Source organism: Bos indicus x Bos taurus, chromosome X (assembly GCF_003369695.1).
Source record: "Bos indicus x Bos taurus breed Angus x Brahman F1 hybrid chromosome X, Bos_hybrid_MaternalHap_v2.0, whole genome shotgun sequence".
Classification (NCBI taxonomy): Eukaryota; Metazoa; Chordata; class Mammalia; order Artiodactyla; family Bovidae; genus Bos; species Bos indicus x Bos taurus.
The window spans coordinates 1539384-1611260 of record NC_040105.1 but is presented as its reverse complement, the minus strand read 5'-3'; the positions used below and the strand labels follow the sequence as shown (position 1 = coordinate 1611260).

At 49.2% G+C, this 71877-nt stretch overlaps 1 protein-coding gene across 2 annotated transcripts; it reads left to right on the top strand.

Annotated features, from left to right (window-relative positions):
* Positions 1–40110: 40110 nt before the first annotated feature.
* Positions 40111–69772, top strand: MXRA5 (matrix remodeling associated 5). Of its 2 annotated transcripts, none has more exons than XM_027533533.1 (7): positions 40111–40772; positions 44212–44430; positions 47399–47528; positions 48301–48691; positions 50064–55070; positions 59423–60329; positions 66418–69772. In XM_027533533.1, exons 1-7 carry the CDS (start codon positions 40726–40728, stop codon positions 68324–68326), a joined length of 8610 nt encoding a protein of 2869 aa, XP_027389334.1. In that variant the 5' UTR covers positions 40111–40725; the 3' UTR covers positions 68327–69772. The 2 variants fall into 2 exon arrangements, with proteins under 2 accessions (XP_027389334.1, XP_027389335.1); XM_027533534.1 differs by having other exon boundaries at positions 40112–40772; positions 59429–60329.
* Positions 69773–71877: the final 2105 nt, after the last annotated feature.

Genomic DNA, 71877 nt, shown 5'->3' with positions numbered 1-71877 from the left:
GGAATTTTAGAGGTCAGCAGAAATTTCGGAGAAGGGATATAAGTTTTCAGAGTTTGACTTACGGCCTCTGACTTAGACTCAACCAAAATAATACGAAACCTGGTCTTAATTTACCAGCCGATATTTTACGTAAGAGTTATTTTTTGTTTTCAGCCGAGAGAAGGAGCCTGGAGCGTTTTCATCCTCTGCTCAACTACAGTGGTTTTCTAATTGTACATTATGTGTGTAACTTTGAGGCAGTTGAGTACAACTGTGAAAGAAGAAAATCTTATTTTGGTACACTTGGCAGAAAATGGATGTGGTTTAATTTTATTATTATGTCTAAGCCCAATTAATGAAAGCAGGAGAGAAAAAAAAAAAAAGAACTTTCCCCCCAAAAAGTGGGCAAGGTTACAGAATGAGGAAAAGAAGCAGAGCAGAAAAGAAGAGCAAAATTCAATTGATTTACAAAGTTTTTCGTTTTTTAATTTATTTTAATTGGAGGCTAATTACTTTACAATATGGTAGTGTTTTTTGCCATACACTGACGTGAATCAGCCATGGGTATGTATATGTGTCACTTGATTTACAAAATTTTAAGGCAGGAAAATGGCGGTGTTCCAAACAAAGAACTAGAGAGATTGGATCTTGCCAGTGGCTAGTTAGAAGTCACCTCGACACACACTGCTTGATCTTTTGCCAAAGATGACGACGAAATAGCTCGGGGAGCAAGCCGCTCTGGCCGAATGTGACTAATATTCTTTTCCAGTAAGCATACTCAGCCTCCACCGGAGACCATGAGCTGGATTTCAGGGAAAAACCCAAGAATATTCCACATTTCTCCTAGGATATTCCCAGCAGAGCACATTCCCAGGTCTGGAAGCACTTAAGCATCTCTTGCTTACTTGAGAAAAGTCAGAAAGGATTATTAAAACAGATTGGAATGTCGAACCCAGCCTGTCACTGTTGCTAAGCGGTGTTTGTGAACCGAAAAAAAAGATGCTGAAACAGGAGAAACAGTGACCCTGGCAACATAGCTGTGAATGCAGTTCACCGCTCCCACAGGGGAAAGGAGCTGTGAATATTTCAGAGAACACAATAAGTTGGCCGCTGACAACCAAGAAAATAAGAGAGAGAAGTTGTCCAAAGAAAATACAGTTAACTTTCTCCTTGTCATGGTTCCGTTACTGAGTCGTGTCCGACTCTGCGACCCCACGGACTGCAGCACACACCAGGCTTCCCTGCCCTTCACCATGTCTCGGAGTTTGCTCAAACTCTCATGTGTTGAGTCAGTGATGCCATCCAACCATCTCATCCTTTATCATCCCCTTCTCTTCCTACCTTCAATTTTTCCCATGATGAGCAGCTGTTCCATTGAGTTTGGAGGGCTGGAAAAAAAAAAAAAAAGATGGAAAAAAAAATGAAACAGAACTCTTACTGTTTATGATGTCAGCTCTGAAAGGTTGTTGTTGAATCACGCGAATACACCGGGATTCTTGGCCCCCAGAGGAGAAGAATTCAATCCGGGGCCAGAGACGAGGCTTGATCGCTCAGAGCTTTTGTGTAATAAAGTTTTATTAAAGTATAAAGGAGATAGAGAAGGCTTCTGACATAGGCATCAGAAGGGGGTAGAAAGAGTACCCGCTTGCTAGTGTTAACAATGAAGTTATATAATCCAAAGAATATCTGGAGGTAGTAAAGACCTCATCAGACCTACTCCCATAATTTACATTTTAAGATAACACTGTCCTTAGGCAAGATACATCCTTGTAAAGACCAGGTCTACTCCCATTATTAACATTTTCAGATAACAGAAGGTTGAATCCAAAGACTGTCCTTAGGCAGGATACATTATTGTTCTATAATCCTAAGGAATGTGGAGAAAGAAAAAAGTTTGTCCTTTCTTCCTCCTTGAGAATTCCAGAGCCCTCTCTCCTTGGGGACCCCTAGACTCCCTATCAACCTGCCTAGGAAATGACTCTCTCAGCTCTTTGGGTGAAAGTGTAATGGATTCATTCATCAGATAAGACGGGGCTTATTCAGCACATCGATTGCACAAACACTGCTTGATCACCTCGTGCATACAGGTCAACGTACTTTTTGTGGGCAGCAGTTGAGTAAAAATGGAAGTGGGATCTCAAGGGCTTCCCAGATAGCGTTCGTGGTAACCCACCTGCCAATGCAGAGAGAGTCAAGAGACACAGCTTCTTCAATCCCTGGGTCGGGAAGACACCCTGGAGCAGGGAGTGACAACCCACTCCAGTGTTCTTGCCTGGGAGACCCCCTGGACAGAGGAGCCTGGCGGGCCACGCAGCCTGTGGGGTTGCAGAGTCGGACAGGACTGAGCACACACAGCAGTTCTGTAGGAAACGGGAACGCTCCGTGGATGCTTGAGCCATATTGAGAGAAGGATACGTTCTGCTTCAGGAAAGGAGACAGCCCTAAGGGTTCATTTCTTGCACACACAGTCCTGCAGGGAGCATGAGAAGTCAGGTGGTAGATCAGATAGCCCCTTGGTTCTGCCCATGTAGACTTTACACGGTATGATTATTTTTAATATTTTAGTTAATTTATTTGTCTGTGCTGGGACTTCACTGCTACGTGCGGGGGGCTTTCTCTGGTTTCACTGTGCGGGCTTCTCATTGCGGTGGTCTCTCCTGCTGCGGAGCTTGGACTGTGGGTCCAGGTTTCCACTCCCAGGCCCCAGAGCAGAGGCTGAACAGTTGTGGTGCACGGACTCAGTTGCTCCGAGGCAGGTGGGATCTTCCTGGACCAGGGATCGAATCTGTATCTTGCTATCTATCTACTGAGCCACTGGGGAAGCCCACATTATGATTTTTGAGTAAGGGTCAGTTCTCTGCGTGTTATCAAAACCATCAGGGAAAAAAAACAAACATAGGGAATCTGAGGAAGGTTAGTATTCCACCTGTAGGGAACATTCTAGAGGTGAAGTGTGCTTCCCTGGTGGCTCAGCTGGTAAAGAAGCCACGTGCAATCTGGGAGACCTGGGTTTGATCCCTGGGTAGGGAAGACCCCCTGGAGAAGGGAGCAGCTACCCACTCCAGTATCCGGGCCTGGAGGATTCCATGGACTGTATAGTCCACGGGGCCGCAAAGATTCAGACACGACTGAGCGACTTGCACTCCGCATCACGTCACTAAAGGTGGGAGATTGGAATTTCAGCTGCGGCCAAGTACATCACAACTTTCTGGATGCAATTGGTCAGGGAGAAATTACGAAATAAGACATGTGACAATCTCACATTCACAAGTTACTCAAGTTGCCCCAGATCACATCGGTTCAGTGCAGTTCAGTTCAGTCACTCAGTCGTGTCCGACTCTGTGCGACCCCATGGACTGCAGCACGCCAGGCTTCCCTGTCCATCACCAACTCCCGGAGTTTATCCAAACTCATAGCCATTGAGTCAGTGATGCCATAATAAGGACAAAATTGGGAGTAGACTCACAGTTAACGTCTGGCAGGGACGCTTTATTCATGAAAGCCTGGAGATCCCTCTTTATGGGAATCCAAGGGTCCCCAGACGAACCCTACCAGCTCGGTGTCAACTCAAAGATTCTAAAGTGTCCAATGAGGAACTTCAAAGAAAAGTTTCCTGTAGGGAAAGAAAAGAGGGGTTTTCTTGGAAGTCTTTCTGTTAGGAAAGCAATCAGATGCTGATTCGCAAAAGTCAAACTAGGTACTCTTTTTTTTGTATCCTGAATCAAAAGTTATTTTCCTAGAGAGTAAAAAGCATGGTTCTTAACTCACTCCTCTCAGAGGACTTTAAAACAGCTTTATTCTAAAGTCACTCCCGTGCTCCCAGGGAAATTCTAAAGCTGAGTTTCCTTCCTGTGATTGTCAGAAAATTGCATTAGGTGGGTATGAACCAGAAGTCGTGACAATCAGGTATTGTTTCTCCATAACTCTTAGATGTATATTTTAGCATGTTTTTTTCCCCCTGCATACATTGGTTTAAATATAGTTGTTTGTTCGAAAGGTGGTGGTAGCTTGAAGATGTAAATCACAGGCTTGTTACCTCCTGCATGGGAAGCGGTCGTTTCCTGCACACGCAGGGAAGGTCATTCTTTTCCTGACCCCTTGGTCCTGAATGGTGCTCCAGGTGTGTGTCACAGACAAATGTGATACAAAAAGCAGCTGGAGATTCAGGGAGGTGTGTACTCATCATATATGTCGCTTTGTACTCAGCTTGATGCATCTGTTGTATGGTCACTAAGTCGTGTCTGATCTTTTGCGACCCCACGGGCTGTAGCCCACCAGCCTCGTCTATCCATGGGATTCTCCAGGCAAGAATACTGCAGTGGGTTGCCGTTTCCTCCTCCAGGAGATCTTTCCGACCCAGGGATCAAACCCACATCTCCCGCATCGGCACTGGATTCTTTACCACTGAAGCACCAGGGGGGTCTTCAGCTTGATGCATGCCAATGAGCAGATGGTTCATGAGGATATTAGGTTGTTCAACAGTCAGTGCAGTTTCAGAGTCGTAGGACAGATCCAGTTGGGGGCGTCACAGCCATTGGGTGTCCCTCTTCAGAAAAGCAAGGCCGTGGGTTTGTTTGTCCAGTCCCCTTCCTGTGCTGTGCTCAGTCACTCACTTGTATCTGAGTCTTTGTGACCCCGTGGACTGTAGTCCGCCAGGCTCCTCTGTCCATGGGGTTCTCCAGGCAAGAACACTGGAGTGGGTAGCCTTTCCCTTCTCTGGGGGATCTTCCCAACCCAGGGATCAAACCCAAGTCTCCCGCCTTGCAGGCAGATTCTTTACCAGCTGAGCCACCAGGGAAGCCCAAGAATACTGCAGTGGGTAGCCTATCCCTTCTCCAGCAGATCTTCCCGACCCAGGAATTAAACCAGGGTCTCCTGCATTGCAGGCGAATTCTTTACCAACTGACCTAGCAGGGAAGCCCAGATATATGATAAATCCTTAATAGATGATAAATAGTGAAAAGGTGGTATCTGAGACAGATGATGGACAAATAAGTATTTCAGTTCAGTTCAGTCGCTCAGTCGTGTCCGACTCTTTGCGACCCCATGAATTGCAGCATGCCAGGCCTCCCTGTCCATCACAAACTCCTGGAGTTCACTCAGACTCACGAATATCGAGTCAGTGATGCCATCCAGCCAGCTCATCCTCTGTCATCCCCTTCTCCTCCTATCCCCAATCCCTCCCAGTTCAGAGTCTTTTCCAATGAGTCAACTCTTCGCATGAGGTGGCCAAAGTACTGGAGTTTCAGCTTTAGCATCATTCCCTCCAGAGAAATCCAGGGCTGATCTCCTTCAGAATGGACTGGTTGGATCTCCTTGCAGTCCAAGGGACTCTCAAGAGTCTTCTCCAACACCACAGTTCAAAAGCATCAATTCTTCGGCACCCAGCCTTCTTCACAGTCCAACTCTCACATCCATACATGACCACAGGGAAAACCATAGCCTTGACTAGACGGACCTTTGTTGGCAAAGTAATGTTTCTGCTTTTTAATATGCTATCTAGGTTGGTCATAACTTTCCTTCCAAGGAGTAAGCGTCTTTTAATTTCATGGCTGCAGTCACCATCTGCAGTGATTTTGGAGCCCCCAAAAATAAAGTCTGACACTGTTTCCACTGTTTCCCCATCTATTTCCCATGAAGTGATGGGACCGGATGCCATGATCTTCATTTTCTGAATGTTGAGCTTTAAGCCAACTTTTTCACTCTCCACTTTCACTTTCATCAAGAGGCTTTTTAGTTCCTCTTCACTTTCTGCCATAGGGTGCTGTCATCTGCATATCTGAGGTTATTGATATTTCTCCCGGCAATCTTGATTCCAGCTTGTGCTTCATCCAGTCCAGCGTTTCTCATGATGTACTCTGCATATAAGTTAAATAAGCAGGGTGATAATATACAGCCTTGACATACTCCTTTTCCTATTTGGAACCAGTCTGTTGTTCCATGTCCAGTTCTAACTGTTGCTTCCTGACCTGCATACAGATTTCTCGAGACGCAGGTCAGGTGGTCTGGGATTCCCATCTCTTTTAGAATTTTCCACAGTTTATTGTGATCCACACAGTCAAAGGCTTTGGCATAGTCAATAAAGCAGAAATAGATGTTTGTCTGGAACTGTCTTGCTTTTTCCATGATCCAGTGGATGTTGGCAATTTGATCTCTGGTTCCTCTGCCTTTTCTAAAACCAGATTGAACATTAGGAAGTTCACAGTTCACGTATTGCTGAAGCCTGGCTTGGAGAATTTTGAGCATTACTTTACTAGCGTGTGAGAGGAGTCCAATAGATGATAGATAAAATAGAGACAGATATAGTTTATACATACATGTCAGAATAGCTAAATAGAGAAACAGAAAGATAATGGAGATGATAAGCAGGTAGATGATATTAATAAATAGATAGGTATTGATGGATTGATGGATGAATAGGTAGATGAATACATGGGTATATGAACGGGTGGAGAAAGAGAGGTGAAGGATGGATAGATATACAGATACGTAGATATGGGTGAATGGACAGATAGACAAATGGATGAAAAACAGATTAATGGATGGATGAATGGATAGATTATATGGAGAGAGACAGCAGATTGGTAAATAGATCGAGGTAGCTAGGTAGACACTTAGATGATAGATGTCTATACATCATTTATCTATTATCCGTCCATCATCTAAAAATGTATCTACCTACCCTGATCTATTTACCTATCTTCTCTCTCTGTCCATGTAATCTATCCATCCATCCATAGATACATAGACGTGATAGGTAGGTAAGCAGATAGAAAGACAGACACATAGACAGATAGATGTCATAGGTAGGTAGATAGAAAGATACAGAGATGGATAGATGTCATAGGTAGGTAGGTAGGTAGATCTATAGATAGATGTGATAGGCAGGTAGGTAGATGGAAAGATAGATACAATAGGTAGGTAGGTAGATAGAACGATAGACATAGATAGATGTCATAGGTAGGTAGGTAGAAGGATGGATACATACATCAGTTCAGTTGCTCAGTCGTGTCCGATTCTTTGTGACCCCATGGACTGCAGCACGCCAGGCCTCCCTGTCCGTGACCAATTCCCAGAGCTTGCTCAAACTCATGTCCATCAAGATGGTGATGCCATCCAGCCATCTCATGCTGTGTCGTCCCCTTCTCCTCCCGCCTTCAATCTTTCCCAGCATCAGGGTCTTTTCCAATGAATCAGCTCTTCGCATCAGGTGACCAAAGTATTGGAGTTTCAGCTTCAGCATCATTCCCTCCAAAGAAATCCCAGGGCTGATCTCCTTCAGAATGGACTGGTTGGATCTCCTTGCAGTCCAAGGGACTCTCAAGAGTCTTCTCCAACACCACAGTTCAAAAGCATCAATTCTTCGGCGCTCAGCTTTCTTTATAGTTCAACTCTCACATCCATACATGACTACTGGAAAAACCATAGCTTTGACTAGATGAACCTTTGTTGTCAAAGTAATGTCTCTGCTTTTTAATATGCTGTCTAGGTTGGTCATAGCTTTTCTTCCAAAGAGTAAGCATCTTTTAATTTCATGGCTGCAGTCACCATCTGCAGTGATTTTTGAGCCCAAGAAAATGAAGTCTGTCACTGTTTCCATTGTTTGCCCATCTATTTGCCATGAAGTGATGGGACTGGATGCCATGATCTTAGTTTTCTGAATGTAGAGTTTTAAGCCAGGTTTTTCACTCTCCACTTTCACTTTCATCAAGAGGCTTTTTAGTTCCTCTTCACTTTCTGCCATAACGGTGGTGTCATCTGCATATCTGAGGTTACTGATATTTCTCAAAGCAGTCTTGATTCCAGCTTGTGTTTCATCCAGCCTGACATTTCTCATGATGTACTCTGCATATAAGTTAAACAAGCAGGGTGACAATATACAGCCTTGACGTACTCCTTTCCTGATTTGGATCCAGTCTGTTGTTCCATGTACATACATAGATAGATGTCATAGGTATGTAGGTAGAAAGATAGATACTTAGATAGATAGGTGTGATAGGTAGGTACCTATGATAGGTAGATAGATGTCATAGGTAGGTAAATAGAAGGATAGATAGATAGATAGATATGACAGGTAGGTAGGTAGATAGGTAAGTAAGTAGATAAGTAAATAGATGTGATCAGTAGGTAGGTAGGTAGATATTATTGGTAGGTAGATAGATAGATTGATAGGTAGGTAAGTAGGTAGGTAGATGTGATCAGTAGGTAGGTAGGTAGATATTGGTAGGTAGATAGATAAATTGATAGGCAGGTAGGTAGGTAGATAATGATAAGTAGGTACTTAGAACAATAGACATAGGTAGATAATAGGTATTTTCTAGGTCTCTCTCGTGTTGCTGTGTTAGTTCCTTTGGAGCCACGCATGCATATATACCGAAGCCATGCTCATGAAAATCTGAGATGTGAAAACACGAAGGTCATGCAAAGTCTCAGCAGGTCTGTTATACGTAGGGTTATGTTCATCCAGACCTAAAAATCCAGCACATCATGGCAGCCGCAAAAGTGCCCCTGCGTTTCTCTCTGTGACGCCGTCTCTTGCACCATTAATCTTTCAAATGTCAATTCCGGGAGCATCTTATTAGAGGGTCCCCTCCCACCGTGAACACAGCACAGCGCTCACACCCACGAGAGCAGCGGGTCAAAGCCTGACCGGGTCTAGGCAGGTGGGATTCATTACCGAACGTCACCCACCCCAGCACGCACACATTCGCTGGTCCTCTGGGCAAAAGCAAACGCTGAAGAATGAAAAAAACACAGCCTACACATGTTCTTGGGAGCTTTCCCTTGCTCCTTGGGGCGGGGCAGAAACCCGCCCCAAACATGAGGGACACTCAGAGTCTCTGCAAAGCCTCCCTGCCAAGGCAGTAAAAAGGGAAGTGTTAGTGACTCGGTCGTGTCCGACTCTCTGCGACCCCGCCGTGGACTGTAGCCCACCAGACTCGTCCATGGGATTCTCCAGGCAAGAACACTGGAGTGGGTTGTCGTTCCCTCCTCCAGGGGATCTTCCCGACCCAGGGATTGAACCCAGGTCTTCTGCTTTGCAGGCTGCAGCCCGCTTGTCTCCTGGTTCTTTGTCCCAGGCGGTGCCAGCCACGGGCCCCTTCTGCCACATCCGCCCTCTGGTTCTGACCTGGGTACTGCCTTTCACCTTAGTGTGTCTGGTTGCATGTGTGTGTTTCTGCATGCATTTATATGTGTGTGTGTACACGCTTTTGTGTGCACTGTAGACGTGCATGTGTTTCTGCATGAATGCACGTCTGTGCATGTACTGCTGTGTCAGTGTAGGCATGCGCGTGTCACGGCATGACTTCATCCGTGTATGTGTCCATGAACATATGTAGCTTTACCTGTCTCTGTGTGTCCTCGAAAACAGTGCCGTGTCTTCGGAAGGAGAAATATGGTGTGACATCCCTTCTATATGGAATCTAAAATGACATGATGCAAAGTAACTTACTTACGAAACAGAAATAGACTCAGAGACTTAGAGAGTGAACTGGTGGTTGCTGGGGGAGGATGGGGAAGGGATACTCAGGGAGTCTGGGGTGGACATGGACACACTGCTGTGTTTAACATGGAGAACCAGCAAGGACCTGCTGGACAGCACAGGGAACTCTGCTCAGTGTCACGTGGCAGCCTGGATGGAGGGGAGTTTGGGGGAGGATGGATACATGCATATGGACGACTTAGACCCCGACTGTCCACCTGAAACCATCACAACATTGTTAATCAGCTCTACCCCAATACGAGATAAAACGTTTTCAAAAAGCAGTCTGCTTCTCACCTCCATTAATCCTGCATGCTTTTCCACTCCCCAGATGCCGCCGTTCCAGATAACAAGGCAAAGAATGAGCTCATTAAAACGTCCCTCGTTTGTGAAGCTCACAGCACATCTCACCAGCATTTGTTTTTAGACCATGAAAGGTTTATGTTAAAATAAATCCTGAGATACTCCACACCTTCAGACATATTTCCAAGAGGAAAAAAAAAAAATGTTTACCCGTATAAATGTCTGACAGATAAATGAAAACTTACTTCAGTGCCTAGAGATCGTATCTGAAACTTCAGGCAGTACACACATCCACAGCAGTGGGTGTCACCTATAAATATTATGAGATTCGTATTGCCAACAGGTTTCTCTTCAGGGCATTAAGATGACATTGGATATCTCATGTGTACGCTGGTTAATCTCGTCTAAAATGAACGCTGTCTCATAAACACACACAGATATAGAGAGTGTGGAAGCCCAAATTCATCGCTTCTATCCACCATCCTCCTGTAGCTCACAGTGACCTCTGAGAAACATAAGGAACAGATTCTATGCCCTTCCAAATGTGACATATGGTTAAACTCAGGGCCAGGAGATCCATGGTGTGAAAGGGAATATTTCCTGCCGTATCACTAAAGAAAGGGTGTCACAGTCATCAGAATTGATGCTTTTGAACTGTGGTGTTGGAGAAGACTCTTGAGAGTCTCTTGGACTGCAAGGAGATCCAACCAGTCCATCCTAAAGGAGATCAGTCCTGAATATTCGTTGGAAGGACTGATGCTGAGGCCGAAACTGCAGTGCTTTGGCCACCTGATGCGAAGAACTGACTCATTGAAAAAGACCCTGATGCTGCGAAAGATGGAGGGCAGGAGAAGGGGCTAACAGAGGATGAGATGGTTGGATGGCATCACCGACTCAATGGACATGAGTTTGGGTAGACTCCGGGAGTTGGTGATGGACAGGGAGGCTTGGCGTGCTACAGTCCATGGGGTCGCACAGAGTCAGACACGACTGAGCGACTGAATTGAACTGAGTCGTTAGCTCTTGCAACCACTATGGATGGTGAGCCAGTGAGCCCTGAGGAAGCTCAGGATTCGAAGACACAGGATACAGACCCCACGTAGCTGTGTGCTCAGTCGTGTCTGACTCTTGCAACCCCATGGACTGTAGCCCTCCAGGCTCCTTTGTCCATGGGATTCTCCAGGCAAGAACACTGGAGTGGGTTGCCGTTTCCTCCTCCAGCGGATCTTCCGGACCCAGGGACCGAACCTGCGTCTCTTGTGTCTCCTGCACTGGCAGCCGGACCCTTTACCACTGAGCCACCTGGAGGCTCCTTGGCAGCTGTGCGGTACAGATCGAAGCAATGATTTCAGCAAGCCTAGACCCTTACATCTTCCTGTAAACAGAAAGGCACTGCAATTCCCTAACTTGAGATATCTGATCTTCCTTCAGTTAAGAATAATCGTTTGATGTTCAGACTACCTGCCCTTTCTTGCAAAACTTCTGTATCATCTGATTCCTCCCTTTGCCTCCTTGGAGTAGTGCTCTCAGGGCCGTTTGGGATGCCGCCTCCCAGGCTTAAAGTCCTGAAAATTCCAGCCAAATGAAGCATAGCTCTCAACCCTTACATTGTGAATGTTTGTTAAGTCCTCAGTGGGTAGCTCTGTCCCACTGCTAACATAGCTTTGCATCAGGGCTTCCCTGCCGTCTCAGTCGGTAAGGAATCGGCCTGCCGTGCAGGAGACCCAGGTTCAGTTCCTGCGTTGGGAGGATCCCCTGCAGAAGGAAATGGCAACCCACTCCAGTGTTCTTGCCTGGAGAATCCCATGGACAGAGGAGCCTGGTGGGTTGCAGTCCATGGGGTCGCAAGAGTCGGACACGACTAAGCAACAAAACCAGCCCCTGGCAGAGGCAGATTTGGGGGGTAATGCAATTCAGATCCACAAGGAGCAGAAGGAAAAGATACATCACGGCGACCATTATTTTGCATGTAGGTCCAAGTCAGTTACGGCTACTACGCACAGATGTGTTAGAGTTCCCCGTGTCAGCTGCAGACTGATAGTTGCCATCCATCTCTACAAAGACTAAATCAAGCATTGCTGCACCTGCCAACCTTCAACATCCCCTGAAAGGAGTTGAGGGTGGAGAGCAGGAATAGGGCATGTGCTCCTGGAAAAACTGGCATGAGGGGTTTTCAGGTAGTTAGATGTTTTTCAGGAGCTAATTTCATGAGCCCAATTCTTGTATCTCATCATATCTAGAAAAAACACTAAAATCCTTCGTGGTGATGACTCGTCCTTGTGATTAGCACAAATTGCAGAAGACCCACAAAAACTTTCTACAAAAATTGTTATTGCGTGAACTCCCTTTTCGCCAAAATCATATATGTATCGACCTTCCTCCCCTGCCTGTTTGGAGAGGTCTCAGAACTATGTGAGATGCTGTCTCAGCCCTCGTTTTCCCCTCACACCTGATGGCGAAGAAACAACTCATTGGAGAAGACCCTGATGCTGGGAAAGATGGAAGGCAAGAGAAGAGGGTTGGCAGAGGATGAGATGGTTGGATGACATCACGGACTCAATAGACAAGAGTTTCCGCCAACTCTGGGAGGAAGTGAAGGACAGGGAAGCCTGGCGTGGGTCCATGGGGTCGCAAAGGGTCGGACACGAGGACGCCAACAGCAAAAACTTAACTTGCAACTCTCACCTTTTTTAAGTCTCGCCTCCCCCCCACCCCCCGCCCCGTCTCCAGAGAAACACAGCCCCTGAAAGTCACGAGGCAGGAATGCGTCCTTGCCTGGGACGGATGGTGCGGGCAGACAGCTCAGGTATCAGACACAGTAAGCTTGGAGATTTATCATCTTGGAGGTTTGCACTCCGCTCTGCGCCTCTGGGCAGACAGCTGCGCCCCAGCTCTTCCAGGGGAGGTGACGTAACTGGGTCTGGAAAAGGCAGGCAGAGCGCTGCTAAGTCTAAAGCCTGTGTTGTCTGCAGAAGGTTGGGAGGAGATCTTATACCCTTTATCAGTCTTATCTACCGCCTTTGTAGCCAAAAGCCCTCCCTGGGGGCGTCCACATGTCCTTGTAAAATCTCCAAATATCACCGGCCTGGGGGCGGGGTGGGGGCGGGGAGGGGAAACGTAGCCTGTCAGAAAATGTTGTTTTTGCAAAAGCATCCTCTTTTAAGATAACGTGTTGGAGCCACAAAGAGGGCCTCGCTGGCAGTCCAGACTTACTCATTTTCTCTGGAAAAAGAAAAAACTTGGAAAGATTAAAAAAAAAACAAAAAAAACACACACTCAGACAAGTTTCCCAAACTGACCCTGGGAGCATTTGTCACGCTTGGCCGATGGTAAGTGCAGTGGAAATATTGTTAGAAGGTCTCCTGTCAAGTCATTTCTCGGGCCGGGGGCGGGCGGAATAAAGGAAGGGTCTACGGTGACCGCTTGTACATCGGCCAAAATCGGTGGGTCTTGTTGCGTCCCGGGGAGCGCTGTCTTCTTGGCAATGAGCTGTAGCACAGCTAAGGAAGGGGCAACTGTGCTTAGATGTCTGGGCAGTTGATCAGACCCAGGGATTCCTGTGGAGAGAGATGTCCAACCAGAGCTTACGTTTTCCACTCTGGGTGCGTGTTAAGCTCAGTTCAGTTCAGTCGCTCAGTCGAGTCTGACTCTTTGCAACCCCATGGACCTCAGCACACCAGGCCTCCCTGTCCATCACCAACTCCTGAAGCTTACTCAAACTCGTGTCCATTGAGTCAGTGATACCATCCAAGCATCTCATCCTCTGTCGCCCCCTTCTACTCCTGCCTTCAATCTTTCCCCAGCATCAGGGTCTTTTCCAGTAAGTCAGTTACTCACACATTCAGTTCAGTTCAGTTCAGTCAGCTTTCATTAAAAAAAAAGAAGAAGGAGCGTTTTCAAAAACTTAATGATAATTTCCTTCGCTATGACACTAATGCTAGGTATGCGTCAGTCACTCAGTCGTGTCCGACTCTTTGCAACCCCCTGGATGTATCCCGCCAGGCTCCTCTCTCCGTTGGGATTCTCCAGGCAAGAATACTGGAGTGGTAGGCATTCACTTCTCCAGGGGATCTTCCCGACCCAGGGATCAAACCGGAGTCTCCTGCATTGCAGGCAGATTCTTCACCAGCTGAGCCACAAGAGAAGCCCATATTATATATATTAAATAGTAGTAGTAATATATAAGCTATTTTGGTTCTGTGTCCGACTTATGTTTGTGCAAAGGTATATGAATGGCGATGAATCTGTGAAAGTGAAGTCGCTCAGTCGTGTCCGACTCTTTGTGACCCCCATGGACTGCAGCCTACCAGGCTCCTCCATCCATGGGATTTTCCAGGCAAGAGAACTGGAGTGGGTTGCCATTGCCTTCTCCGGTGGTCGCTAGAGCAATGCAGATAAAAAAGCACGGTGAGGTACCACTTCACACAAAACCGAACAGAAAAGAGTAGAAAATCAGAGTTGTCGATGAATACAGTACAGATGAACCTGCCTTCAAAGGAGAAATAGAGACACTCTACAGACGGAGAGAACAGACATACGGAGCCCAAGCGGGGAACGGGGTGGGTAGGGTACATTGGGGAATTGGAATGGACACATACACGCTATTGATGCTGTGGATAAATAGATTACTAATGAGAACCTACAGTCCAGCATAGGGACCTCTACCCAATGCTGTGTGGCGACCTTGTGCTCACCTCAGTGGGAAGGAAATCCAAATGAGGCGATTTATGTATTCATGGAGGTGATTCACTTCGCTGTAAGGCAGACACTAACCCAGCATGGTAAAGCAACTCTATTCCAATAAAATATATATTTTTTAAAAAACGAGGAGTGAGGGGCAAATTCAGAGACTACCCCTGACGTATACACATGACCGTGTGTGAAATAGATGGCGAGTGGGAAGCTGCTTCCCAGCCCAGGGAGCTAGAGGGGTGGGTGCGGGGGTGGGAAGAAAGCTCAAGAGCCAGGGGATGTATCTACAGTCACAGCTAATTCGTGTTGCTGTCGAGCTGCAGATAACGCAACGTTGTAAAGCCATTATCCTCCAATTAAAAAAGAAGTATTGAATATGCATCTATATGGACTCCGAGAGCCAGGTGTGGGCAGGGCTGGGCTCTCTCCTGGGCGTGTAGACGGCGGTCTGCTGCCTGAGGCCTCAACGTGCTTGTTCCTACGTGTGTCTGTTTCCTCACCTCTTATAAGGACCCCAGCCCTTCGGGGTCAGGACCCACCCCTGTGACCTCATTTGACCTTCATCCCCTCCCCCGCCCCCCCATTTAAAGACCCCCATCTCCAAATACAGTCACATCCTTAGGTCCCGGGGGTGGGGGGGCGGGAATCAGGATTTCAACTCAGGAATTTGGCGCAAAACCTCAGTTCAACCCACCCGTCTCCGTGGGGAGTTTGGGTTTGTACAGACCCACTGAAGTCAGCGCTTTTTCAGTTCTTGTCTCCCGTCAAAGAATGCAACCCTCCCCTCTGGTAATCGTTCCGGGGGCCGGAGAAGAATGTGCTTGACGCTTGCCAAAGGAAGCCGAAACCGTGCTCGCGGGTTTTTTCATCCTTTGCATGTCCCTCCCGAGAGCGTGTCCTTGAGTCTCCCGGGGGTCCCGGGAAAGAGAGGGACGGAGGGAAATGTTGGGGTCAGGGCAGGTCTCACTCGCTCGTCCTGGCTCAGGGGTGCGTCTCTTCCTGTGGTTATCATCCCATCGAGAGACTTCACCTAGCATCTCCTGTCCTAGGCTTTGAGGGACTTGGGGACTCATTGTCATTTCACACCAGTAGCTCGTTCGTAAGACAGAACCTATTGGCAGGGAAGCCATGGAGATGCAGACATAGGGAACGGACTTGCGGACCCAGAGGGGGAAGGGGAGGGCAAGATGAATTAGACAGAGAGCCGCGTGCAAACATACATATCACGACATGTAAAACAGGTGGCCAGGGGGCATTTAGGGCTTCCCTGGTGGCTCAGACGATGAAGCATCTGCCTGCAATGCAGGAGACCCGGGTTTGATGCGTTGGTCTTTTTTTTGTTGTTGTTTTTTAAGAGTTGGTTTCTTTTTATTCTGCAATAACTATGCCAACTTTCCTTAATATGGAAGCTGACCAGTCAAGAATCTTAAGCTGACCACTTAAGAATCCAAGTGGACCGTAAAGCTGATATCCGTACTCAAACCTGTAGCTTGCTTTTACTTACAAAACTGTTAGAATTTCTTTTCCTAAAATGTTCACAGCACAGGTACTCATTTCGCTTCTAGTTACTGCCGGGGTTACTGGGATTTGTGTGAGCAACGGACCCAGTGGGTATCACCAACCCAACACGGAGATCTGGAATTGGGATCGAACCTGGCTTATGGCCACGTCTTGCAAAGTGCTGAAAGCTCAACCTAGAACCTTACAGAAAGCTAAAATCATGACTGCCGGAGTGGGTCACATTATAAACCATGGTTCCTACTCCCTCCTCGCCCAACACCAATTAGCCTTCTTGTGAAGACAGTGTAAGAAATGGTTTTCAACCCAAGAGACAGCAATGTAGGCGTCCTAAACAGGGAGGAAACCTCAAGGTCTGGTTTTGACGGGGGAATAGGGAACGAGTCCCAAGTTACACAAGACTCCAAAAACTCGGGAAGAAGCTGACCTGAAAGGGAAGAAGCTACGTAGCTGTTATTTTGTGGTTGTTGCTAAGTTGTATCCAACTCTTTGTGACCCCACGGACCGGAGCCCATCAGGCTCCTCCTCCATCTATGGGATTTCTCCGGGCAAGAATACTGGAGTGGGTTGCCATTTCCTGGGCCTTTGACCGTCCTTTTTTCTCATGAAACACGACCCAGGTTTTACTCTGAAATAAGCCCATGTGTAAGATTTCCACTTAGCGTCATGAAGTGTGTGGTTCGTTAAGTCTGTACTTGACCGTATAGGAATAGAGATTATTATACATTCTCATTCTACTTTGGGAAAAGGTACAATTGTTTTTACATGCTGTGTGCTGTGCTAAGTCGCCTCCGTCGCGTCTGACTCTCTGTGACCCTGTGGACTGTAGCCCACCAGGCTCCTCTGTCTGTGGGATTCTCCAGGCAAGGATCCTGGAGTGGGTTGCCATGCCCTCCTCCTCCAGGGGATCTTCCCAACCCAGGGATCAAACCCAGGTCTCATGTCTCCTGCTGCCTGCTTTGGCAGGCGGGTTCCTTAGCAGTACAAGTGAAGTTGCTCAGTCGTGTCCGACTCTTTGCGACCCCATGGACTGCAGCACGCCAGGCTTCCCTGTCCTTCACCCTCTCCCAGAATGTGCTCAAACACAATCTGACCAGCTCAATCTCTGTCGTCTCCTTGTCCTTCTGCTTCGATCTTTTCCAGCATCAGGGTCTTCTCCAAGCAGTCGACTCTTTGCATCAGGTGCCCAAAGTGTTGCGGCTTCAGCTTCATCATCAGTCCTTCCAAGGAATGTTCAGGGTAGATTTCCTTTAGAATCGACTGGTTTGATTTCCTTGCGGTCCAAGGGACTCTTATGTATTTTGTACAGAATGCAATAAGTTGAGAAATACATCGCAGACACAGGCCAGAATAGGAAGCATAGAAAGTAACACAATTTGTATATCCATCTTACCAAATTCATCTGGACATCACCTCAGAGGAAACGGTAATGAAAGATGGCACGTTTTGGATCTTAACCTCCAGCATCAAAATCCCTCCATTTATAAAATCTATACACTGCACGCCTAGGAATGAGGTATTTTCTCCAAGAAATGACTCTCTTCATTACCATAACCCGTATATGCATTTGTCCTGATTCTTACAAATACTTTTAAATAGGAAAAACAACTTCTGTTTATACCTGAGAACATTTTTTTTTAAATAATGATTTTAGCAGATATGGATTGCCTAGAATAGCTTATTTATTCACAGTATCGGGAAAGGATTTCAATGGAAATGGCAAAATAGGATTTTGTTCTAAACACAGTATTTGGTGCTTGTGGTATGAAAGCTTCTGTCACTGAAGGTATTTTATGAAAGTTTCAGGGGTAAATTGAACAGCAATCCATTTTGCTATCCTTTTAACGTCTCTGAGAGTCCCTTGGACTGCAAGGAGATCCAACCAATCCATCCTAAAGGAGATCAGTCCTGGGTGTTCATTGGAAGGACTAATGCTGAAGCTGAGTCTCCAAGACTTTGACTACCTGATGCAAAGAGCTGACTCATCTCAAAAGACCCTGATGCTGGGAAAGACTGAAGGCTGGGGGAGAAGGGGACGACAGAGGATGAGATGGTTGGATGGCATCACTGACTCAATGGACATGAGTTTGTGCAGTCTCTGGGAGCTGGGAGTTTGTGCAGTCTCTGGGAGTTGGTGATGGACAGGGAGGCCTGGCGTGCTGCAGTCCACGGGGTCGCAAAGAGTCGGACACAACTGATCGACTGAACTGAACGGAACACCTCTTCATTTTACTGTTTAATGTTTTTGCAGTCACTCTGTGAGGCAAATAAGCCCATGACAGGCATGCAAAATGTGAAACTTGCTTGAGACTAATGTAAGTCGTCTACCTACAAAGGAATTCCATTCCAAGAGCACGTTCCTAAGTCCACTTCGTAAGTGCAACAGAGTTGCCTGGGTACCCAAAGTAATAGGAGACGGAGGGCAATCTGTGACGTCACTCATTCCTGACTTTGAGGAAGTGTACCTTTGAATCTTTGAAAGTTTGCAACTTGAAAGTTCATCTGTAGGGGACTTACTGTATTTCAGACTTGAGTCTTGGGCTTGGCATTAGAACATAGCTGTCCATCTTCTTCTAGAGAAGACTCTTGAGAGTGCCTTGGACTGCAAGGAGATCCAACCTGTCCGTCCTAAACAAAATCAGTCCTGAATGTTCATGGGAAGGACTGATGCTGAAGCTGAAGCTCCAATACTTTGGCCACCTGATGCAAAGAACTGACTCATTGGAAAAGACCCTGATGCTGGGAAAGATTGAGGGCAGGAGAAGAAGGGGACGACAGAGGATGAGATGATTGGATGGCATCACCGACTCAATGGACATGACTTTGAACAAACTCAGGGAGACAGTGAAGGACAGGGAAGCCTGGCGTGCTGCCGTCCACAGGGTCACAAAGATAGAGTCAGATACGACTTAGCCATTGAACAACAGCAACAATACCTCCCGGATCAGAACATAAGCTCTGTGTGTATTTGAAGGTGATGTAGGAGAAATGACATCTGTGAAAGCTTTGAATTGAAGGCAGTAAACAGCAACTTATTTCCCCACAGTAATAAAAAATAATAATAATACTTCCCAAAAGATAAAAGTTAAAAACTATATGGCAAATCTTTTTTTTTTTTTTACATGACAGTGATTATCATTGTAGCTTTATCTAGATATCTTCAGTGCTCTTAAAGACATTTATTAAAACCAAAGGAAGCTCTGTTTCCATTCACATGCCCTGAAGGCCGAATTCCTACATGTCCCTGACAAGCAGAGCTTAACACGGGATATTTCTGTAGCTTTTCCGTCATTGGCACAGAGGCCTCCTGACAGGATACCATGCAGGACTAATTGGTGCCCTATATAGCAGGGCAAAGCTCGTTTCCTATCCACACAGGACGTGTGAAAACTGGAACCTCTGAGACTCCGTGTCAGTGAGCAATTTGAGCAGAACACCCGTGGTTCCGTCTTCTCACCCGCTGCAAAGCAGGCTTTAACGTTCCATGAAACACAGAATCGGGTCCTGTGCAGAGACCTGGATGGACCTAGCGTCCGTCACACAGAGTGAAGTCAGCCAGACGGAGAAAAACAAGTACCGTATATTAATGCATATATGTGCAAGCCGAAAAAAAAAACAGGTACCGACGATCTTATTTGCAAAGCAGAAATAGAGACACAGAGAAGAAAGGTATGAGGGGGTGGGATGAATTGGGAGATTGAGACGGAACATATCTACACGATTGATACTCTGTATAAAATAGAAAACTAACCAAAACCTACTGCACAGCCCAGAGAACTCTATACTCACTACTCTGTGGTGACCTAAATGGGAAGGAAATCCAGAAAAGAGAGGATATGGACACGTAGCTGATTCGCTCTGCTGTACAGCGAAAACTGACAGAATGCCCCAAAGCAACCTTGCGTGCATGTGTGCCAAGTCGCCAAGTCAGGACCCACTCTTGGCGACCCTGTGGACTGTAGCCGGCCAGGCTCCTCTGTCCATGGGGATGCTCCAGGCAAGCATACTGGAGTGGGTTGCCATGCCCTCCTCCAGGGGATCTTCCCCCAACCCAGGGATCGAACCTGCCAGACCCATAAGACGTGTCTCTTACATCTCCTGCCTTGGCAGATGGGTTCTTTACCTGCGAAGCCCAAGGCAGTTAGTTATACTCCAGTGAAAATTTTTTTAAAAAAATTAACTTCCATGGACAAAACGGCTCCTTTTTCTAACCTGACACCACCTGGCTTCATCAGTTCCGCGTCACATCCACCCACAGAGAACACCAAAATGTAGCATTGCAGAAACCCATCTAAACTGTGTATGCAAAAAAAAAAAAAAAATGTTCTCAGTTTTAAGGTAGCAATCTGACCAGGGCTTTTTAAAGATTATGCAGCGGAAATAATATTCCTATTTTGTGAAATGCCATCAAACCATTATGAGTGTTTATTATGTGCTGAAAGCTCCGTTAAACGCTTGGCCTTGGGCTTCCCCGGTGGCTCAGTGGTGAAGAATCCACCTGCCAATGCAGGAGATGTGGGTTTGGTCCCTGGGTGAGGAAGATCCCTTGCAGGAGGCCAGGGCAACCGGCTCCGGTATTCTTGCCAGGAGAATTCCATGGACAGGGGAGCCTGGCAGGCTACAGTCCATGGGGTTGCAAAGGTTTGGTCTGAGCGTGCACACACCCACACACATTTATAGCTACTCCAGGAAGAACTTTTGTTATTATCCCCATTTGAGGAAGATTTAGCCTTGTCATGGCGATTTGAGTTGACAACTACACCATCCATCGGTCCATCACTTGGCGTCCACCATGGATTCCATCTGATGGGTTTGCTTGTTTAGAACAAGAAAGAGCAAGGTCCATACTTGAATGGGGATGAGTGAACGCCCAGCTCCCGTGAGTCTCACGGGGTTCATTGTCTCAGTGCCGTGGGTGATAGCTCTCTGGACACACGTTCCAGATTTGGGGAATGACCCAGGAATTGGTTTCTACCAGGCTGATTCTGGGCTTCCCTTGTGGGCTCAGCCAGTAAAGAATCCTCCTGCAATGCGGGAGACCTGGGTTCCATCCCTGGGTTGGGAAGATCCCCCTGGAGACGGGAAAGGCTACCCACTCCAGTATCCTGGCCTGGAGAATCCCGTGGACTATACAGTCCATGGCTCATCTCTGCCAACACAAACACACTTTCTGGTCTAGCTGAGACTCAGCTACTTCATACTAGTAAGAAAAATTTAGCGAGATGAAACATTTAATAGCACTTCATTAAGATTATACCATCTGAAGCCACTTGGCTTCCGAACACTTAGCTGTTGTCATGACCTCGGGTCTATTTACTGATGAAGAAGAATTAAACCAGGCTGCTTTTTTTTTTTTTTCCCCCCCTCTTCCTGGATTAAAAAGACTGTAAAAGAAACTTTTTATCTAAGAGTTAGACTTGTCAAAAGGCATGTGCATTCATTTACCACGAACAGAATCCAAAAGCTGAATTTTCATCTTCCCCATCCTAATTTTTTTTTTTTTTCTTTCAAGCTCTTGGCTTGGTCTCACCTATTTTTCCTTTTGGTTCCGAAGGCATGTCCAAAAACCACTCCCAGAAAACAATTTAACGAGTTTTCTCTTCCTAAAGTATTTTCATAATCTATCATGTCAGTGTGCCTTCTTCTTAAATTTATATATTTCCACAAAGGAAAAAAAATATATATATATATATATGATCTTACTGGCACACGAAGTGACACTTATAGTCATGATCGTAATAAAGTACATCTACCCCAAATGCCAGAGGAATGAAGAAAACAGATTCTTGTGTCTCCGGTAACCTTAGAAATGCGTTCAGTTATTTTTATGGCTTCTCTGGGCCAGCCGAGCACGCAAATGGTATTCAGGTTGGGTCGTTAGGATACTAATGTTTTGTGAAGTTTGTAAAAACTCATGCCTGCTACCCCTCAGTTGTCTTGGATGTGTGTGCGTGACAAGTGGTTTCAGTCGTGTCTTAACTCTTTGCGACCCTACGGGCGGTAGCCCGCCAGGCTCTTCTGGATTCTCCAGGCGAGAATGCCGGAGTGGGTTGTCATGCCTGTCACCCTTGTGTAGTCTTTGATTTCATGAACCCCAAATCATCTTTCCCTTGACGTCCCTCAGCTCTTCCTTTTCTGGGGTCACACCTAGGATGCTTTTGAACTGTGGTGTTGTAGAAGACTCTTGAGAGTCCCTTGGACTGCAAGGAGATCCAACCAGTCCATCCTAAAGGAAGTCAGTCCTGAGTGTTCATTGGAAGGACAGATGCTGAAGCTGAAGCTCCAATCCTTTGGCCACCTGATGCAAATAACTGACTCATTTGAAAAGACCTCGATGCTGGGAAAGATAGAAGGCAAGAGAAGGGGACGACAGAGGATGAGATGGTTGGATGGCATCACTGACTCAATGGACGTGAGTTTGGGCAAGCTCCAGGAGCTGGTGATGGGCGAAGCCTGGCATGCTGCAGTTCTTTGGGTCTCAAGGAGTCAGATACAACGTAGCAACTGAAAAATAACAACAAATGGCAAATCAGAAGAGTCTTGGCAAAAGTGACCTGGTAGAGTCACTGATCCTAAATTATAGCCTAAACTAAATCTCAAGGGACTGTTTAATGTTGGCAAGCCACTTAAGCACTCTATCTTTATCATCATATTAAAAATGGAATTAGTTAGCAATGGTATGCACTCGGTGAGCTTCCCTGATAGCTCAGCTGGTAAAGAATCTGCCTGCAATACAGGAGACCCCGGTTCGATTCCTGGGTCGGGAAGATCCCCTGCAGGAGGGAAAGGCTAACCACTCCAGTATTCTAGGGCTTCCCTGGTGGCTCAGCTGGTAAAGAGTCTGCCTGCAGTGTGGGAGACCTGGGTTGGCTCCCTGGGTTGGGAACATCCCCTGCAGGAGGGAAAGGCTACCCACTCCAGTATTCTGGTCTGGATAATTCCATGGACTGTATAGTCCGTGGGGTTGCAAAGAGTCGGACACAAGTGAGCGACTTCAGTTTCATGCACTCAAAACATAGTTACACTTTCTTTTAAGACTGGACTCTTGAATTAGTGGCAATATTTGGGTTAAATTAAGGTTTAAAAAATAAAAGAATTGTCTTCCGAAATGTGGATTGGGTGAGAGGCAAATACACGTATTTCTATGTATACTTCCCTCGCAATAATTTGTTCAACGGCCAGAGAATTCTTTTTTTTCCAGATTTCTTAACCCTGTTAGACAGGAACTCCAAGAAACAGAGCAAGTCCATATGCGTTTTCATTCTTAGGGGATATTATCCTTTTGAAAACCATTACCCGAGCGTGGAGGAAGCAGAATTAATCTCTCCCGGAAAAAACAGGGGTATCTGCCATGAGGCGTTTTTCATCAGTCGCCTGTCTTCTACGGCTGTTCTTCATTTTCTTAGAATTTACTGAGCACTGAAGTGACTTTTACTTCAAGATCATAAAATACAAGACAAAATCGAGACCCCCCCGTTTTCAACAGTTTACAGGCATTTGCACATAAGCTCGTGAAGAAAGTGTCTTTTGGTGAGTGTGAAGAGTTGGACACGACTTAACAACTTAACAACAGTGAGTTCGTTGCCCACCTCAAATCGAGATATATTCTGGAGGGCTGAATGGCCTTGAAGGCTGAATCCAGGAGTAACTCTAAAGATAAAAATAAAATTGCTAACTAGAGACGTTTTATTTATCCCAGCGGATATTTCTACCAATGTGTTTGTGTGTGTGTGTGTATCTGATGTCTGAGTCTGGGAAATTAATGGGGCAACTTTGGGGTGGTCAAATAGTTAAGAATCCATGCTTCTAGGCAGGGGACATAGGTTTGATCTGTGGTTGGAGAACTAAAAGCCCTGTGAGTGTGTGTGTGTGTGTGTGTGTGCACGCGCTCAGTCATGTCTGAATATTTTGTGACCGCATGGACTATAGCCCATCAGGCGCCTCTGTCCATGGGATTCCCCAGGCACGAATGGTGAAGTGGGTTGCCTTGCCCTTCTCCAGGGGATCTTCCCAACCCAGGGATCAAAACTGCATCTCCTGCATTGGCAGGCGGATTCTTCTTTTTACCACTGAACCACCAGGGAAGTCAAGATCCCTTGGTGCAGCCAAAAAAAAATTTTTTTTTAAATAAATGGGTCAAGGATTATAATGTTTATAGAGAAGAAGGTTTCTGTGGGCTGAATTCTGTCGCCTGCAAAATCCTTACGTTGAAGCTCTGCCCCTCGGGACCTGAGAACGAAACCGTATTAAGAGATGACAGTCTTCGAAGCGGGGATGAAGGTAAAATGAGGTCACCGGGGTGGGCCCTGATCCCATAGGACTGGGGTCCTTATAAGCAGAGTACCTAGAGTCTCTGCTGCACAGCAAGAGAAACCACAGCAATGGTAAGCCTGCCCACCCCAACTAGAGCATAGCTCCTGCGCGCCGGAACTAGAGAAAAGCCCGCAGCAACGAAGACTCAACACAGGGAAAAAAAAAAATCTTGCATGGAAAGAGATTGGAAATTATCTGTTTAAGGAACAAAAATTTCCCCAGAAAAATAATTGCAATTTGTTGCCAAGGTAAATACAGTTCTTAAAACCTCGAGACGGATAACATCGGCAGGTACTCCTTTTTGCCCTGAATGCATTCGTTCATTGATTTGCATTGATTGAACTCTCATATTAATTAATGTATGGGCACCACCCGCCAAATGTGTTCTTTACTCCCAAAGAGACTGTCGAGAAAAATTCACGATCACGACAAATGGCTGGGAAGCGAACAAAGCTTGTCCCACCTTGAAAGGACGCCCTGTGTGAGCAGGTGATTGATTTTAATGGGTGGTCATGTCAGTGAAAAAGAAAATCCCTCTGTGACAAAGATGAAACCACCGGGCTCTCTCCCATCTTGCAGAGGATTAGAATAGATATTTTGCAGGAGTAGGCTTGCAAGGTTCATGTTGCTGTTGCACCGAAAACAGAAATGAATGAACAGGTCTTTTTCTACACACCAGCCAAACACGCCTGCAAGCGTTAAACAATTTTAGTTATTATTATTATTTTTTTTAGCTAGTCCCAGGTGTCTCAGTGGAAAGAATCCTCCTGCCAATGCAGGAGACCTAAGAGAAAAAGGTTCACTCTCTGGGTCGGGAAGATCCCCTGGAGGAGGACATGGCAACCCACTCCAGTATTCTTGCCTGGAGAATCCCATGGACAGAGGAGCCTGGTGGGCTACAGTCCATGGGGTCACAACGAGTCGGACGTGACTGAGGGACTGAGCAGGCACACACACACACACACACACACATATATGCAATATTTCATTGTGTATATGTACCACAACTTGTTTATCCATTCATCTGTTAGATCCAAACCAAACACAAAAACACACATTTAGCGTTGATGGAATTCCATATGCAAATAGGCGTATACATTCCACCGCCTTTTTTCATCCGCTACGTCTTCCCAGAGTCACCAACACACCGCCATGGAAGCAGTTGAGGCAATGAAACAATACGAACCCATCATTTCAGGATGTAACCAAGAAAGCTATGGTGGATCAAAGTTGTTTTCCTTTTCAAAGAATCTGAAAAGGAATAAAGGGCCATGCAAATGAACTTATGTACGAAATAGAAACGGACGCACAGACTTGGAAAACAAGTTTCTGGCTACCAGAGGCAAAGGAAGGGGAAAAAGTCTTAGTTGCTCGGTCATCTCTGACTCTTTGCCACCCCCTGGACTGGAGCCCATCAGGCTCCTCTGTCCTTCGGATTCTCCAGGCAGGAATACCGGAGTGGGTTGCCATGCCCTCCTCCAGGGGATCTTCCCAACCCAGGGATGAAACCCAGAATTTGCATTGTGGGCAAGTCCTGTACCATCTGAGCCACCAGGGAAAACCAAAAACGAAGGGAGAGAGGGATAAATTAGAAGTTTAATTAGAAGATACACATTACTGTATATAAGATAGATAAACAACATGATCCTACTATATAGCACAGGTAACTATATTCAGTATCTTATAATAACCAGTATGAAAAACAACATGTGTATGTGTGTGTGTGTGTTACTTGCTCAGTCATGTCCAACTCTTTGCAACTCCCGTGGACTGTAGCCCGCCAGGCTCCTCTCTCCATGAGATTCATCAGGTCTCCAGGCAAGAATACTGGAGTGGGTAACTAGTCCGTTCTCTAGAGGAGCTTCCCAGACCCAGGGATCGAACCCATGTCTCCCGCATTGCAGACAGATACATATATCCTTAACTGACTCCCTTTGCTGTACGCCGGAAACTAACGCAATACTATAAATCAACTATTCTTCAATTTAAAAATCTAAAGAAAAAATTATTCCATTCGAGCCGAGAAAGAATGTTCACTGTTCATTAAGTACCTCACCCCAAGTCAGGCATCTTGAACCTGACTCCTGGCAGCTCGAGAAGACGGATCCCAACACGCTCGTCAGCCCCGAGGCATAAACAGAATTGGGCAGTTATTAGCATTCATAGTGCTTGAGACAAGCACAGCGTTGATCCTTTACGCTCCGGATGCCAGTGTTTAGATGAGAAGCAAGAAGGCATTAAAGACAGTGCGTTTCTGTGGGGGGAATAAGGAAGCCCTTCAGACGCAGTCACAAACTGTGGAGTCGGAGCTTCCCAAGTACGTTCTCTGCTCTTGAGAATCATCGCCGGGGGCCACAGGAGCAGCTCCGGAGGGACACAGTTTCCTGTTTAACTTTCTCGTCCAAGACAGGCAGTTCCCGGTAGCGAACTCTTTCAACAGTTCCGAGGCGCAGTCCTTGTATCCATGAGATTCTTGTTTTTGTTATGTGCCTGCTGGATGCCAGATCCAAAGCTACGATGTTGGGCGGGTTACGAAGTGAGCCCGACCAGATTCATTAGAATCAGATGAGTCAACTGTGGTAGGTGCTGTGAGGCAAATAAACAGGTTGCTGGGGGACAGAGAGACAGTGGGTTGGTCCGGCCGGTTGGAGATGGATGTCCCACGGAAGACGCAGTACATGCAAAGATCTCCAGCAGAAGGAGGTGAAAGGGGAAGGAGAGACACAGTGACTGGCATGGGAAAAGGGGAGACAGGTTAAAAAGTGAGACCGGGGATGGAGAGAAGGACCACAATTTAGGATCTTATGCATCGAGCCAGCGCCATCATCCCTTGTGAGCCAGCGCCATCATCCATAAGAGCCGTGGCAAGCTCTGAAAAATCTAGGGAGAGAGAGCTTCCTCGTGTAGAAGAGAATTTTGGCCAAGTGACTGCCTCCAAAAGTCACGTTCAAACAGTGACTGCAAGCCATGAAATTAAAAAAAAAACAAAACACTTTCTGCTTGGAAGGAAAGCTATGACCAACCTAGACAGCATATTAAAACTCAGACACATCACTTTGTCGACAAAGGTCCGTCTAGTCAAAGCTATGGTTTCTCCAGTGGTCATGTATGGATGTGAGAGGTGGACCATAAAGAAAGCTGAGCGCGGAAGAACAGATGCTTTCAAACTGTGGGGTTGGAGAAGACTCTTGAGAGTTGTTTGGACAGCAAGGAGATCTTCAGGGTTGATTTCCTTGAGGATGGACTGGTTTGATCTCCTTGCAGTCCAAGGGAGTCTCAAGAGTCTTTTCTCCAACGTCACAGTTTAAAAGCAGCAATTGCAATCCAACGGACTCTCAAGAGTCTTCTCTGACAGCACAGCTCAGAAGCATCAATTTGTCGCCACTTGGTCTTCTTTACGGGGAAGGTCCTTGCTGCCCCCCAGAATCTGTTCATGGGAAGCAGTTGTTACCCAGAGGAACCTACCAGTGTCAGCAACTCTCGGCTCAGCAGCTGAGCTGCAAATGCGGTTTCCACCCCGAGCCTGCTGACCACGCTCTGGAGAACCTCTCGGCCAGATGCTTCAGGCCATCCATCTGCTCATGTGGCTGGCATGTGGACAGCAGCCAGCCCTCCTGGGGAGGAAAAGGGGCAGACGACCTGGTCCAGGGAGGGGGGGACAAGGAGTCAGCATCCGTCCCTTCCCCCCCAACCCCCCACCACCAGGAAAATCCCAGGAAGGAGCTGAGCGAGATTCGTCTTTCCTAAAAGAACTCAACAAGGATTCGAGCCGTGCATCCGTGGTCTCCTGGAGGCCACAGGAAATGTTGCGGGCGAGAATCTGGCGACTGCCAGCGGGACTGACTTTGCTGGAGCGGAAACTCGGCTCCCACGCAGTGGACAAAAGCATGCAAGGGAAGAGATCAGAAGCCCCAGGGACGGTGGGCTGAGGAAACGAGAGAATTCCGGTAGCAGGAGCAGGAACGCTGTGGTCAGTGTCTCCTGGGGTCCTCCCTGCCTTCCTGGGGCGACCGTCTCGCATCTCTTCTGCTATGTAGCATCCTCCTCGTCTGCCCGTTCACTACCTCCTGTCTCCCTCCTCAGTCTCTCTTCCCATCGTTTTTTTTTTTTTTTTTACTCATCCTCCTCCAGTCTCCAATCTCAGAAAAGAACTCTGCATCCAGCCAACCGACAGCTTCCTGTGTTTCATCACTTTGTCTCTTTGGGGCTCATTTTCTTTAAATATAAGACTGTAAGGACTTCCCCGGTGGCTCAGCGGTAAAGAATCTTCATGCAGGAGATGTCATATCAGAGTACAAGATCAACTGAGGTCAAGCCGTGAGTGGGTTTCCATTTTTTGTCAGATACACCCCCCACCAATCGAGCGTGAAGAATATGATAGAAACAGCCCATAAAGAAGGCTGAACACCGAAGAATTGAAGTTTTAGAATTTGTGCTGCTGGAGAAGACTCTTGAGCGTCCCTTGGACTGCATGGAGATCCAGCCAGTCCAGCCTAAAGGAAATCAACCCTGAATATTCATTGGAGGGACTGATGTTGAAGCTGAAACTCCAATACTCTGGCCACCTGATGCGAAGAGCTGACTTGTTAGGACAGAATGTGATGCTGGGAAAGATTGCAGGTGGGGGGAGAAGGGGACGACAGAGGATGGGATGGTTGGATGGCATCACTGACTCGATGGGACTGAGTTTGAGCAAGCTCCGGGAAATAGTGAAAGACAGAGAAGCCTGGCGTGCTGCGTTCCACGGGGTCGCAGAGAGTCAGACACGCCTGAGCGACTGAACAATGGCACAGAGAGCAGGCAGAGAGGACCAACCCCACCTGAAAGAAACTCCCTCCAAGATCAAGCAGAGAAATGAAACTCCCCTGCCAGGGGAATATGTTCCCGGCTTCCAAAGAAGCCGTCCTAAGCCGTTGCCCTGCGTCTTGCTGGAGGTGAGCTAGGGCAGGCAGCCTCTTGAGCCTGACGTTTGCAGCTGGACTCCCTACGGAGATCCCGCGCTGGGTTCTAATCAGAGCACTATCTCCATGTCTAGACTGTGTTTGGCCGCGCTCACCCGGATAGCGTGGGCTGGCCCCGTCAACCCTGGGTCTTTGACCACAAAGCCGGCGACAGACAGCTCTGTGGTACAGGAGAGATGACGTCCCTTCCATCACGTCCCCTTATTTTCTTTGTTTACATTGAAGTGTAACTGCTTTACAATGTCGTGTGGCTCTCTGCTACACAATCAAGTGGATCAGCCGCGTGTAGACATGGATCTCTTCCCTCTTTACGCCTCCCTCCCATCCAGATTCACCTCTTGCTTCCCCCCGCCCCCAAACACACACACTGGATACATTTCACTGAGAAACCTCCCACACACGATTTACCTAAAGCGCCGCTTGCTTGAGGTCATTTTTGGCAAAAGCCCCGGATACTAATAAATCATTATTTTCTACTTTTCCTATTGCTGGTCCTTTTTTTTTTTTTCCTGGCATGTGTTATTCTGTTAATTCTCCAGGGATGTTTCCACATCTCCGCGGCGGCCCCTCCTGTGTGTTCACACGTATCTTAAGTCATCCCAACGTCTCCTCGGTAGGCAGCATGTCTGGAATGCTAAGGGCTCGGACGATGATCCAAGTGGGACCTGAAGCCTGAACTCAGGGTTTGGCTTCCGTCTCTTGAGTGCTTAAGCCACTTGTCTACACAAAAAAGCCTTTCAGAGCTCAGCAGCATCATTATAAGTGGGCTTCTTTTTCTTCTGTTTTCACATCAGGATCTTGGAGTTCTTTCAACCCATAAATAAATGTGGATTTGTGTGTGTGTGTGAAACAAACTTTTTGCTAGAAATCTTTTTTTTTTTTGCTTTGCTTTTTTTCTATTTCATCTCCTTCCAGGGAGAAGACTGTAACTCAAGGGGGGTGGGGGCCAAAATGATGATCCAAGTAAGAATAGTTTATGATGGGGCGGGGGAGATACAGACATTTATTGCATTTTTGTTCCACCATAAAGCTGGTGGCTCAGATGGTTAAGAGTCTGCCTGCAATGTGGGAGACCTGGGTTCCATCCCTGGGTGGGGAAGATCCCCTGGAGGAGGGCATGGCCACCCACTCCAGTATTCTTGCCTGGAGAATCCCCATGGACAGAGGAGCCTGGCGGGCTGCAGTCCATGGGGTCAAAAAGGGTCGGACACCACCGAGCGACCAACACAGCAGGAGTGGGACCATAGCAGAAACCCATTCCTAATCACGCCCTCCAGGTTGAAACTGGAAGTGTCCTTTGCTGGTGCTTTCTCCGAAGGGCCAAAGGATATTTCTCTCTTTTTAAACAGATTTGCAAACTCCCTTTTATTTTTGTAGAAGGACATGTGGGATGTCGGTTCCCTGACCGGGGATCAAACCGGTGACCTTGCATTGGAAGTGCAATAGTCTGAACTACCGGACCGCCAGGAAACTTAACAAAGGACGTTTCTCCATGTGTAGGGTCTCAACAAGAGAACCTGTGCAAACCTGTTTCTTAACATTCTGCTGCAGCGCTTGCGGCTGTGAAAAGGAAGTCACTTCTTTCGAGAAGGACAGAGTTTTCGGACGGCCCCTGCCTTTTTTAGCCCTGCGCCGTTTAGCTGCAGGGAGAGAAGGCGGCTTCGGTTCTGTATGGCCTGCTCTTCCGGCCTTGCTCTTCTCCGGTTGCAGTGCGTGGACTTCTCGTTGCGGTGGCTTCTCTTGTTCTGGAGCCCTGTGGGCTCTTAGGACGTGAGGGTTTTAGTAGCTGCAGCTTCCAGGCTTTGTTGCCGCATGGCACAGGGGAATCTTCCAGGACCAGGGATCGAACCCATGTCTCCTGCATTGGCAGGCGGATTCTTTACTACTGAGCCACCAGGGAAGCTGCAATCTCAGTTTTACAACCCTGACTACATGGTCACGTGGCCTGGGGAGCCGAAGAACAATTCCACGGCTAGGTTCTCAATCCAGGAGACTTCGTTTCAGTGGATCCGCCGCTCAAAAACTGCGGTGCATGGATCCAGAGCATTAGTATTACCTGGGAAGCGCTGGAAATGCACAATTTGGGGCCAACTACTTCAGATATGTGAAGTAAGAATCTCTGTTGTGTCTGACTCTCTGCGACCCCATGGACTGTAGCCCGCCAGGCTCCTCTGTCCACGGGATTCTCCAGGCTAGAATACTGGAGTGGGTTGCCATTTCCTTCTCCAGGGGATCTTCCCGACCCAGGGATCGAACCTGTGTCTCCTGCATTGGTGGGCGGACTCTTGAGCACCAGACCCATCCTTGTTCGGTCGCTAAGTCGTGTCCGACTCTTTGCGACCCCATGGACTGCAACACGCCAGGCTTCGCTGTCCATCGCCAACTCCCGGAGTTTGCTGAAACCCATGTCCATTGAGTCAGTGATGCCATCCAACCATCTCATCCTCAGTCGCCCCCTTCTCATCCTGCCTTCAATCTTTCCCAGCATCAGGGTCTTTTCCAATGAGTCTGTTCTGCGCATCAGGTGGCCAGAGTATTGGAGCTTCAGCTTCAGCATCAGTCCTTCCAATGAATATTCCCAAATAAGAATCTGTACTGTACCGAGACCTCTGGGTGACTCAAAAGAACGTTGAGACTTTAGAAACACTGACCTAGTAAGATTTCTCCGATCCATATGTTGTGGGGTCTTCTTGCAAAGCATGACACGTAATACCGTATCTCCTGGAATTAGCAAGCACTGTTTTTATTTTAAGAAGCTCCTACCAGGCGGTCCATCCATGAGAACATTCTCCCCGCCCCCAGCACCTTCTTCACTAGACTTGAGAGACACAGCATCTGCATTTTTATTTTTAGATCTCTTTAATAGACGCTTGCCCTCAACCCTTTAATTTAACACAGCAACCATGATGAGCCAGAAACGAACCTGAAACCTCTTTTCAAAGTAAACAGTGTTGAGAAAGAATCTTTTGACACTTCATCATTTTTCCCCCCCTAAACCGAAGCTAACCACCCCCTCAAACCATCCACTCCCATTCCAGGGCACCATGGAACTCTTAAAAACAAATTATACGTAAAAAATTCGCCACCACAAATTCCCAGATGATCGGTAACGGGGCAAGTAAGCACAGCTCACAAAGAAGAAAGAAAAAAAAAAAGGGGGGGGGGGTGGAAAAAAAAAAAAAGGAACCATTCTTTCCGCGATGGTTTTATTTTTTTAATTTGGAAATTGGCTTCCTTTTTGAATTCGTCTTCCAAGATGTACAGTGGCTTAAGCGGTGGCCCCTTGCCATCTGCTTTACTCAATTTAAAACTCTTCTCATCATATTCTTTTTTTGATCCCCACTTTCTCTGCTCTTTTCATCTACCTGCTCTGTGACAGTGAAATTGCGCATTTGTTCTGAACAGCTGCAGTTTTCAAGGTCTTTGCCAGAATCATCAAAGCGGAGGCATTTGCTTCTCTTTATTAAGTTTAAATCTTTTTTTTTTTTCCTTTACACACTGACATGCTGTAGATTGTGGATGATTCCATTCATGCCTGGTACTTGTAATGAATCTTCACTCCTTTTTCAGTGAAGACATGTTATGCTTTGCGTTGATCGCATAGTCTTATATGCTGCTGCTGCTAAGTCGCTTCAGTCGTGTCCGACTCTATGAGGGTGGCTGAAATGGTAAAGAATCCGCCTGCAATGCAGGAGACCTGGGTTCGATCCCTGGGTGGGAAAGATCCCCTGGAGGAGAGCATGGCAACCCACTCCAGTATTCTTGCCTGGAGACTCCCTTGGACAGAGGAGCCTGGCGGGCTACAGTCCATAGGGTTGCAAAAGAGAATATAAGTTAGTGCCTAACACTAACACTTTTCATACAGTAAAATTATGGCAGATTTGTGTGTGTGTGTTGTGGTCCCTCTGTAAAAACAATTCAAATGAAAATGTCTCAAATTGTCCGTTTCCTCCCCCTCTTTTGCATGTAGTCGAATTAAAGATTCAAAGTATGTCTGGAGCATCAAAAGTGACCTCTGACTCCAGAGCTAAAACAAAGACGTTTCCAGCCTTTGGAAAGGATGTCGCTCCTGTTTTCCACATGCTAGTCCTCTGATAGTTTGCAAATGCAAAAGGCATCCTTTAAAAACACCCAGAAGGCAGGGGCCTGAAAGTCATCAAAGGAGCATAGGATGCATAGGGTAGCGTCACATACAGGGCAGGAATGTTTTAAAATACTTTCGGTCCGCATTTCTGCTTTCAAAGAAGAGCCTCTGTTTCCTGTGGGTTTAATGCTTTGTCTGTTAGCCTTCTGACCGGGAGATGGGAGAAGAAAGGAGAAACAAGGGCCAGCAAGCAGGTTTCATTTGAGCAGATGACTCCTAACGCAGTGGGATTTGAGCCAGATGGAGAAAGTCTTCCACCAAAAGACAGCAATATAGTAATAATAATGCTGTGTATCATTGCAATGTCTACGTAAATGATATAATATACTACTATATATTATTACCATATATAATATATAATTATTATATAGTATTACCATATATAATATATAAAAATACTATGTATTATTACCATATGTAACAATATGTAATATAATACTATTATATATTATTGCAATGTATATATACAATATAGTAATAATACATTATAATATATATACTAATACTATATATTATTTCAATGTATATATGATAATCTAATACTATATTATTACAATGTATATATTATATATAACATTACAATGTATATATGATAATATATAACAATAATACTATATATTACAATATATAATATATAATGTAATAATACTCTATTATAATGCATATATAATAATTACAATGTATATATAGCAATATATAATACTATGTATTATTACAATGTGTATATAACATATAACAATAATATGTATATTATTACAATGTATATAAGATAATATATAGCATAATACTATATGTTATTACTATCTATATATAACAATATACTAACAATATATATAATACAATAATGATGCTATGTATCATTACAATGTGTATACAATATATAATATAATATATATTATTACAAGTGTATATAGTACAGTATATATATTACAATAATACCTATTACTATATATTATTGCAACAATATAGTAACTACTCAAAATTATTATATAGAAAGTGTTATATTGATTAATTATAATATACAATGTAATATATTATCAACAATAATATTTTTTTTACATTTTTGTCTTTCCTGGAAGAATTTCTCCATCTGCCTCAAATAACAGTTAGTTAAAGTCGCTCAGTCATGTCCGACTCTTTGCAACCCTGTGGACTGTAGCCCACCAGGCTGCTCCGTCCATGGGATTCTCCAGGCAAGAACACTGGAGTGGGTTGCCATTTCCTTCTCCAGGGGATTTTCCTGACCCAGGGATCGAACCCAGGTCTCCCGCATTAGAGGCAGACGCTTTAACCTCTGAGCCACCAGGGAAGCCAAATAACTGTTTTAGAGTAATTATTCTACAAAGAGAATAACCACTATTACGATTCTATTGATGCAATAATTATTATTATTCTGTTGACACCAAAGAGTCTGATATTCGGTCTCCTGTCCACCCGTGCGTGCGTGCTAAGTTGCTTCAGTCCTGTCTGACTCTGTGTGACCCCGTGGACTGTAGCCCGCCAGGCTCCTCCGCCCATGGGATTCTCCAGGCAAGAATCCTGGAGTGGGTTGCCATGCCCTTCTCCAGGGGATCTTCCTGACCCAGGGATGGAACCTGGGTCTCCTGCATTGCAAGTAACTGAGCTACAAGGGAAAGCCTCCTCGCTGTTTACCGTAAACTTATTTTCTATGCCCGTGAGTCTGATTCTGTTTTATGAATAAGTTTGCTTGTGGCATATTTTAGGTACCACATGTAAGTGGTATCACATGTATGAGATCCGTTCTTTTCTGACTTCCTTCACTTACTATGACACTCTGTAGATCCATGCATGGCATTATTTCATTCTTTTTATGACCGAGTAATATTCCAGTGTATACAGATAGCACATCTTCTTCATCCATTCATCTGTTGATGGACATTTGTGTTGTTCCCATGTCTCGGCTGTTGTAAACAGTGCTGCTATGAGCACTGGGATGCGTGTAATTATGGTTTTCTCTGGATATATGCCCAGGAGTGAGATGGCTGTATCACATGGTATCTCCATGTTTAGCTTTTTAAGGAACACCCACACTGTTCTCCACAGTGCCTGTAGCAATATACATTCCCACTCCGTTTTTAATTATTCTTGCATTTTATCTTCAAATAGTCAGATCGTCTGAGGCTTTTTTCTTCCTACATGTGTTCTCCAGTCTTAACACTAGGAAAGGGTATTGAGGACTTTTATAGAAGTGGTTCAAAGAGGGCGCAATCAGCTCATGGACATTGTTCTGATTGATTAAGAGTTAGTCCCTCAGGCGTGTCTGACCCTCTGCAACCCTGTGGACTGTAGCCCGCCAGGCTCCTCTGTCCGTGGGATTCTCCAGGCAAGGATACTGGAGTGGGTTGCCATGCCCTCCTCCAGGGGATATTCCCCAGCCAGGGAAGGAACCTGGGTCTCTTGTGTCTCCTGCATTGGCAGGCAGACTCTTGCCCTCCTGAGCCATCAGGGAAGCCCCGTTTTGAAAGGATGTACAAAAGCAACGGCTGGTACAAGGGTTTTAACCAGGACATGCACAGACGTGTATTTATTCCTACAGTAAATAAAACATAGGCACCACAGGGATTTTTTTTTTTTAACATTTAAAAGACAGCCAGGGAGAGGAACACTCATTGAAAAAGAGTGATGCTGGGAAAGACTGAAGGCGGGAGGAGAAGGGGACGACAGAGGATGAGATGCTTGGATGGCATCACCGACTCGATGGACATGAGTTTGAGCAAGCTCCGGGAGTTGGTGATGGACAGGGAGGCCTGGCGAGCTGCAGTCTATGGGGTCGCAAAGAGTCAGACACGACTGAGCAACTGAATGCCAACAGGGAGGTGAAGTACTCCTGCACGTCTTACATGTCCCCTGGGGGCGGGCATACCTATGACCCACGAAGGTTACAGAGACATGGATTTATAGGGCTGAATGTAATGAATTTTGGCCTACATCGCAAAGACTCAACCTTGTATCATGGAAGGCGGGCAAGTTACGTAGTCTGGCTGGGAGCTTGACAGGAATGGTATGGAATTAATTTAGCCCTTGCTGAGGTGACAAAATCAGATGGGAACTACATAAGCAGGTAGGAACCTGCCCACTGTTGAATTTTATTTCCTTTTGAAGCACGGTTAACCTGTTCTTCCAAAGGTTCCTGCACACCAGCCGTCCTGAGTTCAGCCCGTGGGCTATCTATTCATGCTGGGAAAGATCGAAGGCAGGAGGAGAGGGGGGCGACAGAGGATGAGATGGTTGGATGGCATCACCGACTCAATGGACTTGAGCTTGAGCAAGTTCTGGGGGTTGGTGATGGACAGGCAGGCCTGGTGTGCTGCAGTCCATGGGATTGCAAAGAGTTGGATATAAGTGACCAACTGAAGAACAACCTTTTAGGTCTCCTAACCACTAAAATTACAGAAGGATCCAGGTCATCTGACTTCCTCTGAGTCTGTACCATCCCCCAACCCCATCAAGGTTGAACTTGCTATTGCAACACTGTATTATTTTTCCAATTAGCCCAGGCCACACACACACACACCTCCCCCCACAAGTATACACACAGGCTATTGTTTCTGTGGGCTTCCCAGGTGGCGCGAGTGGTAAAGAATCCGCCTGCCAATGCAAAACACTCGGGTTCAATTGCTGGCTGGGTGGGGAAGATCCCCTGGAGAAGGGAATGGCAACCCACTCCAGTAGTCTTGCCTGGAGAATCCCGTGGACAGAGGAGCCTGGTGGGCTGCAGTCCATGGGGTCACAAAGAGTCGGACATCACGGAAGTGACTGAGCAGGCACGGACTGTTTCCAGATGCAGAAAGTGTTCATTGTATCTGTATTCCTTCACAAAATACACTGTATATCGATATATATATATATATATATATATATATATATATATATATAATTCTGCAGGTGTCTCATAGGTGTGTTGGCCCCAGGGTTGAAATTTACATACGATCACGTCCCTCGCTTTTTTTTTTTTTTTTTAAACTTCCTTCACCGTCAGGAAATGTTTAGTCTCTCTGAAAGACGGTTACATAAGATCGCAGCCTGAGGTGTGTCACTTGAGGATACAGGATGTTGAGCTGAGTAAACGGAGTCAGCTCGCCTGAGATGCTCTTGAAGGACGCGTAAGGGAGAAGGTGGGTGGTTTGTTTAGAACACGAATCTCAGGACTTTGCCTGGCGGCCCACTGTCTTCTCTGTTTTCCGAGGGACTTGAACGACTCTTTGTAAACTCATGCGTAAGTGAGCCTGCTCATCCCAGTTCACCAGCTTCCCCCGGTGGCTCAACGGCTGATAAATCCGCCTGCGGTGATGGAGACAGAGGAGATGCAGCTTCAGTCTCTGGGTTGGGGGGATCCCCCGGAGGAGGGCATGGCCACCCACTCCAGTCTTCTTGCCTGGAGAATCCCCAAGGACAGAGGAGCCTGGCGGGCTACAGTCCATGGGGTGGCAAAGAGTCAGACACGGACTTAGCACTTACTTATGGCAAAATTGTTTCCATTTTGTCCAGAAATCCCATTTCGCATAACCCCCACGATGATGGGTCACTCTTGAGTTCATGTCCTTGCGTGGCTACCCTCCGGGTTGACCAGGAATTTCTCCAGCCTGTTTGGCAGAAATAATTCAGCTGAGCTGGGGAGATCTGGGAGCCTCCCTCTGATGGGTCCTTCTTCTTTTCTATTTTGAAATACGCAGTTGAGAAAAATCTGGAAACATTTGAGTGAACGCCATGGAATGGGAGACTTCCACTGACTGTGGTATGAAGGAAGGGAGAAACACAAAAATAACCCCTCATTCTCAGAGCCAGTAGCTCGGATTCTCATTTAAGGCTTCCCCCTAGACAGACAGGGGGGCAAGTTTCACATGCAACATTCCTCAAAGTCTCTGCTCAAATAAAGATGCTGCTTCCCCATCAGATACCAGTCCACCCCTGGGATTCCCCGGCTTGGGCAAGTACACACTGCCTGTTCAGACTTCTTTTTTTCTTCACCCCCTTTTGTCTCCACTCACCCTAGAATACTGAGGGCCAGTTGTCCTTCTGTTGATGGAGAGTGAGTGGTGGTCATGGAGGCAGAATTCACTCTTACAACCCCTGTTAAGCAACGGGACTGAAAATCGCTCAGTCCTGTCTGAGTCTTTGCAACTCAGTGATCTTTACCGTTGATTCCATGTCTTGTCTATTGTTAACAGGGCTGCAATGAACATTGGGGTCCATGTATCTTTTTGAATTATGTTTCTTTTTCCCCCCCCCTGGGTGGAAGCCCAGGAGTGGGATTGCTAAGTCGTATGTTCATCAACAGAGGGATGGATAAAGAGGTGGTGATGTGCACTAAGTCGCTTCAGTCCTGTCTGACTCTTGGTGACCCCCTAGACTGTAGCACACCAGGCTTCTCTGTCCATCGGGATTCTTCAGGCAAGAATACTGGAGTGGGTTACCATGCCCTTCTCTGGGGGAATCTTCCTGCTGGAGGGATTGAACCCAGGACTAAGTCTCCTTGCTGCTAAGTCACTTCAGTCGTGTCCGACTCTGTGCGACCCCATAGACATCAGCCCACCAGGCTCCCCCGTCCCTGGGATTCTCCAGGCAAGAACACTGGAGTGGGTTGCCATTTCCTTCTCCAATGCATGAAAGTGAAAAGTCAAAGTGAAGGCGCTCAGTCGTGTTCGACCCTCAGCGACCCCACGGACTGCAGCCCACCAGGCTCCTCCGTCCATGGGATTTTCCAGGCAGGAGTACTGGAGTGGGGTGCCATTGCCTTCTCCAAAGTCTCCTTAAGAATCCAAAAAGAACCTGGAGTCTTTAAAGAAGCTGATAGGCAGGTTCTTTAGGACTACTGCCACCCGGGAAGCCCAAAAGCCAGTAATGTGTGTTGTTAGTTCAGTCGTGTCCAACTCTTTGCGACTCTTTGGGACCCCATGGACTGCAGCACGCCAGGCCTCCCTGTCCATCACCAACTCCCGGAGTTTACTCAAACTCATGTCCATTGAGCTGGTGATGCCATCCAACCATCTCATCCTCTGTCGTCCCCTTCTCCTCCTGCCTTCAATCTTTCCCAGCATCAGGGTCTTTTCTAGTACATTGGCTCTTTGCATCAGGCAGCCAAAGGATTGGAGTTTCAGCATCAGTCCTTCCGATGAATATTCAGGACTGATCTCCTTTGGGATGGACTGGTTGGATCTCCTTGCAGTCCAGGGACTCTCGAGAGCCTTCTCCAGCACCACAGTTGGAAGGCATCAATTCTTTGGGTGCTCAGCCTGTTTTTCTCTCTTCCCAGTGACTGCCCTTAGCCTGCCTTAACTCTGCCCAGGTGGTCTCACTGCTAACAGCCCTCACCTGACCCCTTGCCCTTTTTTTCCAGTTCTCCTTCCTCCTGGAAACCAACATAGGTCCTTCTCTGCCCGCTTCCCCTTCTGCGTTACAGAGAGCAGGGTCCTCTCCAGCCTCGATTTCCCCAGCCCTCCCCTCCAGCCCTCCATCTCACTTGCCCCAGCCAGTACTTCGGGGCTCCCCAAAGCGCTCATCCGGGCCCAGCCCCTTCAGGCTCTCCAAACCGGGACAAGAAAAAAAAAGAAAGCATTCCACCTTTTTTTTTTTTTTGGCAGGAGGATTCAGGCTGGAGGAGGGATGGTGGCTGCCAGGAGCCACAGGAGAAGCGGGAGGGCGTGGCCGGGGGCTCTGGTTGCAGCCTCGCCTACGGCTCCTCCGGAGATGCCGGCGGGCGCCCCCGGCTGCCTGCAGCCTGCACTCGGGGTCCGGAGGCGCCGCCAGAGAAAACTCCAGCCCGCCTGGGGGAGCGCAAGCCGTATTCCTTCTCTCTTCCCCCCGTGAAAGGAAAGACACAGTCCTCCTCCAAATCTTGCTGGGAAGGGCGCTCCGGGCGCAGACCTCGGGGCTGTGCGCTCCCGGGTATCTCTCCGTCCCTCGGGTACCCCCCGGAGTTCCTCTCGCGGGTGAGGGGGCCCGGATACTTCCCCACCGCCCGACCCCCGCACCAGCCCCTCCAGCTTCCTCCAGCCGGCCGTGTGTGCGCGGGGCCCCAGCGGTTCGCCCCACCGGCGTGGACGAGTCGTGCCCACCCGGGCCGCGGCGCCATGCGGAGCCGAGAGGAGGGCTGAGCGCGCGGCGGCGGCGCGGCCAGGGTCCCCCGCGCCCCGTCTCCCCGGGGTGGGGCAGGGTGGGGCTGGGCCGAGGCGTGCTCTCGGGGAAGGCTCTCGGCGACGGGAATAAAAGGGCGCCGCGCTGGGAAGCCGAGCCGCTCGCCTCGCCCCCCGGGCAGCAGGACATGGCCCCGGCCGACCCCCGGCGGTGACTCGCGCGCCCCGGCCCGGTGAATGCTCTGGGCGCACCGCTCCGGTGGGTCGCGGCTTCCGACGAACAGGTGAGGACTGAGGGCTGCCTGGGCGCCCCCGGCGGTTGCTGGGGAGGTGGGGGCGGGGGGGCCTGCTCTGTCTGCAAGGGGTGGAGAGAGTTGGAAAGGGGACCGGTATTGCATTGGGGGGAGCAGGGGGCGAGGGCAAAGAAGACTTCTGGAAATGTTTCCTGGCGCTCTTTTAAGGGTACAGCTACCATCCAGAAAGAGCTTTCCTGGTGGCTCAGCTGGTAAAAGAATCAGCCCGCCATGCGGGAGATCTGGGTTCGATCCCTGGGTGGGGAAGATCCTCCTGGAGAAGGAAATGGCAACCCACTCCAGTATCTGGCCTGGAGAATTCCGTGGGGTCGCCAAGAGTCGGACACGACTGAGCGACTAAGCACAGCACAGCACCATCCAGCACAGAAGCTGACGGAAATCATCCCGGAAGATGCACAGACTAGGTCTAAGGTCCCCTTTCCAAAGTGGCCTCTCTCTCCTCCATCCCTGGTTTCCTGGGGACCCCCCGACAAGACCCTCAAGTGTAACCGGCTGCGCTCCTGCGTTGGTGGCGAGGGGCAAGTCACAGTTGCGGGGCCGTCTCCCCAATTTCTCCAGATCCCTAAGACTCTCCACCGCTAACCCCCGCCCACCTCCTCCTTTTGCCCTGCAAAGTGGGGAGACGCAAAGCAACCCCCTTCCTCTGCCGGGGGACGGGGGTGTGGGTGGGTGGGTGGGTGGGGTCTCTGATCCGCGCGCAAGCTGAGGAAGTCAATAGTTTGGGGGAGAGACGCCCTTTGGTGTCCGAGTCTCCGGCGTCGGAGACCCTCGGGGTAACCCGAGCCGCGCTCCGGGAAAGCTCGTTCGTGAAGTCACGGCGCAGCCTGCCCGGGCGCGCCCGGAGCGCGCGCTGGAAGCCGGCCAGGGGCGCAAGGCCGCGCGTCCGGCCCCTCCATAGTCTACCCCGCCGGGTGGACGCCCGCCGACTGCCTCGCGCCCCGAGTCCAGCTTCCCGGGGGTCGCCGGGCGTGCCCGGAGATCGTGCAGACTCAGGGAGGCTTCTCCGCGAGGCCTCGGGATTGGGGTTCAAAGGGGAGCGGGGGCGCGTCCCTGCGGTCTTCTGGCGGGGGGGGGGGGGGGGGCCTGGGTAGAAAGCCGAGCGCCGGGGACGAGCTCCGCCTGCGGGGGGCATGAGCCCGTGTGGAGGGTCAAGCGCGCGGGTGAGGGGCCTGGAGAACCGAAAAACGCTCTGCAGAAGCCGGTCGGTTCCAAGGCGGAGAGGAGGCGCCTGGGCTCGGTGTTTGCAAAGCTGCTTGCACCGTCAGCTCTTTAGGAGCAGCTGAAAAACGAAACGCGTAAGGGCTTCAGAAAACGTCTGTTCCCAGGGCCCCTAAAGGGCGAGAAACGCTGTGCATGCATCTGGGGTGTCCCTACAGCCCGGGAGCAAATAAAGAGTGTTTATGATCAGAAGTCGGAGTTGGCAACCGTGGGGAACCGGCGCATTTCTCTATCCGTGTTTCTCCACCTTCCCTGTGTTGTTACTTACTGATCCATAAACTTCATGCAAGAGTTGCCGAAAGTGTGATTTGATGAAGGCATGACTGATGCATGAAGAAATAGTCACTGACTTTCTAAAGGAGGTAGCGGCTGATGCAAGCTAATATTTTATCTGATCTTTTCCTTCCTTTTTTCTCTTTCCCTATTTTCCCTTATGATCTCCCTTCTTTCCTATCCTTTATACTTCCTTCCCCCCCCCCCCCCTCCTTTTTTTTTTTTGGTCTTACTGACGTTTTTTTGTTTGCCTCAAGATTCTTCATCAGGCTATTCCTTGCCTCTGTCTCTCATGGCACATTTTTCAGACATTTCTCCAAATTTGCTCCCTGGTAAAGAATAATGTTTTTCCCTCTCAACATTTCGGTTCTTCCAAGGGAGGAAAAAAAAATTAAGGAGAGGAGACAAACCCACATACAATGGAATACATTCTGCTTTAGTGAACATCTCTATAAGCCCTTGAAGATGGTATGAGTAAAACTTTAAGGAATGCCATTAAAAGAAGGAAATACTTCTGGTCCTAATGGATTTCCTGAGAAGCTTGTTATTCAGTTATATACAGTATGTAACGGCTCGAGATAAACATCGGAGGTGGATAGATAACAGTTACTTTTATGACTTGAAACATGTTTCAAATAATGTGGGTGTTAGCCGCTCAGTCCTGTCTGACTCTCTGCGACACCATGGTCTATAGCCCACCAGGCTCATCTGTCCATGGAATTTCTCATCGCTATATATAAGCACAAATATATATATATACACATTCATACAAGTATATACTTGTGGGTATATATACATTGTTGTTTAGTTGGGTAAGTCATGTCCAGCTCTTTTGTGACCCCTGGACTGTAGCCCGCCAGGCTCCTCTGTCCATGGAATTCTCCAGGCAAGAATACTGGAGTGGGTTGCCATTTTCTCCTCCAGGGGATCTTCTTGACCCAGGGATTGAACCCTGTGTCTCCTGACTTTCCTTCATTGGCAGGCAGGTTCTTTACCACTGAGTCACCTGGCAAGCCCTTATAAATACATTTATACAAATACATATTTACATATACATATATTTGTATATTTGTGTATATATATAAATTTTTACAAATGCATACTTATGCATATAGGACTTCCCTGGTGGCTCAAACAGTAAAGAATCTGCCTGCAGTGCAGGAGATCTGGGTTTGATCCCTGAGTCAGGAAGATTCCCTGGAGAAGGAAATGGGAACCCGTCCCAGTAGTCTTGGCTGGAGAATCCCATGGACAGAGGAGCCTGGCAGGCTACAGTCCATGGGGTTGCAAAGAATCGGACATGACTGAGTGACTAACCCTTTCCTTTCAGCTTTCATACTTTTATACAAATATATGTTTGTATATATACACCCATTTGTGTATTTGTCGGTATGTACAGGGCTTCCCTGGTAGCTCAGCTAATAAAGAATCCGCCTGCAATGCAGGAGACCCTGGTTGGCTTCCTGGATCAGGAAAATCCCCTGGAGAAGGGATAGCCTACCCACTCCAGCCTTCTTGGGCTTCCCTGGTGATTCAGCTGGTAAAGAACCTGCCTGCAATGCGGGAGACCTGGGTTGGATCCCTGAGTTGGGACGATCCCCCTGGAGAAGGGAACAGCTACCCACTCCACTGGGCCTGTCAAATTCATATCCTCCCTTAAAACACAGCGACATTTCCAAGTTGTAATATCAATGTCAAGAGTGAAGGCTGTATTCTACAGTTGCATTAAACTGAGTGGCAAACGACAATTGAAAAAAAATCTTAAAGTTTGTGTTGCTCCACGCACATGCTTTGCGTCATTCAGACGCCCCATGGTGACGCCTTGGGAAGCTTAGCGTCGTGAGGCACAGTGCAGGTAAAACCAGCTGGCAGTACGGAAGGGCTGTCTGACACCTGGCTTTGTGTGGTTCCCCGACAGGTGTGCCGGGATGGCCCACCCGGACGAGATGCCGATGACATGGGCGCGATGGCGGGCCCTCTCCATGGTGCTGATTCTGCTCTGGGGACGCCCCCACGTGGCACTGGCCTGCCCCCACCCCTGCGCCTGCTACGTCCCCAGCGAAGTCCACTGCACGTTCCGCTCCTTGGCTTCCGTGCCCGCTGGGATCTCTCCACATGTGGAAAGAATCAATCTGGGGTTTGTACCACATTCCTTCTGAGCCATCTCAGCCTCCTCGCGAGCGGGCGGGCGGGTTTCGTGTACGGGTGTGTGAGCACATATGTGACGGTGAGTGTGTATTCGTGTGTGCGTCACTGTGTCTTGCATGATGTGGGCCTAATCAACAGGACATTTATAACTCTACTAAATGTGGTCCTTTGGGGCTAGTATCTGACTTAATCCATCAGCACGAGTCTCTGTCACAAAGCTTGATTATGAGCCATCAGAGACAGCTTCGGCTCCTTGATACATTTCCATTGTTAACAATTCTTTAATGCACTGCAGATGCAAAATATATGATGCATGCATAAATATACTAATAGCGTTTAAATAGATTTCAGCAGTTATTACAAAACGATAAATAGAATGAGTGAGACATCTTCGACTCTGTAAATTATCAGTATGACGCAATCGTGACTTTGATGAAATAAGAGTTCTTTCAGGTTTTGCCTATTTAAAATATTGATGTCTTTTAAACAGTTTTTTTTTTTAATGTATTTATTTATGTGGCTGCATCAGGCCTCAGTTTCAACATACAGAATCTTTAGTTGTGTGACGCCAACTCTTAGTTGAGGCATATGGGATCTAGTTCCCAGACCAGGGATTGAACTTGGGCCCCCTGCATTGGGAGGAGCATGAAGTATTAACCACTGGACCATCAGAAAGTGAAAGTGTTAGTTGCTCAGTCCTGTCCGACTCTCTGCAACCCTATGGACTGTAGCCCACCAAGCTCCTCTGCCCCTGGGGATTCTCCAGGCAAGAATGCTGGAGTGGGTTGCCATGCCCTCCTCCAGAGGATCTTCCCAAGCCAGGGATCAAACCCCCGTCTCTTACATCTCCTGCATTGGCAGGTGGGTTCTTTTCCACTGGCACCACCTGGGACCACCAGGGAAGTCCTCTAAACAGATATTTTAGTGCTGCATTTCGGGTAGAACTTTTACATTTCAATTTTCTTCTATACCCATATGTACTTTCTATACCTAAGTGTCCATTTCCGTGAATTATAGGTACTCATAAAATTTTCATACGAAACCATCATTTGCACAATTCTAATAGTAAACAATCATTTGGAGTTCTTCAGCAAAATATGCTAGCTACTTCCTACCACCTATAAAACAACAAAACTATTTAGGGTTTGATGAACAGACGTATTAGTAAGACAAAGTGACCAGTAAGACAAAGTCCTCTTCGAGTACAGAGCCTTGAAAATTCTTGCCTTTATCGATTAGAAGCTCCAGTAAAAGAGTGAAGGAATGGGCAGTAAGAGAGTGAGATAAACACTTCAAAAATCTATAGCAATGGACCATGAAATAGCTCTCTCTCAAAAAAAAAAAAAAAGCTTGGCAAACTTGACTGTCTGAAAAAAAAAAAAAAATCTAACCACGATGATGATCACTCCACAGGGAAAAGACGTTGGCTTTGCCAGAAGAGAGAATAGTAACCATTTCCTTTTTATAATCGTTAAATCGTTTGACAATTTTAAAACCAGTTTCCTTTTCACAGTCCTCCGATTTATGCAGAAGAGGAACTAAAGCTGCTTTGAATCGGGTAGAACGGGCGCTCCGAGTTTGTAGAAAGGAAAACAGAGTTGATCTGCGATCACTCTTGTCTCTTGGGCTTCCCCAGTGGCTCAGCGGTAAAGAATCTGCCTGCAGTGCAGGAAACGCAGGAGACGCAGGTTCATTCCCTGGGTCAGGAAGATCCCCTGGAGGAGGGCAGGACAACCCACTCCAGTATTCTTGCCTGAAGAGTCCCACGGGCAGAGGAGCCTGGTGGGCTATAGTCCATAGAGTTGCAAAGAGTGGGACAACAACTTAGCGACCGAGCATGCAAAGACTTTGCCATTGGAAGCAAAGACAGATATCAAAATGACTCTTTTTCCTACTTCCGCCAACAGTATCTTGAGATGGTCTCATGTAATATTCAGTTCAGTCATGTCCGACTCTTTACAACCCCATGAACCGCAGCACGCCAGGCCTCCCTGTCCATCACTAACTCATGTCCATTGAGTCGGTGATGCCATCCAACCATCTCATGCTCTGTCGTCCCCTTCTCCTCCCGCCTTCAATCTTTCCCATCATCAGGGTCTTTTCTAGTGAGTCAGCTCTTCGATTCAGGTGGCCAAAGGATTGGAGTTTCAGCTTGAGCATCAGTCCTTCCAAGGAAGAGAAATAAACAAGACAAGGACTAGTTTCATGGCACCAACACATAATACTTCCATCTGGCTTAAGGTGTAACTTGATTCAGCGTACCATGTTTCTATTGTCTGATTCATGTTGATGTATGGCAGTAACCAATACAACATTGTAAAGCAATTATCCTCCAACTGAAAATTAAAAAGAAAAATTAAGTACATGTAGTAGAAGAATATCACTCATAATGTCACAGCACTGTTTCTGGATAGTGTTAGTTGCTCAGTCATGTCCAACTGTTGTGACCCCGTGGACTGTAGCCCTCCAGGATCCTCTGTCCATGGGATTCTCCAGGCAGCAATACCAGACTGCGTTGTCATTCCCTTCTCTAGGGGATCTTCCCCACCTGGGGATCAAACCTGGGTCTCCTGCACTGGATGTGGCTTCTTTACCATCTGAGCCACCAGGGAAGTCCAGCCTCAAAGGAGATAACGAGGCTGGCATGGTGCGTAATTTTGTTGGGAAAAAAGCAAAAGAGAAAACAGCAGTGTCTACTGCAGATAGAACTCAGGGTCTGAGTTGCCTGTCAGCAGTTCTGCAAAGGGTTGAAAACCCTTGGGGAATGACCGATTATTGGCAGAGCGCTCCTGATTTTCATTCCCACACAGATGTTTTTTTAGGGTTCTCATTCAGCATTGAAAGAAAAAGAGTGGCTCTTTCCTGTTTTGAAAGAAAGAGTTGTTCTTTCCTGTTGGGACAGCCCCAAAGATTTTTTTTTTTTTTCAGAAATGACTTTCCATTTTTTTCTATTCTAGGTTTAATAGCATACAGGCTTTGTCGGAAACGTCGTTCACTGGACTGACGAAGCTGGAGCTCCTCATGATCCATGGAAATGACATCCCCAGCATCCCCGACGGGGCTCTGAGAGACCTCATTTCGCTCCAGGTAAACCAGGCGTGGTGGTTTCCCAGGTGGTTCAGTGGTAAAGAATCTGCCTGCCAATGCATGAGACACTGTTTCGATCCCTGGGTCGGGAAGATCCCCTGGGGGAAGAAATGGCAACCCACTCCAGTGTTCTTGCCTGGAGAATCCCATGGACAGGGGAACCTGGTGGGCTGCAGTCCATGGGGTCATAGAGTCGGTCACAACTTAGCTACTAAAACCAACCAAACTGGGCATATATGACCAGCACTAATTGCAACCTCTACCACCAGCCGTGGAGAAGGAAAACTTTAAAATCCTCCTTCACAGTGAATGAAAAGGCCACTTTTTCTAAACATGAAAAACGAGCTTCATGTCTTTCCTTCCCAGACCTTTGTTCTGCTTTCTGTTCCTGTCTGTGGTGTTTTCTTTTATTTAAATTATAAACAGGGCTTCCCTTGTGGCTCAGCTGGTAAAGAATCCACCTGCAATGCAGAAGACCCCGGTTCAATCCCTGGGTTGGGAATGTTCCCTGGAGAAGGGATAGGCTACCCCATTCCAGTGTTCTTGGGCTTCCCTCGTGGCTCAGCTGGTAAAGAATCTGCCTGCAATGTGGGAGACCTGGGTTCGATCCCTGGGTTGGGAATGTTCCCTGGAGAAGGAAAAGGCTATCCCACGACTGAGCAACATTTTCCACTTCCGGTGCAACATTTTCCACTTCCGGTGCAACATTTTCCACTTCCGGTGCAACATTTTCCACTTCCGGTGCAACATTTTCCACTTCCGGTCTTTGTAGGTTTTCAAGTTCAGCTACAATAAGCTTCGCGTCATCACGGGCGAGACCCTGCAGGGGCTGTGGAACCTGGTGAGGCTGCACATGGACCACAACCAGATCGAGTTCATCCACCCGGAAGCATTCAGGGGCTTAACCTCCCTGAGGCTCCTCCACTTAGAGGGGAACCTGCTTCGCCAGCTGCACCCCGCCACATTCTCCACCTTCGCCTTCCTGGACTACTTCAGGCTCTCCACCGTGAGACACCTCTACCTGGCCGAGAACGCCATCAGCACTCTCCCCACCGGCATGCTGCAGAACATGCCGCTTCTAGAGAACCTCTACCTGCATGGCAATCCGTGGGCCTGTGACTGTGACATGACCTGGTTTCTGCAGTGGGACGCCAAAACCAAAGGTAGGAACCGCACAGGCGGCTCAGACGGTCAAGAATCCACCTGCAGTGCGGGAGACCTGCTTTCGATCCCTGGGTCAGGAAAATTCCCCTGGAGGAGGAAAGGGCAGCCCACTCCAGTCTTCTTGCCTGGAGAATCCCCATGGAAAGAGGAGCCTGGTGGGTCTACAGTCCATGGGGTCGCAAAGAGTCAGACACGACTAAAGCGACTTGGCACAGATAAATACAGAAAAGCCGCAAGACGTTTAGCAGGGAGAAAAATATAGTTTGATTCTGTAGACATGAGTTTGAGGAGCATTTGTACCATTTGATGGGCTTGTCAAGTCGGGCGTCGGTGTGCCTCTCCTAGGATGGGTTTGGAATGGAGAAGCATAGACAGGACTCATCGGTGGCCAGTAGACGGTAATTGAAACCACCTGCGTGGGCGAGACCCTCAATGACAGGGCAGGGCAAGAAGGGAGGGGTCTCAGACCGAGTCCAGGAATAGTTCATCCATAATGAGTTGGGCAGAGAAACACTGATAGTGTCAGCGTTGGCCAGAGTAGGACAAAATTCTGGAAGATTGAGTGTCCAGGAAGCCAAGAGTAAGAATGTGAATCCAAAAAAGAAAATACTGCCTGAAATGAAAAATTGTTTCAAGAGAAAATGTAGTTATGAAAGGTCAATGTGACACGGCCCGTGCCAAGAGTTGGTTCTTAAGTGTTAGCCATTCAGTTGTGTCTAACTCTTTGCAACCCTGTGGAGTGTAGCCCGCCAGGCTCCTCTGTCCATGGGATTCTCCAGGCAAGAAGACTGGAGTGGGTTGCCATTTCCTCCTCCAGGGGATCTTCCTGACTCAGAGATCGAACCCCAGTCTCCTGCATTGCAGGCGGATTCTTTACTATCTGAGCCACCAGGAAAGCCCCACAGTTGGTTCTAGGACCTGGAAATACATTCATGGGTTTCAGAGACTTACATAGGTTCTCCTGGACCTTCATAAAAGGAAAATTGCATCATATGTATGAAGAGAGATTCTTTGTCAACTTAAAAATGTCTTTTCCTTGCTGCATGTGGGATCTAGTTCCCTGACCAGGGATGGAACCCAGGCCCCCTGTGTTGGGAGCACAGAGTCTTAGCCACTGGACCACCAGGAAGTCCCTAACAATATCTTTTTAAAAAGTACTCCCTGTCAAGAACCTCCCAGACCCTGGTTAGTTATCACACATGAGGTTAAATGGATTTAAGCTGCTAGGTGACATCACGGATACCAGGTAGATAAAATCTTGAATCTTGGCTGAGATGCACCCAGGTGATAAAAATGCAAACACAGGGTTCATCCTCTGTCCATTCTTCGGGTCGTTGACTTAGCACATGTTTGTCTGCTGCTGTGTTTCAGGGGTCCTGAAGTGTAAGAAGGACAAAGCGTACGAAGGAGGTCAGCTCTGTTCCACGTGCTTCAGTCCCAAGAAGTGGCACGGACAGGAGCTTCAGAAGCTGCGGGATGTCCGCTGTCAGAAGCCTTCGATCGAGTCCCCGCTGAGACAGAACCGGAGCCGGAGTAGTGAGGACGATCAGGACGAAGACGAGGGTGCTGACCATCCCTTCTCCCCAGACGGGTTCCAGTTCCCTGCGTGGAACGTGTCCGTGAACATGAGCGACGAGCACGGAAACACGGTCCACCTGGTCTGTGACATCAAGAAGCCCACCGACGTGTACAGGCTGCACTTGAACCAGACGGACCCCCAGGAAATAGAGATCAATGCCACGGTCGCCTTAGACTTTGAGTGTCCCATGACGCGACAGAACTACGAGAAGCTCTGGAAGCTGATTGCCTACTACAGCGAGGTCCCTGTGAAGCTCCACCGGGAACCGGCACTCGGCAAAGACCCCAGGCTCGGCTACCAGTACAGGCAAGATGCGGACGACGACAGCACGCTGTACTACACAGGCGTCAGGGCCCACGTCCTCGCCGAGCCAGAGTGGGTCACGCAGCCGTCCATAGAGCTGCAGCTCAACCGGCGTCTGAGCTCAGCCAAACTGGTGGTGCTGTCGTATTCGTCTCGGCACGCCCTGGTCATGTCCGCCAAGGACGCGAGGCTGTCTCCTAGCAGAAGCTGGGTTATGATTGAGCCCGGCAGAGCCGTGCAGAGAGCCCAGACTGTCCTGGAGGGGAGCGCCTGCCAACTGAGCTGCAACGTGAGGGCCTCCGAGAGCCCCTCCATCTCCTGGGTGCTCCCGGACGGGTCTGTCGTGAAAGCGCCGATGGAAGACCGTGACGGCAGGTTCTCCGTCCTCACCAGCGGCTGGCTGAAGATCAGGTCGACGCAGCCGTCGGACGCTGGTCTGTACCAGTGCATCGCTCGGGTGAGGGATGAGACAGACCGGATGCTCTACAGGGTCCTGGTACAGCCGCCGGTCATTCAGCCTCCCGACGCATATACAGTAACCATTCAGAAGAACCCAGGGGAGCCTGTGACACTGCCTTGCCAGGCACTGGCTGTACCGGAAGCCCAGATCAGCTGGATCCTTCCAAACAAAAGGATGCTGAACGCAATGGCCAACGCCTCACATGCCTACGTGCTGGCCGACGGCACCCTTTCCATCCCCAAGGTTCAAGGCAGCGACAGTGGTTACTACAGATGTGTGGCTGTCAACCAGCGAGGGTCGGATCATTTTACGGTGGGGGTCCAGGTGAGCAAGAAGGGGTCCCGTGGGTCTCCGAAAAGACGCGGACGCCCGGGAGGCAGGACTCTTTCTGGAGGGCGAGGCGGGATCGTGGAGGATGAAGGCGGATCCGGCATGGGAGATGAAGAGAACACATCGAAGACGGTCCTCCACCCACAGGACCAAGAGGCGTTAATCCGAGCAACGGATGACGCCAGCGGTGGGGGTAAGAAGACCAGGAAAGGGCGCAGAAAGCTGAAACCCTGGAAGCACCCCACCAAGGAGCCGGAGACCAACGTTGCCGAAGGCCGCAGAGTTTTCGAGTCCAGGCGGAGGGTAAACGTGGCCAAGAAGCAGATTAATCCAGAGCGCTGGGCAGATATCTTAGCCAGAGTCCGTGGGAGAAGTCTCCCTAAGGGAACGGAAGGACCGCAGGTCATCACAGTCCGCGCACCTTCACTGATGAGGCAGGAAGTGACTTCACCTCTGCCTGCCGTCGCTCCCGGCTCAGTATCGCCCGTGCAGACCACAAGCAGTTCAGAAGAATCGTCGGGAGATATGTTCGTGTTTGGCGAGGAAGAGCAGGCTTCCAGTGCTGTCTCCTCCCCTAGGACCATTCCGCTCCAACCTGGCCATGACGGAGTCGTTCATAGCGAACCCAGAGTGACAGGCACTCGCTCGGAAGAATTTATTGATGAGGACTCTTCTGAGAAGACCGTGGGTGCAACTCCCACTGAAGTTGACTCCAACCAGACCCCAGCCACGACACTGGCATCTGTACTTTATGAATCTTCTACTCTGCAGACCCTGGAAATGGAACACAAAGAGCCCACTGAGGAAAATGTAGCCACAGACAGCTGGTCCACCCTCCATGTTGGGTCCGTGCCAGAGGCCACATCCCCTGAGGATGAATCTCCGATGGACGCCGTACCTTTGGCTGAGTCTGAGACTGTGACCTACTTTTACCCCGATCTGGGGACAAATTCACAACCAGCTGAGAAGACCGTGAAAGAACAGGCCTCCACACGCTTCACACCAACTCCCGCCTCGTGGGTTGCCGAGGCTAGGACGTCTGAGCCGCTTGAAGACCCCACCTTAGGGGACCCCAGCATCCCAGTTGAAACTCACCTCCAGGAACAGACAGACAGCCCGCAGCTTGTGGAAACTGGTTTAAGCACTCCAGGCCACCCACTGACTCCTGAGGGCATGAAGGAGACTTCTCAGACACTTCAGGAAGAGGGTACGCTAGAGACGCACCCCACAGACTCCAGAAGCATCAAGGGAAATGGGCAAGCCGTACACCTGACCACCCCGCTTGACTCGACACTAGAAGTGGTGAACAGCGTCACTGACTTTCAGCATCCCAGGGAGTCCATGCCTGGCGTTGTGTTTGGCAAGGACATGACCACGGCACCAGTGACCACGCCAGCCCAAAAGGACACTTCACCGTCGGCGCTGACCACTCATCCTTCTCGAAAGAGGCCCAACGGGAGGAGGCGATTCCGACCCCACAAATTCCGACACCGCCATAAACAGACCCCGCATACGACGTTTGCCCCGACAGATGCTTTCTCGCCTCCACCGACCCAAGTCCCCGAAGCGAAGACTCCAAGCCTTCAAGTGGCAAGTTCTCTGGTTCCTACGACCTGGGTTAACAGTGCCGTAGGTACCGCCGGACGCTTGGACACGGAGGAGCATGCCGAATCCGTATCCAGGGGCAGCCCACACAGGAAACAGGGCAAGAAACGCAACAGACACCGATACATCACTTCCACCCTGAGCTCTGCAGCTTCCGTGTCCAAGCCCAGCTTTTCTCCAGAAGATAAGCATAGAATCTCTTTTCCCCTCAGTTCCCAAGCTGCGCTTTCCCCTACGACCGTCTCTTTCACCACTGGAGACCCACGGGAGATAACCGGCATGGGAGCTTATAGCACAGCCAGCATCAGCAAAACATATTCAGCTTCTGACAGATTCCAAGAGACTGTTCCAGTCACACGCGAGCCTGCGTCAGACGGACAGGAAACGAAGAACCATGGTGTCACAGACCTCAGGGACTATCAAACCCACGGTCTGGTCCCTGGAGACTCAGTCACCCATGCGGCATCACCTTCTGTGGCCGAGGTCTCCCCTGCGAGAGGATTTAAGGAGGTGTCTCTGACGTCTCCCTTTCCAAAAACGACAAGCTGGGATCCCCCAGGGGCAACCCAGCTTGGAGTGGAACACACAGACCCACCTGTTACCAGCCCTTCGGAAGCTCTTACAGAATCACCCTCTGTGAGAGAGTCAGCGGATCTAGGTGAGTTTTCGCCTTCAGCGGCGGTCTCTACGCTGTTTCAACCCCAACGTGCGGCTCCTTCAACGACTCTCCCCGTCCTAAAAGTAGAGGCATCCTCGAGTCTGGCGGAAACCACCGTCCGTGATCAGGGAGGCCGTGAAACCACTCACACTACTGTCCGTTCTGAAATCGGACCCCAGAGTCGCGTGTCCACTCCCACCCCACTGGAGGAGCCAGAATCGCCATTCCCACCCACGACTCTGATGTCTTCCACAGAGACCACTGCAGAGCCCACACCACCTCTTCCTTCAGGGACGTCCCCAGCCTGGAAAGCTTCCAAACACCATGTCACCTTCCATTACGTGGGGACCCCAGAAACCAAAGCGCCTTCTGTGAATAACGAAGTAACTCAACATTTATCGAAGGCACACCAGTTATCCACGCCCTCTTCCAAGCAGGACAGATTTACCTTGACTCCAGAGGAGGCATTAAGAAAGGAAGCGTTTGATGGTACAATGAAAAACATGCTTCCCCATGTTCCAGACAGTCCAGATGAGGCTGGGAGGGTCCCGGTTTTCCACCAACCAGCCAGAGTTCCCGCCACACCAATCCCACCGAGAGGAACCATGAGACCCCCGCACACGGTCACACAAAGCCCCTTCAGATACTCGGTCACCTTCCAGCCCCCTCGTCACCTGACCCGCAAACCGGGAGTCACTGCGTACCCGTCGAGGGTTTGGCCAGAGGGCAGGCACGCCACGACTCCGAGATCACCCAGTTATCCGACGACTCCTGTGGTGGTTTTGTGGCCTGGTTCCAAACCTAGCGTTCCTGGTACGGTGACCGGCCAAGGAGCTGACCGATTCCAGGGCAACTCCAGATCGTTTGCAAATAACCACCTGCCCGATCTAAGAAGAGACCCCGTGGGCAAGCTTCCGAATTCAAGAGCGCCTCCTCTTCCCAGTGGAAGATTCCCTTTCTTTATCAACAGGACCCTGTCTTTCCCCCAGTTGGGAGGTACTCCGAAACCTCAGGGACCCAGCTCTCCAGCCCCAGCGTTGAGAGACAGAAAGGTCAACGTAGGTCCCCACACTCGGATCCACTCTCAGAGCATCTTCCACATGGACCTGGGGCCCCCAGCGCCTCCCATCTTGCACCCCCCCAGGACCACAGCACCCCCGTCCATGAACGTACAGACCATCCCCCCGGGCTCCTCCACCCGGAGCTCTGTCCCTTTCACGACGTCTTCCGTCCCACCCTCCAGAAGCTTCCATCACGGCAGCACAAAGCTCTTCTCTGCCGGAGGGCTGCCTGCGTCCAAATTCTGGACGCTCGGGGAAAAGCCACAGATCGTCACCAAATCCCCGCAGTCCGTGACCGTCACCGTGGAGACAGACGTCACGTTCCCCTGTGAGGCCACGGGGAAGCCCAAGCCCTTTGTGACTTGGACCAAGCTGTCCACAGGTAGGGCGTTTACACGTCAGGCGTTCCAAGTGGGGCTGGTAGGTGGGGAAGGGGGAGTTCCTTGAGTATAAGAAGTCCACGTAGAAGCAGAGACTGTCAGAAGAGGACAATGGGTAGGTGTGATGGGAAACGACTCCAGACAATCTATCCATGGGTGTATCCCTTTACAGAGACGGGGGAGTGAGAAATGAACAAGGGTGTGAGGTGTTTTTTTTTTTTTTTTAAAGCAGCCGTGGAAACACGTAGCATTCCCTAGCCGGGACTTAGGGCTTCCCAGGGGCGCTCGGAAGTAAAGAATCTGCCTGCCTTTGCGGGAGACGCGAGTTCCATCCGTAAGTCGGGAAGATCCCCTGGAGAAGGGCATGGCAACCCACTCCAGTATTCTTGCCTGGAGAAACCCACAGACAGAGGAGGCTGGCTGGCTATAGTCCACAAGGTCGCAAAGCATCAGATGTGACTTACTGACTAAATGACGACAAACTGAGGCTTAGAAATGTTCCGCACAGGAACCTCTTGCCTTATCCCTCTGAGATTCAGTGCAGAAGTCATCCGCAAACCACGAGGGGCTTGCAGGAAGGGAGGGGAGTGAGGGGAAGTCCCCTGCATCCTCCCACTGGCTTGGAAGGTCGCTGGAGTTTGGTCTCAGCTCGGCGGGCCTTGGTTTTCTTTGAACCTGGAGCTGTGATTTCAATGAGTCAGCCCCGTCTGCCATCACTGAGCACCCTACACGGGGCGGCTGGAGCAGCCAACTTATTTTCTGACCGTTTGGGAGGTTGGGAGTCCAAGATCCTGGTTACAGCGGGGCTAAGTCCTCCTGAATCCTCTTTAGCGTATCAGCGGCCGTCTTCTCACGTGATCATCTGTCTGTATGTCTGATGTTCCCATCTCCTCTTTTTATCAGAACCCCGGCCGTATGGGATCAGGACACACCCTCATAGACCTCATTTTCTACCTTCATCCCCTCTTTAAAGACCATCTCCAAGCACAGCCACATTCTGAGCTTCTAGGGGTGGGGGTGGGGGTCCCAACTCCAACGTAGGAATTGATGGTGGAAGGACAAAATTCAGCCCATATAACAAGGGTCCGTATGACGCTCTCTACTTGGCAGGCCGGGGTGCTGCAAAGACCGCTTTGCTTCCTCCGAAACGACCCATCTGCTTGGATGTCCAAACAGATTCTAGGTGACATGAGGAATTAAACGTGATGATCGCCCCTCTAGGTCATTGCCGAGCACCAGGCTGAGCTACTTGTGTTATTTAGAAGCTTCCCAGTCACTGTCTGTATTGTACACATGTAGGGTATATATGTCAGTGTTCCTCTCTTGGTTCATCCCACTCCACAAATCTGCGTCTCTTATTTCGGCCCTGCAGTCTCCGTGAACATACCTCCCTTTTCCTCTTTGTCTTTCCATCTCTCTCAAGCACAGCTGTGTCCTTCAGGCTTGGATTCTGTTCAGAAGGTTGGGGTTGTTTTTTTTTTTTTTCCCCCTCCATCTGCCATGTGGATAACCCAGGAAGTGACCGATGCTGTTACACTAGAGACAGCTGTACATTCTCTGCTGATCTCACGCATGTTAGATGTTTTCCAGTCGTGAGAAGAGGCTCTGGACGCAGGCAGATTACTGACATCTTTGAAGGCTCCATGCCGGACGCCAAACGCTTCCCTAATGATTTAATGAGGAATTTGCTGGAGGAAGCGAGTTGGGGACACCGCGGGGTTTTTCGTTCTGAAAGGACTCTGCCTCGGATGGAAGGCGTGTCCCTCCACTGAAGAGACCCCATTTGCATTCATTCTTAGCGTCCTCTGTACCTTGTTCCATCGTAGAGTATCCCTGGACCACACCCCCTCCCGAGACCATCATGTATCTTCCTCTACCTGACTGGGATTCTGCTGCTTAGCACCAGCTTTTCCTTTGGAGAAGGGCACAGCAACCCACTCCAGTATTCTTGCCTGGAGAATCCCCATGGACAGAGGAGCCTGGTGGGATACAGTCCAGGGCGGGTCACAAAGTCAGACACGACTGAGCGACTAACACTTTTCCTAGTTAGCTCCAGTTTTTGTTGTTTTTTTTTAATTGGAATATAATTGCTTTACATAATGCTGTGTTGGTTTCTGCTATACAATAACGTGAATCAGCTAAAAGTATCCATATATGCGCTCCCTCTTGAGCCTCCCTCCCAGGCCCCATCCCCCTGTCTAGGTCATCAGAGAGCCCCGAGCTGAGCTCCCTGGGCTATACCCCAGCTTCCCTCTGTCTGTTTCACACACGGTCGTGTGTATATTCCAGTGCTGCTTTCCCGACTCACGCTACCTTCTCCTTCCCCCACTGTGTCCACCTGTCCCTCCTCTACATCTGCGCCTGTATTCCTGCCCTGTAGACAGGTTCATCAGGACCGTCTTTCCAGATTCCATATGTAGGCGTTAATAGTACAATATCTGATTTTCTCTTTCTGACCTCCTTCACTCTACCACAGACTCTAGTTTCCTCCGCATCACGGCGACAGACTCAGCTTTGTTCCTTTTCATGGCTGAGTAATATTCCATTGTGTGGGTACCACATGTTATTGCTCCATTCCTCTGTGGATGGACACTGAGGTTGCTTCTGTGTCATGGTTCCTATGAACAGTGCTGCGTGAACACCAGGGTGCATGTGTAACGGCTTCCCTGGTGGCTCGGTTGGTAAAGAATCTGCCTGCAATACGGGAGACCCCAGTTCGATTCCTGGGTTGGGAACGTCCCCTGGAGAAGGAAATGGCAACCCACTCCAGTGTCCTTGCCTGGAGAATCCCATAGACAGAGGAGCCTGGTGGGCTTTACAGTCCATGGGGTTGTAAAGAGCCCCTGGAGAAAGGATAGGCTACCCACTCCAGTATTCTTGGGCTTTCCTGGTGGCTCAGCTGGTAAAGAATCCACCTGCAGTGTGGGAGACCTGGGTTCAATCCCTGGGGTTGAGAAGATCCCCTGGAGAGGGGAAAGGCTACCCACTCCAGTCTTCTGGCCTGGACAATTCTTTGGACTTTATAGTCCACGGGGTCCCAAAGAGTCAGACACCACTGAGTGACTTTCACTTTCTGACTTACTTTACTCTGCATGACAGACTCTAGGTTCATCCATCTCTCTACAAAGGACTCAATTTCGTTCCTTTTCATGGCTGAGTAATATTCCTGTGTGTGTGTGTGTGTGTGTGTGTGTACCACATCTTCTTTATCCATTCATCTGTCGATGGACACTCAGGTTGCTTCCGTGTCATCACTGTAAACAGAGCTGCAGTGAACGCTGTGGTATGTGTATTTTTTGTTTTTGTTTTGTTATGGTTTTCTCAGGGTATACGCCCAGGAGTGAGATTGCTGTATCGTGTGTTAGTTCTATGTTTCGTTTTTTAAGGAGTCTCCATGCTCTTGTCCATTGTGATTGTATCAGCTTCCATTCACACGAACAGTGCAAGAGGCTTCCCTTCTCTCCACACCCTCTACGGGATTTATCATTTGTCAGTTCAGTTCAGTTTAGTTGCTCAGTCGTGTCCAACTCGTTGCAACCCCATGGACTGCCCCACATTTTGAGTGGGAAAGGAATAGATGGCGTAGTGCTAAGTCGTATTCAAGTCTCTGTGACACCAAACAGCAAACGCAAAAAGACCCACCCCCCAGTACCTCCACAATCGCATGCGTCCTGGAGGGGTGGGTCTTTTGCTCTTTGCTGTGTGGACATAAAGAGGAGAAATCAGTCAATTAAAGGGCTTCGCAGGTGGCTTACTGGTAAAAAACCTACCTGCCAGTGCAGAAGACTCCAGTTCGATCCCTGGGTGGAGAAGATCCCCTGGTGAAGGGCCTGGCAACCCAACTCCAGTATTCTTGCCTGGAGAATCCCACAGACAGAGGAGCCTGGCAGGCTACAGTCCACGGGGTCACAGAGAGTCGGACATGACTGACGCAACTTAGGACACACACACACATGAGAAGATGAGAGCAAGTCCTGGGGATTTGGGGCCTTTTGCTTTTTTTGCTGTTTGGACATGAAGAGGAGAATCAGATTAAAGGGTTTCCCCGATGGCTCAGTGGGAATGAACACAGCTGCCACTGCAGGAGACTCAGGTTCAATCCCTACATCTGGAAAATCCCCCGGAGGAAGGAAATGGCAACCCTCTCCAGTGTTCCTGCCTGGAAGAATCCCACGCACCGAGGAACCTGGCGGGCTACAGTCCTGTGGGGGGGGGGGGGGGGCGTCGCAAAGGGTTGGACACTACTTAGCACCTGGGCAGCTGCAACGCACAGATCCATTAACTAATAATCTTTATTCCATCCTTGTGGAAAGGGCTCGGTGTGCATCGCACCTGATGGCAGGTGTCTTTTGAGTTCCAGGTGCTCTGATGACCCCCAACACCAGACTGCAGCGGTTCGAGGTCCTGAAGAACGGCACGTTCGTCATCCGGAGCGTCCAGGTGCAGGACCGCGGGCAGTACGTGTGTACGGCCAAAAACCTGCACGGCGCCGACCGCATGGTGGTCCTCCTGGCGGTCACGGCGCAGCAGCCCCAGATCCTGGCCTCCCACTACAAGGATGTCACCGTCTACCTGGGCGACACCATCGCCATGGAGTGTCTGGCCAAGGGGACCCCGGTGCCGCAGATCTCCTGGGTCTTCCCCGACGGGCGCGTGTGGCAGACGGTGTCCCCCGTGGAGGGCAGGGTCACGCTGCACGAGAACCGGACGCTGAGCATCAAGGAGGCGTCCTTCCAAGACAGGGGCGTCTACAAGTGCGTGGCGAGCAACGCGGCGGGCGCCGACAGCCTGGCCATCCGCCTGCACGTAGCGGCCCTGCCCCCGGTCATCCACCAGGAGAAGGCGGAGAACATCTCGCTGCCGCCCGGCCTCAGCATCCACATCCACTGCACGGCCCGCGCCGCGCCCCTGCCCAGCGTGCGCTGGGTGCTCCGCGACGGCACCCAGATCCGCCCCTCGCAGTTCGTCCACGGCAACCTCTTCGTCTTCCCCAACGGGACCCTCTACATCCGCAACTTGGCGCCCCAGGACAGCGGGCGCTATGAGTGCGTGGCCGCCAACCTGGTGGGCTCGGCACGCCGGACCGTGCAGCTCACGGTACAGCGCGCGGCCGCCAACGCGCGCATCACCGGCACCTCCCCGCAGAGGACCGACGTCCGCTACGGGGGGACCCTCCGCCTGGACTGCAGCGCCTCCGGGGACCCCTGGCCGCGCATCGTCTGGAGGCTGCCGTCCAAGCGGATGATCGACGCGCTTTTCAGGTACGTACGTACGGGGGCGCTCCAGACTCGCCATCATTCCCCCGGCACCTCCACGAGCTCCCGGGGACACCTCCGCGTGCCTCCGCGGGCACTTACCTGCACCTCCCCTTGGAGTTTTCTTCTTGGGGCACCTCCCTCCGTCTCCCGTTGAAATTTTGTTGTTCAGTCGCTCAGTCGTCTCCGACTCTTTGCGACCCCATGGACCATAGCACTCCAGGCCTCCCTGTCCATCACCAACTCCCGGAGTTTACTCAAACTCATGTCCATCGAGTCTGTGATGCCATCCAACCATCTCATCCTCTGTCGTCCCCTTCTCCTCCCGCCTTCAGTCTTTCCCAGCATCAGGGTCTTTTCCAATGATTGGGATCTGGGGAGACACCTTTTTGTGGGGTCGGTACAGGCAAGGGAATGAATGGGCTTCCCTGGTAGCTCAATTGGTGAAAAATCCACCTGCAATACAGGAGAGACCCTGATTCAATTCCTGGGTGGGGAAGATCCACTGGAGAAGGGATAGGCTACCCACTCCAGTATTCTTGTGCTTCCCTGGTGGCTCAGATGGTAAAGAGTCCATCTGCAATGCAGGGGACCTGGGTTCGATCCCCTAGGTCGGGCAGATACCCTAGAAGGGTGTGACAACCCAGTTCAGCGTTCTTGCCTGGAGAATCCCACAGACGGAAGAGCTTGGCAGGTTTCAGTCCATGGGGTTGCAGAGTTGGATAAAACTGAGCGACTCAACAGCAACAACACAGGAATAGATAAAAACCGTTTGCCTTCTTTTTCTATAATCGGATTTCAACAAAGCACATAGAAGCTCCAGATGTTATGTTAAAATGTATCAGCAGCAGAAGGAAAGGAGGGGAAAAGGAAAATTGAAAGGCATGGTGACAGCACACAGGTCGCACGTTTGGAATTCTTAAAGTTCATTTCAGCTGCAAGGAAATGCACCTTGCCTTGTTGCCCTGTCTTCGAGCCCCAGATGTATGAATCTCGAGCAACGGGTCTCAACCAAGGGGGATTTTGTCTCCAGGGGACTCTGGGCAATTTTGGGAGACATTTTTGGTTGATGTGACTTCAGGAGTGGGGGAACGGGGCTCCCGGCACGTGGTGGGTGGAGACCAGGGCTGCTGCTCCACACCCTGTGGTACCCAGGATGCCCCACATCAGAGAGTCGTCCAGTCCAGGTGTCAGTAGGGCTAAGGCTGAGAAACCCTCAGCTAGCACCAGAGACTTTCTAATTATCTATCTATCCATCCATCCATGCATACATACATCTATCCATCTATCCATCCATCCATCCATCCATCTATTCACCCATCCATCCATCCACCCATCCATCATCCATCCATACATACATACATCTATCAATCTTGCATACATACATACATCTATCCATCCATCCATCATCCATCCCTCCATCCATCCATCTCTCCACCCACCCATCCATCCATCTACCCATCCATCCATCCATCCATCCATCTATCTGTCCACACATACATCTATCCATCTATACATACATACATACATCTATCCATGCATCCATCTACCCATCTATACATACATACATACATCTATTTATCCATCCATTTTCTGTTTATCCGTCCATCCATCCATCCATCTACCCATCCATCCCTCCATACATACGTCTATGTATCCATACATTCACGTATCTATCCATCTACCCATGCATACATATATCCATCCATCCATCCATATGTGTGTCTATCCATCCATCCATCCAAATGTCTGTCTGCCCATCCATCTATCCATCCATCCATCTATCTATCTATAGCTGTGGTTCTCAACCAGGGATGAGGAGGCCCTCGGGGGACATCTGACAATATCCAGAGACATTTCTGGTTGTCACAACTTGGTGGGGGGTGCTCCTGGACCTGGTGAGTGGAGACCAGGGATGCTCCTCCACATCCCACAGTGCAGAGGACGCCCCACATCAGAGAGTGGGGAGAAACCCAGGCTGAGAAACCCTGACCTAGCTTAAGTGGCTGTCTAATTATCTATTCATCTGTCCATCCAACTGTGCATACATCTATCTATCTGTCCATCAATGCATACATACATACATCTATGCATTCATCCATCCATGCATCTGTCTATCCATCCATACATGCATACATCTATCCACCCATTATCTATCCATCCATCTATCCATCCCTCCATCCATCATCCATCCCTCCATCTATCCATCCATCCATCCATCTATCCATCTATCCATCTATCTATCTATAGCTATGGTTCTCAACCAGGGATGACAAGGCCCTCAGGGGACATCTGACAATATCCAGAGACATTTCTGGTTGTCACAACTTGGCGGGGGGTGCTCCTGGACCCATTGAGTGGAGACCAGGGCTGCTCCTCCACACCCCACAGTGCAGAGGATGCCCCACATCAGAGAGTGGGGAGAAACCCAGGCTGAGAAACCCTGACCTAGCTTAAGTGGCTGTCTAATTATCTATTCATCCATCCCTCTATCCATCCAACCATGCATACATCTATCTATTTGTCCATCAATGCATACATACATACATATATGCATCCATTCATCCATGCATCTGTCTATCCATACATACATGCATACATCTATCCATCCGTCTATCTATCCATCCATCCATCCCTCCATCTATCCATCCATCCATCCATCTGTCTATTTATCCATCCATCCATCTATTCATCTGTCAATCTACCCATCCATCAATCTATCTACCCATCCATCCATCTATCCATCCATCCATCATCCATCCCTCCATCCATCCATCTATCTATTCATCCATGCATCCATGCATCCATGCTACTGTTTAATTAGTATAGATCAGGAGAGCTGCCCCAAACCCCACCGTGGACAGTCATCCAGCCCCTGATAGTAGTGCTGAAGCTGCAAAATCCTGGGCTGCTGCTGCTGCTGCTAAGTCCCTTCAGTTGTGTCCAACTCTGTGAGACCTCATAGATGGCAGCCCACCAGGCTCCCCAGTCCCTGGGATTCTGTAGGCAAGAACACTGGAGTGGGTTGCCATTTCCTTCTCCAATGCAGGAAAGTGAACAGTGAAAGTGAAGTCACTCAGTCGTGTCGGACCTCAGCTACCCTATGGACTGCAGCCTTCCAAGCTCCTCCGTCCATGGGATTTTCCAGGCAAGAGTAGTGGAGTGGGGTGCCATTGCCTTCTCGAAATCCTGGGCTGGTTCCTCCCAAAGCCACCGTCTCTTTATTCAATGTTTCAAGCTGCGGAGGAGAGAGACAGTGGTTGGCAGCAGGGAGGCAAAGCCACACCCATGACACCATGTTGAAACCCCCCACTTCCCCGGCTCTTCAGCCTCCAGAGCTGGGCAGCTCGGTGTGGGTTCCTCTCTGGGGACAGGACCAAAAAAAACAGCGTCCAGGGTTCTGCGCAGCCACCCAGTCTCCTTCCAGTGCAGGAAAAGGTTGCTGTCGCATCCTCCCAGCCTGTGTATTTTAACTTCAGGCGGCTGGGTGGTACCTCGCGAACTTTTGCACAGTCGATCCGGAATACCACGTACCCAGTTTTCCCAGAATATCTTCCAGCTGGGCCGGTGTCCTGCCACGCGGAGGCCTGTTTTCCATTGACGTTGGCAAGGCTGAGGCAAGTGTTGAACGGACGCTGAGATGAAGGATGGTCATTCCAGCGTCGACGGGGGCCGTCCTACAGCTTCTGGCTGTAAATCATAAACGGCGGTCTCTGTAGCTTCGTTATTCCTAGCTTCTGGCTAATTACCTTCTCAGAAAAAAAGTGTCATTAAACAGCCCATGGGAGTTTTATAAAAGAGCGGGCTCTCTGCCCTGCCTACATGCTGGGATTGTTTAAAAAACACAGCTATTGGACTTTGGCGTCTTGAAGCCAAGTCTCCCGTGCGGTGGAGCCAGGCGCCTTTTTCAGGCTTGCCCTGGTGATTCTGATTGTGACCAAGGCTAGGATTTGCTGCCATAGGTATTTCTAAATGTTTTTCAGACGTGTGCTACTGTATACGTTTCTGGAGTCCGACCCCAAGACACATTAAAACATCTTTGTCTTCTCCCCTGCCATCCAGTGACCGACGAATTCACGTAGACCTGACTCTCTTTCTCACGGCCAGCAAAACAGTGTTTTTAGTCCTTGTCAATAGGTGCTTATGGCTCAGTTGGTAAAGAATCTCTCTGCAGTGCAGAAGACCTGGGTTCAGTTCCTGGGTCGGGAAGATCCCCTGGAGAAGGGGCATGGCAACCCACTCCAGTCTTGCCTGAGGAATCCCAAGGACAGAGGAGCCTGGCGGGGCTACAGTCCATGGGGTGGCAAAGAGTCAGACACGACTTAGTGACTAAACCACCACACTAGGTGCTTTGATGAACAATAATCAGGTGACTCAGTGGTTAAGAATCTGCCTGCCAATGCAGGAGATGAGGGTTCGATCCCTGGGTCAGGAGGATCCCCTGGAGAGGGAAATGGCAACCCGCTCCAGTATTCTTGCCTGGAGAATCCCATGGAGAGAGGGGCCTGGTGGGCTACAGTCCATGGTGTCTCTAAGGAGTCAGCCATGACTTAACAACAGCAGCAATGACGTTATCAGGTTGAATTCCATCACAGGCATTTTTTTTTTTAAATTAACCATTCCATACATGCTATGAGATGATGCAGTGTACAGGAAATATTTAGGGATGAATGTTCAAGTTCCCCCTACAGAAGCCAGAATGGTCATTTATAAGTAATTGAGATGTTGGACACTTTTAAAGTAGCAACTTCCCAAATGTCTTAACCCGTTATTCAAAGCATTAGCTTTGCACTGCTGGAGGAGATGCCAATATATATTTATAAAAATGTCCTGTACCTAGGGTAGGTATTTCTTTCTTTCTGTGTTACCCCTTTATGCTGAAAACCTTTTTTTCTTATATAACTCAGCAGCATGTGAATATAGGTCTACTGCATGGGGAAATGGCATGTCAGCATAGGGGAGTTCGAGCTGGTGAGGATCTGTAAGCTTTAGTGGAGACGGAAATGGCAACCCACTCCAGTATTCTTGTCTGGAAAACCCCATGGACAGAGGAGTCTAGCAGGCTACAGTCTTTGGGGGTTGCAAATAGTCAGACACGACTGAACCACTGAGCACGTTGACATTGACACATTCTAGAGAAGAAACTGGTAGATCAACAGCACCAAGTTCTGAAGCATCCTACCTTAGCGTTGAAACTCTTCAGATCACCACACCTCCGTGATCCTCGGTGTCGCCGCTTGCTTCCTGTTTGCCTCACAGTTCAGTCCAGCAGCATGAGAACTGTCAAGGGTAGAAATCGTCCATAAAGTGCTTTCTTTAGGAAAAATTTCACCTCTTCCTAAGGTTAATGCATATTCATTCTGTCTGTGACTGTAGCATTTGATCTGATTTTATCATTACCCTAAGCACCGCACTGGCCAGCATGCAAATATTTGATCCATACATACACCCCCACACTAACAGGCTTGATGTCATAGGCTGCATTTCACATCTTTGAATCCGTGGCCGGGCCAGCCAGAGGGCAGGCTCCACCGGGAAGTTCTTATTCATGGTAAATTAATTGCTTCTGTGTTTGGGTACTGTCCCCTCTCGGCTGTAAAAACCATCTGACGTTTTGAGTGGCAGCCTTGTGTACTGGTGGAGTTTCTCTGGTGACTCAGCAGTAGAGAATCCGCCTTCCAGTGCAGGAGATGCGAGTTGGATCCCTGGGTGGGGAAGATCCCCTGGAGAAAGGGCATGGCAACCCATTCGAGTGTTCTTACCTGGAGAATCCCATGGAGTAGGCGACTCAGTGGTAAAGAATCCGCCTGTGATGCAGGAGAGGTGGGTTCGATTTCCAGGTGGGGAAGATCCCCTGGAGAAGGGGCATGGCAACCCCCTCCAGTCTTCTTGCCTGGAGAATCCCATGGACAGAGGAGCCTGGCAGGCAACAGTCCACAGGTCACGACACGACTTAGTGACTATAAACAACCAACCTGAGCACCGGTAGTTCTCAGAACCCCAAGTTTCTGTCTGGCTTTGGTGCTCTCAAGCCAGGTGAGAGAGAGCGTTTGGGAGACTGACTTTCTTCCTCCTTTTCTTCTTCCCCTGTCAGCTTCGACACGAGGATCAAGGCATTCGCCAACGGGACGCTGGTGGTGAAGTCCGTCACCGACAAAGACGCAGGGGATTACCTGTGCGTCGCCCGGAACAAGGTGGGTGACGACTTCGTGGCGCTCAAGGTGAATGTGGTCATGAAAGCCGCCAAGATCCAGCACAAAGAAGCCAACGACCACCGGGTCCTGTACGGGGGCGATCTCAAGGTGGACTGCCTGGCCACGGGGCTCCCCAACCCCGAGATCTCCTGGAGCCTCCCGGACGGGAGCCTGGTCAACTCCTTCATGCAGGCGGACGACAGCGGCGGGCGGGCCAAGCGTTACGTGGTGTTCCACAACGGGACGCTCTACTTCAACGAGGTGGGCCCGCGGGAGGAAGGAGACTACACGTGCTTTGCGGAAAACCAGGTCGGCAAGGACGAGATGCGCGTGCGAGTCAAGGTGGTTAGCGAGCCGGCCGCCATCCGCAATAAGACCTACTCGGTGATACACGTGCCCTACGGGGACGTGGTCACCGTGGCCTGCGAGGCTCAAGGGGAGCCCACGCCCAGGGTCACCTGGCTGTCTCCCACCCACCGGCTCATCCCCGCCTCATCCGACAAGTACCAGGTCTACCAAGACGGCACGCTCCTCATCCAGAAGGCCCAGCGCTCGGACAGCGGCAACTACACATGCGTGGTCAGGAACAGCGCCGGCGAGGACCGGAAGACCGTCTGGATCCACGTCCACGTGCAGCCGCCCACCATCAACGGCTACCCCGAGGCCATCACCACGGTGCGGGAGGTGGCCCCCGGCGGGAGCCGCAAGCTCATCGACTGCCGGGCGGAAGGCGTGCCCGCGCCGCGGGTGCTCTGGGCCTTCCCTGAGGGCGTGGTCCTGCCCGCCCCCTACTATGGAAACCGCATCACCATCCATCGCAACGGAACCCTGGACATCAAGAGCCTGCGGATGAGCGACTCGGTGCAGCTGGCGTGCATTGGGCGCAATGAGGGCGGGGAGGCCCGCCTGGTGGTCCAGCTTACCGTCCTGGAGCCCCTGGAGAAGCCCGTCTTCCACGACCCGGTCAGCGAGAAGATCACGGCCATGGCTGGCCACACCATCAGCCTCAACTGCTCGGCCGCGGGCACCCCGACGCCCACGCTGCTGTGGGTCCTGCCCAACGGGACGGAGCTGCGGAGCGGCCAGCGGCTGCACAGGTTCTTCCACAAGGGGGATGGCCGGCTGCACATCAGCGGCCTCTCGTCCGAGGACGCTGGTGCCTACCGCTGCGTGGCCAGCAACTCGGCGGGCCACACGGAGAGGCTGGTGTCCCTGAAGGTGGGGCTGAAGCCCGAGACGAACAAGCGCTACAACAACCTGGTCAGCATAGTCAACGGGGAGACCCTGCGGCTGCCCTGTGTACCCCCGGGTGCCCGGGGGATGCGCCTGTCCTGGACGCTGCCCAGCGGTGTGGTCCTGGACGGCCCCCAGGTGCGGGGACGCTTCGCCCTCTGGGAGAACGGCACCCTCACCGTGCGGGATGCGTCAGTCTTCGACCGGGGCACCTACGTGTGCAATGCGGACGGTGAACACGGCCCTTCCGTCGTGAGCATCCCGGTGATCGTCATCGCCTATCCTCCGCGGATCACCAGCGAGCCCACACCGGTCATCTACGCCCGCCCCGGCAGCATCGTGAAGATGAACTGCATGGCCATGGGCATCCCCAAAGCTGAGATAAGCTGGGAGCTGCCCGACAAGTCGCATCTCACCGCGGGGACTCAGCCGCGTGTCTATGGCAACAGATTCCTGCACCCGCAGGGATCCCTAACCGTCCAGCAGGCCACCCAGAGAGACGCGGGCTTCTACAAATGCACTGCAAAAAACCTCCTGGGCAGCGACTCTAAGACCACCTACGTCCACATCTACTGAAACGCCAAACCCGGCGGCAAGGACTCCACTTATGTCGCTCGAAAGGGAAAGTCATTCAGTTGTGTGGGACTCTCTGCGACCCACACCCCTGGACTGTAGCCTGCCAGGCTCCTCTGTCCATGGGCTTCTCCAGGCGAGAATACTGGAGTGGGTTGCGATCGCTTAGGAAGTTAAAATGAAGCCTGCTTTGAGGGTCACAGCTGGGGCCAGAAGGTCAGAGCTCGAAAAGGGTTCGTCTCGGGCCACAGTGGCATGCCAGGAAAGACTGAAGGCTGAAGGAGAAGAGGGTGACAGAGGATGAGATGGTTGGATGGCATCACAGACTCAATGGACGTGAGTTTGAGCAAACTCTGGGGAGACGGTGAAGGACAGGGGAGGCCTGGCGTGCTGCAGTCCATGGGGTCGCAGAGAGTCGGACACAACTGAGCGGCTGAACAGCAAACAGTGGCTGCCCCTCTCCAGGTTGGTGGGTTTCAGGCTCACATTGACCTTGACCCACGCTTGACGATGAGAGGAAACAACCGCAAACGCTGTAAGGAGGTATCTGCCGCTATGAGGGGACTTTGTGACATGTTTACAGAATGCCAAGCACTCTGGTCTTGCTTTTCACGACACTTGGGTGCAGATCTCAACTTCTGAGTTGCTGGTACCACCCTGCCGCTTGAACGAGCGTCTGTAGAATCCCTAAGAAGCACTCACTGCAAATAAATCATAGAGATTCACCGTGCCTTGCTACCCGCCTGCAAAATTCGTTCCCTAGTTAACCTGCTGCAGTTTCAACATGATAGAACCTTCTAGAATGAGTATCCATCTTTCCGTTATTTCAACATTCCGCTTTGCCCAACAAAGGCTGAGAACCACAATGATTGAATTTTTTTCCCCCCACGTACAAGTGTCATACAATACATCTCGTTTTATAAGAATGCTTTCTTCCTGGAACTCACTTTTTATATAGTGTTTTATATATATATATATTTTTTTTTTCTTTCTAATCAGACGATGAGAGTAGAAAGCAAAAGACGTACTTTCTGTCTCATTAAAAATAATAAATTATTGGTCTTTACAAGACTTGGATACATTAGAGCAGGCATGGAAATTCAGTTGAAGCAAGTTTCCTCCTGAACTTCCTTCAAATTCGTGAACCAAGAAGATATTACTGTTCCCGGGGATCCTATGGTGGGGGGAGGAGAGTGACATACTGAATTTCCTTGTTTATAATAAAGTTTATCCCATGAAAGTTGCAGGGAGATGAGAGGAAATGGAGCAGAAAGCAAAGTTGTGACCCCAGAGAATAAACCCACTGCCTTGTGGACAAGCCCAGAAATCGCTTTCTTCCTATCCATTTGTATCCACTGAAAGTTGATCTGTGATTTCCATGACTGCTTTACTGTATTTTTAAGGTCCATATAATGTACATTGGATAATAAAATAATATTTTCCAAAGAGCCAAGCAGTCATGACAGCGATATTTTTCAAGGGCAAAAGCACATGAGTTGGCATTTGAGTTTTACATTAGACTGGTTGATTTAACTTCCCTGGTGATCCAGTGGTTAAGACTTTGAAGATCCCACATGCCTCAGGGTCAAAAAACCGAAACCTAAAATGGAAGTAGAATTGTAAGAAATTCAATAAAGACTTTAAAAATGGTGGGCCACGTCAAAAAAAAAAACAACTTAATAAATCAGATTGGTTAACAATTGCTTTTATCTACCACACTGGAATTACTCCATTCTCTGCAACCCTTTTTATTACAAAGAAACTGAATCTAAGGGGGGTGGTTCTGGCAACCCCTTTGACAGGAAGAAAGGGTGGAAACAGTTCCGATCTGAAACAAGATAATTTGAGGCTGAAATAATGGTGTCACGGCAGTCCTTCAGCTAATTTTCTTTAGGAAAGAGACATCTTGGGTGCATGTCCCATGCATGTTTTGGCTTTCCGTGCTGAGAAGCGGGTAAAAAACAAGATAAATATTTGGGAAGAAGGTGAGTTTTCAACATGCCGCCAGTCTGGAAAGAAATAGCAGTCCTTGAAGCAAAAGAGAGCTTGGCCTGCCACCATTCTGGGAAGCGTGGATGCTGTCTCAGGCATGAATCCATTTATGGGCTTAAGGATAACTCCACAGCCCTTAGGATGTGCCTGGTACCAGGATGGGGTACCAGGGGGTACCCAGATGTGTTGGAAACATGTCCTGCTTGAAGTGTTCATGCTCCATAGACAAAACGCTTTTATCTCAGACAGGGTTTGTCAACATTCGCAGCACAAACTTTGGGTGCTGGGTTATTTTCTGGAGTGGGGGCTGTGGTGTGCATCATGGGGTGTTTAGCAGCATCTGTAGGCTATGCTCATGGAGCACCGGTAGCCTCTTGCACTCCAAGTGTGTGGCAGTGAAATAATGGCTCTAAATATTTTCAATGCCCCCCCCCCATCACCCTTAGTTGAGAACCACCATGAGAGATCTTAAGTAGATACGATTTGGTAATACATAGCTAGCTAGCTACATGATACATACATGATGGATGGATGGATGGATAGATGGTTGATAGATATATGTGAATATCAGTTCAGTCGCTCAGTCGTATCCACCTCTTTGTGACCCCATAGACTTGGGGTCGCTAGGAGTCGGACACGACTGAGCAACTTCACTTTCACTTTTCACTTTCATGCATTGGAGAAGGAAATGGCAGCCCACTCCAGTGTTCTTGCCTGGAGAATCCCAGGGATGGGGGAGCCTGGTGGGCTGCCATCTTGGGTCACACAGAGTCAGACATGACTGAAGTGACTTAGCAGCAGCAGCAGCAGCAGGACTGCAGCATGCCAGGCTTCCCTGTCCATCACCAACTCCCAGAGCTTGCTCAAACCCATGTCCATCGAGTCAGTATATAGTATTCATATACGGTAGATGACAGAAAATAGCTAGATGATGAAAGGCTGTTGCTGAACCATGAAAGACCCCAGGATTCTTGGTCTCTGGAGGAAAAGAATTCAATCCGGGGCCAAAGACGAGGCTTGATGGCTCAGAGCTATTGTGTAATAAAGTTTCATTAAACTATAAAGGAGATAGAGAAAGCTTCTGACATAGACATCAGAAGGGGGCAGAAAGAGTGCCCCCTCTCTAGTGTTAGCAATGGAGTTACATACTTTTTAATTACTTATTACCATGAATCAAAAGAATGTCTAGAGGTTGGAAAGACCTTACTAGACCCACTCCCATTATTTACGTTTTAAGATAACAGGATTAGCCAGAAGGTTTTTTTTCCAGAAACTGTCCTCAAGCAGGATACATTATTGTTATATAATGCTAAGGAATGTAGAAGAAAAAAAAGTTTATCCTTTCCTCCTCCTTGAGAATTCCAGACCCCTCTCTCCTTGAGGACCCCCAGACGTCTTATCAACCTGCCTAGGAGTTGACTCTCAGTGATATGATAGATGAGATAGATAAACAGGTATGTGGATAGACGAATGGATAGATGATTGATAGATACATAGATGTATAGATAGGTATGTATAGATAGGTAGATTGATTGATAGGTAGACTATGTAGATACCTAGAT

Bases quoted from the DNA above. Each gene is read 5' to 3' on its own strand.
- MXRA5 (XM_027533533.1), top strand. From the start codon at position 40,726: ATGCTCTGGGCGCACCGCTCCGGTGGGTCGCGGCTTCCGACGAACAG. The intron at 44,431-47,398 runs GTTTGTACCACA...TTTCTATTCTAG, and splicing joins GTGGAAAGAATCAATCTGGG to GTTTAATAGCATACAGGCTT. The intron at 47,529-48,300 runs GTAAACCAGGCG...CGGTCTTTGTAG, and splicing joins GAGACCTCATTTCGCTCCAG to GTTTTCAAGTTCAGCTACAA.